Source organism: Hypomesus nipponensis, chromosome 11, assembly GCF_054491055.1.
Source record: "Hypomesus nipponensis isolate SF chromosome 11, ASM5449105v1, whole genome shotgun sequence".
Classification (NCBI taxonomy): domain Eukaryota; kingdom Metazoa; phylum Chordata; class Actinopteri; order Osmeriformes; family Osmeridae; genus Hypomesus; species Hypomesus nipponensis.
The window spans coordinates 15,287,424-15,357,920 of record NC_140371.1 but is presented as its reverse complement, the minus strand read 5'-3'; the positions used below and the strand labels follow the sequence as shown (position 1 = coordinate 15,357,920).

The 70,497-nt window shown below is 48.0% G+C and overlaps 4 protein-coding genes across 8 annotated transcripts; 3 read left to right on the top strand and 1 right to left on the bottom strand.

Moving 5' to 3' along the window:
- The first annotated feature begins 14,640 nt into the window (after window positions 1-14,640).
- LOC146268316 (zinc-binding protein A33-like) lies at window positions 14,641-17,892 on the top strand. The gene is made up of 6 exons (XM_084709443.1): window positions 14,641-15,051; window positions 15,337-15,429; window positions 15,823-16,053; window positions 16,180-16,202; window positions 16,294-16,412; window positions 17,169-17,892. Exons 1-6 carry the CDS (start codon window positions 14,641-14,643, stop codon window positions 17,756-17,758), a joined length of 1,467 nt encoding a protein of 488 aa, XP_084565569.1. The 3' UTR covers window positions 17,759-17,892.
- A 225-nt stretch (window positions 17,893-18,117) lies between these two features.
- On the top strand, window positions 18,118-21,535 carry LOC146268315 (zinc-binding protein A33-like). The gene is made up of 6 exons (XM_084708789.1): window positions 18,118-18,621; window positions 19,449-19,544; window positions 19,683-19,913; window positions 20,003-20,025; window positions 20,113-20,231; window positions 20,351-21,535. The coding sequence occupies exons 1-6, from the start codon at window positions 18,118-18,120 to the stop codon at window positions 20,926-20,928; spliced, it is 1,551 nt and encodes a 516-aa protein (XP_084564915.1). The 3' UTR covers window positions 20,929-21,535.
- A 61-nt stretch (window positions 21,536-21,596) lies between these two features.
- Window positions 21,597-22,321, top strand: LOC146268314 (uncharacterized). 3 transcript variants are annotated; one of them, XM_084708793.1, is made up of 3 exons: window positions 21,597-21,707; window positions 21,851-21,952; window positions 22,109-22,321. In XM_084708793.1, the coding sequence occupies exons 1-3, from the start codon at window positions 21,659-21,661 to the stop codon at window positions 22,192-22,194; spliced, it is 237 nt and encodes a 78-aa protein (XP_084564919.1). In that variant the 5' UTR covers window positions 21,597-21,658; the 3' UTR covers window positions 22,195-22,321. The 3 variants fall into 3 exon arrangements, with proteins under 3 accessions (XP_084564919.1, XP_084564917.1, XP_084564918.1); XM_084708791.1 differs by having other exon boundaries at window positions 21,605-21,707; window positions 21,803-21,952; XM_084708792.1 differs by having other exon boundaries at window positions 21,607-21,707; window positions 21,806-21,952.
- Window positions 22,322-25,416: 3,095 nt separating this feature from the next.
- On the bottom strand, window positions 25,417-67,126 carry eml4 (EMAP like 4). 3 transcript variants are annotated; one of them, XM_084708786.1, is made up of 25 exons: window positions 66,796-67,126; window positions 53,640-53,719; window positions 46,489-46,674; window positions 42,911-43,046; window positions 42,051-42,248; window positions 39,554-39,694; window positions 39,412-39,437; window positions 39,107-39,142; window positions 37,360-37,483; window positions 37,008-37,157; window positions 36,296-36,365; window positions 35,538-35,648; window positions 34,324-34,419; window positions 34,078-34,212; window positions 33,833-33,968; window positions 32,223-32,374; window positions 31,910-32,035; window positions 31,643-31,774; window positions 31,364-31,431; window positions 31,183-31,271; window positions 30,945-31,042; window positions 28,636-28,723; window positions 28,434-28,532; window positions 27,346-27,476; window positions 25,417-27,189 (listed from the first exon to the last, which is right to left on the bottom strand). In XM_084708786.1, the coding sequence occupies exons 2-25, from the start codon at window positions 53,707-53,709 to the stop codon at window positions 26,677-26,679; spliced, it is 3,111 nt and encodes a 1,036-aa protein (XP_084564912.1). In that variant the 5' UTR covers window positions 53,710-53,719; window positions 66,796-67,126; the 3' UTR covers window positions 25,417-26,676. The 3 variants fall into 3 exon arrangements, with proteins under 3 accessions (XP_084564912.1, XP_084564913.1, XP_084564914.1); XM_084708787.1 differs by lacking the exon at window positions 53,640-53,719; XM_084708788.1 differs by lacking the exons at window positions 42,051-42,248; window positions 66,796-67,126 and having other exon boundaries at window positions 53,640-54,163.
- Between the last annotated feature and the right edge of the window lie 3,371 nt (window positions 67,127-70,497).

Genomic DNA, 70,497 nt, shown 5'->3' with positions numbered 1-70,497 from the left:
ACTTCCCCCCCATAGATAATGAACTCAATTGGTTAGCGCAATACAACCTCATACACACAGACTGGTCACACACATACACACGCAAATAGATTTCCTCTGACTCTCACTATGACAATTCAATTTAGAGTGCTCAGTTGGCATGACAAGCAAACCATAATAATAATGACACAATAATACCAGCATCTTGTAAAAACACATTCAGTACAGAAATGGGAATACCTGCATTTAATGTCGTCCTTTCTTCTTACTTACTGTGTTTAGTCCCAACCCAGACCAATGTTCAGCAATTTACTGAAGGCAAAAAACAACAGAACATTTGTACTTCATCATCAATGGCATTGATTGATTTATTCAATTCCTTTTCTGCTCTAATTCACCACAATGTCCATCTGAGAGCATCCTCTGCTCTATCTGTGTTTCGCATTTTCCACAGAGCTAAATCAGGGGTGGCCTGTGATTAAGCCATCCACTAAGATACTGTACATGCATGGGCACGCACACACAAAAACACGCACACACCCACATTGTACTCATCAATACCGTTCAGGAGACATCCTTTGAAAGAAGAATCAATAGGCAAGTCAAGCAAAGACAACTTGAAGAACACAATAGAATAAAGCAGTGCCTAAAAGACGTATGGGATTCATAGTCTTTGCCGGCATTCACTGGAGCAGATATCTCTGCTCAAACGGCACAACACAGTAGCACATTCAATTCAATACACTTTATTCATCCTGAAGGAAAATCAACTGCACAGCATACTGTATGTCAAAATGTAAGCAGAAAACTCTGATACTCAATGCAGAGCACCCATGTCACCCTTTGGCGGATGAACAGATGAATCCTGGTACAGAAGCGTTAGTGAAAGGTCACATGTTTTCACAAGGACAGCCCTCTTGGTGTCGGCCAGGTCGGAGGTCCTAGGACAATACATGAAGGAAAGGCCTTCTGGAGACCCTGGCCCTCTCAGCACGGCCATGTTTATCTTCCCAGCTCCATGTTGACATGCTGTATTATAGGTTAACACTCAGTGATGTTTGGACTTGACACAGCCTGGACAGGCTGTTATATATGGAAGTACAGGTTCATAGGGACACAAGTTAATACTCAATACTACTGCATACTGTTTAGGCATACTGGCTCACTGAAACTCAGGTGCAGTTGCATGTTTATTCATATCTGAACAAGGATAATAAGGGAATACCATGACAACCTGCACAGTTTTAGATCTGGGCTTTTTACAAATCTCACACGCATAAACATCATATGTGTACATTTGTAATAGCTTATAAGCCTATTCCCTGGAGAACTCATGGAAGTGGAAAATGAGTGTTGTGGTTATGTTTGCCAAGTTGTACTACTGTTGTGATTGTTGTGTAGAGCCTGACAGAGAGTGGAGATCCCTGCACAGGTAAGAGGAGACTACATACTCTCCCTACTTACACACACTTGCACATACACACAAACACACACATATACCGCCATTCGCCATTACTCCTTGGATAGAAGTGGTGTCTCATTTTTTTCTTAATTGAGACTGAACAATTGGGACAAAGAAAGCACTCAAATCCACTTATACACAGGAACAGCTTTCATACTTTGTGTTATAATTCAGTTTCAAGCAGCTCATTGACTTTTAGTACGGAGGCATCGACAATGGCTCATTCTATAAATGATAGACTGTTTGTGCTGAAGCTTTGCACATGACAGAGATTATGGAATCAGATGAATATTTTAAGGGGGTTTGGTGTGTTGCCTCTGCTCTTCAAAGGCAGCCCCATACACGGAGGGTGTTGTGAAGTGTTGGCATGCTGAAAACGATTTGCCTACAAGTGCTGTTGCAATGTCAGTCGACTATTGTAGACAATGTGAAAGTAACACAGGGATGTGTGCCATCTACACTGAATCCTAAAAACCCTGTACATCCTAGCCTGGTGTTTCCTGTGAGTGAAGACGTTGTGATTTGGTCAGAATCACAGCCATTACGGAGCACACAAGGAAGATGCTGGGAGCAAACCACCAGGCAGCTGTATCATCACCATGGTGACAGACCCCACACCATGTTTCAAGCCATGTAGGACGAGGGAAAAAACGTAACCAGTGCTAGCCAATGAGCAAACACATATGAGTGGCCGTTTAGGAAATAAGTCAGACTGTCTTTACACAAGCACATTTGAAACACATACACATTCACATATGAAACGTTCGCTCACATACATATTGCTTATTATTTGTGTAAATAACTGATGTTCTTTTTACAGTAACACAAAACCCTTAAAACTCATCATTCAACATGTATATTAATGAAAGTGAACTATGGAAGCAAATCAGTGACATCGTGTTTTGAATTTTAAAAAGCATTGAATACTTAATATTGACAATTAAATACCACAGAATTTGTTGGTTTTGAATTCACCTCTCTAAAATTGAAATATGAATTTATTTCAACGTAATGATAATTTAGATCCAAAAATTAAAAGTTCAGAAATCCAGGTTGCCAAAAAAAGAAAGAATTTGAGCCTGCTCAAGTCCAGCTCAAGATGAAAGCAAAGCTTAAAAAACAGGAAAGGAGGTAAGGAAGGCTTTCTGCGGCGTGAAAAGAATAATTTATCTTAATCATTTCAATTTCTCTGCTCCCAGCATAAACATCTTTCTTTTTCTTCACCTCTTACTCATAGATACAAAGAGAAGGTGATTGGGGGGTGAGAGGGTGTTCAAAGGAAAAGAAACACAGAGGAAAAGAGAGACAGAGAGGGAACGTTGTTTCAAAGAGCAGGAGCCATGCTGTCTAGGAGTGTGTCGAGATATCCCCTTCCAATAAGGGTCTATGTTCTAGTGAAGGTCTCTAGACATATGCTACTGAGTTCTAAAAATCAATATATGCTCTCAAACCAGCTCACAGTGTCAGAAATTAAGCAGGGCACATGCCTCCCCAAGCACACACATACACACACTTTTCTCATTTGCTAGGAGCAACTACCGTGTGTTGTAACTACATGTATGTGTGCTGGGCTGCACTCTAGTTGTGTACTAGTTTACAGAGAGCCTGACAGAGTGGGGTTCCCTTCACGTGGGAGGGGAGACTCCCTACACGTGGCAGCACACGCCTCCTTTGAATCCCTCGCTCCTTCCTTCCCCTCCTTCACTCCCGCCTCACTCACTCCTCTCAGCACACTCTACAGTGCACAGTGTAGATCACAGAGGGGGAATATCCCCTCTCCAACACCCACGCTCATCCATAATAGATCAGATACACAGCTGGGGCCTGGAATGAGGGAGAAGAGAGAGAGAGAGAGAGAGAGAGAGAGAGAGAGAGAGAGAGAGAGAGAGAGAGAGAGAGAGAGAGAGAGAGAGAGAGAGAGAGAGAGAGAGAGAGAGAGAGAGTGTGAGAGAGAGAGAGAGTGAGAGAGAGAGAGAGAGAGAGAGAGAGAGAGAGAGAGAGAGAGAGAGAGAGAAAGAAAGAAAGAAAGAAAGAAAGAAAGAAAGAAAGAAAGAAAGAAAGAAAGAAAGAAAGAAAGAAAGAAAGAAAGAAAGAAAAAAAGAAAGAGAGGGCGAACAGTTCAGAGCATGATTGTGTGTGTGATGTTCAAAGCTCATTACAACTGTGCAAAATAAAGCAGCTTCACCAGATGCAAGCATGCATTGTATAGGATGGGTTACAAAACAAGTTTCAAAATATTCGCTTTATATTCTTGTGGATGTTTAAAATGGCAAAGATTAATGACGAATATCTTAAGGAACATGTGTTACCCTAGCCAAAAAAGTACATCTTGGTACACAAACAAAATGTTCCTTCTCAGTGGCAGATTTTTATGAAGCCTTGAAAGAGGTTGAAAATTGTGTGTATTGGCAAAGGTTCTGGTGCAAAGGTTCAAATGTCTTGTGGACTTACTGGTTATGCTCTTGATCTAATCGTACACAATGTGTAATGGGGGATGGTTATGAATTTGATATAAATATATATAACAAATTAAACAGGGAAACTTCTTCAGTCAAAAAGGGTTCTATTGATCCAGCCTCCTTCTCTGAGCCAAATTGTCGCCTCTCCCAGGGAGCAGCCTCCAGCCCCCAGGGCCTCCAGCCCCCAGGGCCTCCAGCCTCCAGCCCCCAAGGCCTCCAGCCCCAGGGCCTCCAGCCCCCAGGGCCTCCAGCCCCCAGGGCCTCCAGGCCCCAGGGCCTCTGAAGTACAGGCTGGAAAAATCAGGATGTGTGATCGATTCCCAGCCAATGTGTCTGAGTGCACTTGTGATTGTGGAGGACAGTTGAACACCCTTCATTTGGGTCTCCAGCCTGCACAGAGAAAATAACTGTACAAAATGTGATTCAGCCGCTTTCCTCTGTCCTGACAAGAGCAAAAGGACCACCAAGTTAAGTTCACACTTATTGTAGTGTCAAAAAGCACAGACACACATTCACAAAGACTAACCACCATTCCAACCACTCAGAGGCCTCTTGGGGAGAGAATCAGTAGATGGAGGTTGCAGCCCTGGTTGTTCAGGGGTCTGTCTCTGCTGGATGACAGGTGAAAGGGCCAGTCAGATTCTATGTGACTTCTGACCAGCCCCTCAGGGGCACTGTGTTTAGGGAGGTCTGGTGTAATGGACAGATTACACCTGACATTACCAGTCCTCTGCAGGACTCTCTCTCTCTCTTCACAAACTGTCCACTTTCAGAAGGACCAGCAATTTTCCCCTACGAACAAAAGGTTTTTTCAGAGTAAGTTTGGGAAAATTTGAGCATTTTTTCAGAGCATGACGTATTTAAATACACTTCGCAATGCAACAGGGGGCATTATTAAAGCATAACTGACTCATTTCAAAATGCCCAACATTTGTGGCTTTGTATGTTTGATAGAGAGACTGTCTGTGACAACAATGAAGGAATCATTTGAAAATCCATTTAGTTGAGACAGGGTGGGAGAAATGTCTCTGTATACATAAGGACACACAATTGATATTATACCAAACATGGCAGACATTTTTGTATTTAACAACCCGTCAATGTCTGTCATTAAAGCACAGTAAAAAAAAATTGCATACATTGTGTTTTGCGAAGTTTGCTGCTACAGTATACTATGTTGTTATGGCACAATAGAAAACAATGATAAGCATTTAATGAGTTTTAAAGCCTGGCAACAACATGCAACAGTCCCTACTTTTATAGCAATCAGTCTGCTCTTGTACTCTGATGAAGAACAATGGAATGACTTCACCTGACTAGTACTCACTCTCCCATGTGCTGATGATATTAATGAAACGTTAATGTGGATATTGTGATTTGGGCCAATGAAGCTTTTAATTCAAATACATCTGACCCAACCTACAGAACTGAGCTTTCTGAAGAACACATCCTACACAATTCCTGTACTCAGATCTTCAAAACAGTCTCACTGACTACCTCTAAACTGCCCTGCAATACATTTGGTATGGATGTTACAGAAACATTCAGACAACGTTAAACAACATTCAACATCAGAACCATTATCAATTACCTCCAGCCATCTGTGAAAAATAACATCTCTGCGCCATAGTCAGTGCCAGTATGGCATGAAGCAGGGGCAAGAGGGGGGGGGGGGGGGGTCACGTGGATTGGCCACCTCCCTGTTGTCACCACGGGAGCTTTGTTTACACTGACATGTTTGTGTGGCATGTCTTCATTAACCCTGATATGGATGAGTGCAGTGGGGAGTCTTAGTTGATAGCAGAGGGGTGAGAGACAAATCAGCAGAATCAGGAATAGTGGGGCTCTGTGGGAGTCCGAGTGGAGGGGACGCCCTCACTCGCTTCCTCTCCCCGGCTCTGATGGCCAAAGAGGTAGGCAGCTACTGATGGGATCATGCAATCAGCCTGCCTGAACCTCAGTTGTTGCTCCACATCTCCAGTGATGAAGTGAGGGTGGTGGTGGATGACTGTCATAGTCTGAGGAGAGTCTGATAGAGCCTGGAGCCACTGTGGCAATCAGGAGAGGTGCAAGAGAATGTTGTTGGAATCGAAATGAGTGACGAATGAGCAACCATGTCATTGAAGGGTATTTACTGTAAATAATCTACCAACAGTCCCTACAGCAATATGCATAATCAATCTGCATCTCCCCACTCCGATCCCCTCGGAGGTCACACAATACTCACTTCTTAGTCTAACGTGGGCCAGGAAGAGTCCATGTATAAACATGGCTTTCCCAGCCCCACCTACATCCATATCCTTTGTGCATCCAAAGCCACCGACTCACAACAGATGGTCCCACGATGATGATGTCATTCTGTCCAGGCAACTCCCTGTGTATTAACCATCTTAATTAGCATGGATGGCCATTTCTACATAGCCAAGTAACTTGATGAGCCATTAGCTCGTGTTGCTAAGCTTGGGACAAGACCCAATCCTCTGGGGGATTCCCCTCCGCCAACCGGCTCTTGAGTAACATCATTGTGGGATTGGTATCCTTGGTGACAGGGGTTGGTTGGAGACTGGCCCTGACCATCTCAGTGACAGCAGGGGTGGATTACAGCCTTAGTCAGCGTAGTCTTTGAACCCCGCCATATGCAGCATTGGAGTCAGGCAAGTTTCGCTGTGCTCACTAAGTGGAATATGCAAGTGAAGGGAAAATTGTCTGCACAAGCAAATGCATGTCATGATTCCAGGAAAAACGGCACCTGTGTACAGTCTGCTTTATGCTGGACCAGATTGTGTTTGAAAAATTGCAGTTGAAAAGCAATTAATCAGGAACTATTATATTTAACACACACACACACACACTGTTGTCCCCACGCATGTCTATGTGTTTTTCCTCCCTCTGTGTTTTACCACTCCTCCTCGCATCCCCTCAATTTGGTGTCTATATGCTATTGGTTCCCTGAACATCATTCACCATTCAAGTCTGTTACAGCACCTTACTGGAAACAGAGTGATGATTCAAAATGATGATGATTCCTAAATTGAATCCCTCTGTTCCTCCCTTTTTGTCTGGGGCAAAGTGAACAGGTAAGACATGTTCACACACATACAGATCATTTTTTCATTATTTATAAACCGTACGATTAAGCCTCTGTTGTGGACAGGTTAGCTGATGTTTGAGCCAAAGTAGTTTATCAAATACGTCCCGGCTAACTTTAATAGGAACATAAATAACAACCCTTCCAATCACCCTCCCATTCACTTGCACTTATATTCATGCTCAATCAACTGCACGACAGACACAGCCTGATTTGCTGTTGTGCCTATTAAGACTTCTGCATAACAGATAATAAGCATACAAATTGAATTGCTTTGATTTAAATGTCAACAGGCATGCTGTGGCTTTGGTAATGGAATATGGAGTCTGCAATTGGTCCCAGCCACCCAAACTCCTATCCTAACCTCTGGATCCAACTTCTCAAATAGAATAGATTCAGATTTAATAAATGGTCTGGCTGTCTCACCCCTGTGTCTCTCCCTCCCACCCTCATGGTCACCCACTGGAACTTGGAGTTGCTGCTTGATGAGCAACTCTCTTTCTTACTCTTTGTACTAAGGAGGGGTGGGAGGGTGGTGGTGGGGGGAGGGTTCCCTCCCTTTGCGATTACAGATGTTGTTTTCGTTCACAAGAGCTCGACAGGGCGCACACCCCCGACCCAATTATGTTGTTGTGACCAGCTAATGAGGGTGGAGCAGGGTTAATCCCGCCATTTGCATAATGTGTGAAAACCACACAATTGGACGTAAATGAGACATGCATAATTTAAAACCTGTGTTGATAATGTGTAGGTTGTTAATGTGGAGTGGCAGCAATGGGGTCACAAGATGAGAGCAAGGGGGATAGAGGTTATTAGTGACAGAGACAGAGAGAAAAGAAGGTAAAGAAAGTCAATATTCAGACAGACATACTACAGTTCATTGACAGATACATTAAAACATATGGCCTTATTCACATCAAAAAACATGAAATCGTTTTTTCATGATAAAACATTATCTTTGTAAGCAGCAATGTAATGACAGACTTAATGTGCCCCCTTTCAGTATGAAATTGAAAACAGGCTTCAGGTTGCTTTCATGCAACCACATATAACAACACCGTTCAACCCCTCATTCACAACATCAGCAGAATCCCATCCCCTCAACCCATTCTGTAAATTGAAATGAGGTGTGGATCATTGTGATCACAATGATCAAAGTCATTGTGAAGCTGGTCACGTCCTGTCAGAGTGTGTCCCACAGCGCTCAGCCGTCCCACCAGGAGGACTCCCAGAGGCCCATCATGCTAACAGCTCCTTGAATACCGCGTCGGACTGCTTCGTTCAGGCGCTTATCGATTACCCATAATGCCACAGGTGCTTGGCCTTGAGCCAACATCCTCCACCTCTGACTCCTAGTGAGATATTGCCTTGTGTAATGCATTGACCTTGAACACCAGGTAAACAAATAAATCCCAATGTGTTTGGCTCCGGCGTTATATCAGCCAGACTGGGTCCCCTGGTTTTAAGGTGAAGGACTATGAGAATGCAATGCGGTTTTATGCTTCATAAATCTTTTTTTTCCCACAGACCATCATCTGAAATTCAGCTAATATGATGAAATACAGTAATAGGCATGGCGGTTTGAAAAGGCCAGCTTCCCCGTGGAGTTGGAAGCCCAGGACAGGATGTGTTAATAGTTCTTGAAACCCTGTGTACAGCAGTGGAGTTAGTACTGGATGACCTGCTGGGGGGGAGGCAGTGCAAGTGATTTCTGGGGGTTGATAATTGCCTGGTCCTTTCCCTGTATTATATAAATTACGTGAGGGACCAAAATAGAAGGCTGGGTCCCCACCACCTCTGTGTGACAGCCAGGGTGATGACCTCACAGGGACATGGTGTGGCTGCATGGCCTGGAGGGTACGCCGCACAGAGACACATGGATGAGCCTTACAAGGATGTCTCGCAGGGATGAGTTTTACCAGGTGATGGGATGAGCTTTCAGTGAGACTTGATGTCATCACAACATGGGGGTGAGTCACACGCTTGAGCTTTACCAGGTGATGGGATGAGCTTTCAGTGAGACTTGATGTCATCACAACATGGGGGTGAGTCACACGCTTGAGCTTTACCAGGTGATGGGATGAGCTTTCAGTGAGACTTGATGTTATCACAACATGGGGGTGAGTCACACGCTTGAGTTTTACCAGGTGATGGGATGAGCTTTCAGTGAGACTTGATGTCATCACAGCACAGGGATGAGTCTCACAGGGATGACTGTCACAGGAATGAGTCTCTTTATCTTGAAAAGAAAAAATCTGTCTGGAACCATGTATTGAACTGTACATATTGTATATGGCCACCTAAATGTTCAAATGTAACTCTTATTGGAAAAAGGCATCATAAATACGTGCAATTTTTTAACAATGCATGTAAAGCTTTACTGAGCTAAAAGCCAAGTCAATGAATCGTATCAAAAATGAACACGTAAATTCCCACAGTACACTACACCTTAGTTAAGAAAGTGTTCTGTGGTGTTATGGGTTTGAAACACACACACACACACACACACACACACACACACACACACTGACAGTACACTGTTCTGACAAGCGTCCTCTGAACCAGAATCACAATGGATCAATAAGAGTGACCCAGGGAAGACAGACTTCAGAGGCTGAGAAAGAGAAGAGACAGGCTTCCAATCTAAATGCAAATCCCCTTTGTCCCGCAGTGCTGTCCTCTGGTTGGAGGGGTGAGGGGTCAACATACTGCTGGCAGAATGCATGAGCCAGGAGTCATCACCTGACCACACCCATTCTGCCCGCCAAGTCTCGTCACCCGTCAACAGCCATGTGTAAGCCATGTGTAATGCATCATTCACAACAGTCTGGAAGAAGGGAGGGAGAGAGGAGAGAGAGAGAGAGACAGAGAGAGAGAGAGAGAGAGAGAGAGAGAGAGTCATGTAGGTGTAATTGACAAAAGCATTTCTAGTCAAAAGTTTCTGAGAAGACGGAAGGCTTTTTTTCTCACATCCTAGGTTGGTTGATGGAATGAGGAAATAATGTTGAACTGACTCCAATAAGATGTGGATGTCCCCTTTCTGCCTATTGGCCCTGAGATCACATGATCAAAATAAAGCAGCCTTATCCAAAAATCCACCCGACCCTCCAGTTTCCTCTTTTTTATTTCTGTACTTCCTAACTTCTAAGTTAAACGAGAAAGCCACACTAGTATGTCCCTGTTTTCTATTCAACCTCAAGAAGGGCAACTCCTTTGGAGTGTATTTTACATCTGAGACAGGTGACTGGAAAAACAATTAACAGGCAGATTCCTGTTCCTGTTCAAACCTCTTGCTCATCTACTACCCCTTTGCATTTTCTGTGGTCTAGTTTTTCTCTCTCTCTCTCTCTCTCTCTCTCTCTCTCTCTCTCTCTCTCTCTCTCTCTCTCTCTCTCTCTCTCTCTCTCTCTCTCACACACACACACACAAACACACACAGTCCCCTTACACATGACCACTTTATTACCAAAGGCAGCTCCCATTGAAACACAACAGCACAGCTTTATCCCACAGTATCAAAGAAGCTCGGCTCCATGTTCCGACTGTGGGTTGATACATAGCCTTTTCTAAACTGAAAGCTTTTTAATAAAATATGACCTCAAATTCCATTATTAATTATTCATTGAACTGTCCTCATAAGATCCAGGGGCTTGCGGTTCTGACCAGGAAAAGCTATTTCTCTCCATTGTTTTCCTCCCTCCGTCAGACATGGAAATCTCCATCTTCTGGCCTCCAGCCAGACCTACATTCACAGAATCTGAACATGTAATTACGACGACATCGACACTGGGATAGGAGAAAGAAACCTTGCCTTACATAATTTCAGCACCATTACTTGCCTGCTGAGGTTCCAAATGAATTGCCACTGGGATCAGTTTTGAACTGAAAAGGCATATTAATCAACAGGAATCATGCCGTAGCACATTTTAGCAGTTGGCATCGGCTGATGAAGAAAGTGTTTTGTCCGTCTCTTCATAAACGGAGTGACTAAGTTCAGTTGAGTTCTGGATTTTAATAAGTATTTATCAATCTGCAGATTGGGAGAGAAAACCAGACCTCTGACAATAAATGACAACACAACACCAGTCTTAGGTCTCAATCATGTCTCTCTGCTCTGAAGGCCGGAGGACCATCTTTTATAGGGCACAAGAATGTAAACATAGATAGTGACAGTCAGGCAGTAATGACGTTACAACAGTCTCAGAGAAAGAGATTCACAGCTCCCAACACATGATCACTCAGACTAGAGAGTTCATAGTTGGAACTCTCCTTGTAGTCATGACAAGGGACATTTAGCCTGTTTCTCCTGATCCCGAACATCTAATAACCCGGACACATAGACACTCATTACTTATCACATAGACACTACTCTTATTAATTGCAAGCTTACATGAGAACATGCTAACTAGTATTCAGTGACTAGTTCTATTGATTAGTGAATAATGTAAGAACACAGGAAATCGCAATTTCTTCCACACGGCCCAAATGGAAATTATGTTTTTATTGCTTGTGGATGGGCCGTTCTGTGTTTTGTGTGAGTCCTTGTATGAAAAGATGGTTAGTCAAAGGAGTGGCCAGAAATTCGACAATGTGATCCAGAGAATGTGAGACTATGACAGCAGTGTTGTGTGCTCGTTGGCCAATAGATATAATGTGCTCCCGATGTGTACTCTGCTGCTTGGCTGCATCATTTCCAACAGACGCTTCAGTTATTGAGAAGGTTGTCAAGGTGATTGTGCAGTAACACTTGGAACACAGCCACTCATCTCAAGGCACAGTGTGTGTAAAGGTAAATGTGTGTGTGTATGCTAGGTCCTCATCTCACAGCATACAGTCCAGTAAGATTCTGTTGTATTTGAAAAAGCTACTTCTACCCACTCATGAGGAACCAATACACATTGTTACACTGTACATGTATATCATGACAATGCAATACATATATAAACATCCTATCAGGACCATTAGGGTCGTACCATACTGTATTTAGGAACACAGTTGTATTGCTCTTTCAAGTTATAATGAATAATGAATACTGGACTTTAGGTATACAGACACACCCGACCAAAGAACATTAATAAGTGTGTTAATACAATGTCTACACAGCACCCCATTATTCTTTTGTTTACACTTCCAGCATCCCAGACTTCAATTTCAAATGCAGACGGGATTATATTTCTTCTTGAAAGCTAAAACCACACTTCATTGAGAAACCCATGGGAGTCTAAGCACCAACACAAAAGTAATAAAGAATGGTTGAGAAACAGATTGCTCTGAGAGAACTGGCCCAGCCACCCAGATGCTGCCACACTGCTGCAGGTAACCTCAAGGGTCCAGTCACTTATGGATTTAGGGCAGTCGAAGCCACATGAAATGTCCAGTTCAGTAGCTGCATCCTGCTACACTCTGTCCTAAACAGCATGAGCTAGCTTGATGACCTGGCAGTGAAGCCAACAGTAATGCCTCTCTCCCAGAGTTTGGTTGTGGTAGACATGGCTCACTGATTCAAAAGGGTGATTCTGACAAGGTACAAACAAGCCCAATCCCATCCGCCTCATTCTTGACATCCCTGTGTTCTGGATTTTTGGCTAGTCATTTCTGTGAGCGCCCATTGGTACTTTAGTCCCGCCCCTTTCCGCCTACTTTCTCATGAGTAATGTTTCTGTCTCCCGCCCTCAGCACAGAAGAAAGCACCACTCCATCATGGAACACTGGCTTTCATTTCCAAGAACATGCACACACGCAAATACTCACACACACACGCACACACACACGCACACACACAAAAACACTGAAGCCATTTTACACATACACCAACACGTCCAAATCCCCTTCCGCGTCTCCACAGTTTCACTGTGCTGCTGCCTTGTCCCTCTCTCTAACAGTGACACAGAGCCTGTTTCAGATTCAGCATTGCGCCGGCGGCGGCCGCTGATTAGCTGGGTGGAGCCAGGCAGTCTAATGCTACCGGCTGCCTTCAGTGGAGCCCATCACTCAAATCATGCAGTGCCGGTTCTATCCTCGCATCTGAGTGAGAGAGAAAGTAAAAAATAAAAAGGATCAGAGAGGGCAACATCCACTTAAAATGTTCCCCTGGTCAGATCTCTGACACTTAGCTACACATATCCCATCTCACGACTCGTCATCCAATCGAGTCTTATCGGTGACCATCAGGAAGTGGTAATGAAACGAGACCCCAGGTCAGGTGTTAACCACCACCTGCAATTATAATCAAGGGCAGGAACACAGGGTACCCTTCTCCAGTGAAACTCAGTTCAGAGCTGGGAGCTGGTATGAGTAATACACTCATGATCACAGTCAGGAAGGAGAATGTGAAGAGATGTGTTTAAAAGGCTGTCAAGTTCACATTGTGTTTCTGGGAAGAGAGAGCTGTGTTACTGGGTAACTGAGCTGGGTTCTACATTTGCTGCTACGGGCCAATTGGTTTCCTTTCAATGCCTTATTACTAAGGCTAAGACACAGATGTTGGTTGCCCCTATCAGGGGCATTACATTACCGTCTCCTAGGCTCAACTTAACGATGATGTCAGAATGAATACCCTCAATACACATACAGTTTACCCTCACAACTCTAGACAACAACACACGGAAAAAACAATGCCAACTAAGGGTCCCCCTGTCTCTTCAAGGAGCAATAAGAAGAAATGGCTACTTGAAAGCACTATAGGAGGGAACAACTATCTCGAGAATGTGATAAAACATTTGAATTAGAGTTGAGTTGCACAAAAAGATGAAGAAAACAGGTGATGGAATTCATCAGAACTTTAAAGAGCCCTGTTTAAAAACGATTATGTTGCAGCAAGGTGTTAAACTGTGATTTGATTAGATTCTCTCTCTCCAGGAGAGCACAATGGGGCTGAATCTGGCAAATAATCAATATAAACTCAATAGCCTCTTAAATATCGGCCTTGTTTTCACCCCTTTCTGAGTCAAAGAACAGTTACAACTGTTTGAAACGTAAAAGAACTTTACTGCCACCTGTAGGCAGCAGTGCCAACTACGTTTCACAAAACTTCAAATAAGTTGCCTTCAAGGTACTCAAAACCTCATGTAAAAACACTGCTTGCATCACTAGAACCATGTTTCTGTCCCTCTACGAGCAATTGGTGTCAGTTGGCGTATCTTAGAAACTGCTGTTGTAAATCATTTCAGCTGTGTCATGATGGCGTGCAATCACGCTGAGCCAGCGAAGACCTGAGGCTCTCTCCTGGCTCCCTGCCCAGTGACCAGAGTCCAGATTACAACAAATACACTGTCTGCTCCTCCACGGGAAATAGACACCTGATTGACAAGCAGTACAAATCTGAACATAAACAAATCACTTCCAGTCATCACTGAGTAAAATGTATTGCAAGAAATGTCTTTAGTAACGTTGTACTCTAGTGTAATTGCAGTACCTTGATAATACATGCAGTGCACAGCTATTAGGACTGACTTATTAATCATTAATTAAAACATGTTTAGTATGGCAACCTCAGAGGCCAAAGTCATGACTTAATGCATTGCAGGAATTCTCAAAGCAAGGTAAACTTTGATCACCTCTTAACGCGTTACCCTCTCACAATCATTAAACAGACCTGCTACCATAAGAGATACCGACGCCCCAGCACAAGTTGACATCGAGTCGAAAAGAAAATGGCCGAGCCTACGACTACACTGGAGCAGGAACTGAGCTGTCCCATCTGTATAGACTTCTACCAAGACCCTGTGAGTCTGAGCTGCCAGCACAGCTTCTGCCGCGGCTGTCTGAAGGCAGCCTGGGAGCAGGGGAAGAAGCGGGAGTGCCCCGTCTGTAAACGCAAGTCGTCCAAGGAGATCTATCAGCCCGACCTGAAACTGGCCAACATCGTGGAGGCTTTCCTGCAGAAAGAGGGAGCGAAGGGAGGGGGCGAGGGTCACGCGGAGGGTCCCGGAGTGTGTGGGACCCATAGGAAGAAGCTCAAGGGCTTCTGTGGGGAGTGCGAGGTGCTTCTGTGTGCAGCGTGTGTGGAGTCTCATTCCAAGCACGCTCACCAGACAATTGAAGCGGCTGCAGAAGTGTGTAAGGTAGCGTACTGGCTTGACAACAGACCACGATGCAACTCTGGGTTCTACTGGTTATTCTTTTTGGAAAGATTACACAACAACAGAGGGGAGGCAATAGCTCAGTGCTTTGAAAACTTGAACACAGATACTGTACTTTGATTTTGATAGAAAGCTTTCACAAGATCCCAAAGTGTTGTTGCTATTTGTCCTATTATGTTACAATAATCTAGACAACCCTCACTGCAGTCTCGATTGAAACCCCTCTTTCACTCATACGCATCTCTTCCCTTTCATCTCTTGCTCCAGAGTAAACTCGATTCGCTGCTGAAAGCTCTTGGCGCTCGGGCAGACTTGAATCTGGTGAGAGACACTAGCAGCAATGCCGCTCTGTTCATCAAGGTATGGTATACTGCGGGGCATTGCAAAGACTGTCTTGAGGACTTGCCTCTCTTACAACATTGAATATAGCTCTCCACCACCATGCACCCTTTGATCTCTTCTCTTCTTTTCCCTCCCCCCGACCATCTCACCACCTTCTCTCGCTCTGTTTCTGCTGCCCCATTCCTCTCCATTTCTGATTGATCTCCGTCTTACCCTATGCCTTTGTCTATCTATCTATCTCTCTATCTCTCTATCTCTCTATCTCTCTCTCTCTCTCTCTCTCTCTCTCTCTCTCTCTCTCTCTCTCTCTCTCTCTCTCTCTCTCTCTCTCTCTCTCTCTCACACAAACATACACTCTCTCTTTCTCTCTCTCTCTGCCTTCTCCAACCCCTCCTTCACTCCCTGCCCCAGAACCAGGCTCAGGAGACGGCGGCCCAGATTCGAAGAGAGTTTACCCAGCTGCACCAGTACCTGAAGGAGGAGGAGGAGACCAGGCTGGCGGCCCTGAAGCAGGAGGAGGAGAGGAAGACAGCATCACTGGCTGACAGGACGGCCCGTCTGATCAGCGAGATGGCCTCGCTCTCTGAGAAGATCACTGACATGAAGAACAGGATGGACACTGATGCACTCTCTTTTCTAAAGGTCTACCTCTCTCTGTCACACACACAATCTCTACTTTCAACAACTTTGAATGATCCAGATATTTCTGGAGTTTTGTAGTTAAAAAAACATACATTTTCAATAATGTTCTTTAATACTGTGTTTCAGATCTACAAAGACATTAAACACAGGTAAGGGATATTCCAGTGATAGTTAATCAGTTAAATTACCATTTAACTAGGTCTTGCAGCTTATAATAACTTGGGATATCTGTTTTTCTAGGGCCCAGCAGAGCATTACAGACCCAGAGCCTGTGTCAGGGGCTCTGATTGATGTGGCCCACCACCTGGGCAATCTAAGGTTTAAGGTGTGGAAGAAGATGCAGGATAAAGTGACATACAGTGAGTACCAATTATCTATCAGTATCCTATTCAGTAAAGCATTGACAAAGTCACGGCACAATAGCTAGTAGTTATATATTACCATTCCAGGCCAAACTCTGGCGTATCGAGAACAATCCGACCTTCGGTCCGTAGTAAACCAACAACGTCACTTGTTCAGATCCGATTCCGTAATCCGTGTTCAGAAATACATTACCTACTGCTTGTTCTGCTTAATTATGGAGTGATTGATATGGCTCACTGGCGTGACTTTCACTATGGACAGGAGATGTATGACATTTATACATTATTTGCGATTACATTTGAAATTACGGTGGTATGTAATGGGGAGGTGAAAATAAGGAAATATGTAGCGGCTGCCGGCCACTTGAAGTCAACATTCAAATCCAAAAGAAAACTGACGAGTGGTCGTTAACCCCAAACATGAACCTAACCCCCTGTTTTTTCACCTATCAAAGCAAACATACACAACTGAATCCGGTGATTCATGGTTTGAACGACCCAACGTTCTGATTACCTACATATTTGTCGTCTGGTGTAATACCCCAGTTTGTAGAATGTGCTGAATCATTTTCTGTCGCTGACGAAAGGTGCCCAGTCACCGGAATCTGTGTACATGGCCAGTCGTGTTATACAGCCATGTCACATAAATGCACATAAAAACCATGCACAAACTATGAATAGGTTCAACTAATATCCAGGTCATAGCTTAACTGAGTTGGTGCATCTAACTGTCACCTCCCCTCTGTCTATCAGCTCCTGTGACCTTGGACGTGAATACAGCTCACGCCGACCTGCTCATCTCTGGAGGCCTTTTGGAAGTTAAAGACGGACGGGTGTCCCAGGAGGTGCCTGATAACGCTGAGCGCTTTGACAGTTCAGTCAGTGTGCTCGGTTCCCAAAGCTTCAGCTCTGGCACACACAGCTGGGAGGTGGAGGTGGGGCCTAAGAAGGCATGGACTCTGGGTGTGGCCAAAGAGGGCGTGACCAGGAAGGGCAGTGTAACCATCAGCCCGAATGGCGGGATTTGGGCCGTGGGCCTGTGGAACGGAACAGAGTTCAGCGCCGGGACAGCCCCTCTGGGAACCCCTTTGACCTTGAAGAGAAAACCCCAGAGGGTCAGGGTTCAGCTCGACTATGAGAGAGGGAAGGTGTCGTTCCACGATTCCAGTGACATGTCCCTCATTTACACGTTTACGGACAGCTTCAAGGAGAGGCTGTTCCCTTACTTTTCTCCCTGTCTGAACTCTGATGGCAGCAACCCTGGTTCTCTAAGGATCTGCCCTGAGAACGTGTGTGTCACGGTCACTCAAACAGCCCTCTCCAAGAAGACTGTTCAACTTTAAAGCACACAGTACAGAGTGTACAGTCACATACATCCCTATGGTTTCTTCAGTGGTTGAGTGTTTGGCTGTTCTTTTGTTCCACTACTTTGTGCGCAATGTTATGTTCAGTGATTTCAACGTGATTTTCATCGACCCTCCCGATTACGTTTCAATAAAAGTGTGACGTTTTGTAAATCCTCTGTCTCTGAGAGTAGTCATTTGAGCTATCAACGTCAACGCCAACTCACTCAACCAGTCCAGCCGCATCCACCTTCGATTGGATCTGTGTGGTGAATCAACATGAGAAAGTGAAACTATTCTGCAGCCATTTGTTGGTTCCTCACACCACCGCGGGCACTCACAGACACTCTATCCCCACGATGGCGGCCAAACCATGGGTCCTGGAGGATGACATGTCCTGCCCTGTGTGCTGTCAGATATTCTCAGACCCTGTGGTGCTGGAATGTAGCCACAGCTTCTGCAGGCGCTGCCTGGACACCTACTGGACTGGCCGGGTCATCAAGCTGTGCCCCGTGTGCAGACAGACCTCCTTGACCGGCTCGCCGACGAGCAACCTGGTTCTGAGAAACATAGTGGAGACCTGCACCAAGGAGAATATCAAAACCGAGGAGGAGAGGAAGGAATGGAGGGAGAGAGGAAGGAGTGTGTCGACAAGAGAGGGAGAGAGAGATGGAAATGGGGAACGTGGCCAGAGGAAGGTGTCCCTGTGTGAGGAGGTGGAGGCTTGCTGTGCCCAGCATGGAGAGAAGCTGCTGCTCTTCTGTATGGAGGACAAGGAGCCTCTGTGTGTGGTGTGTCAGACAGCCAGGAAACACAGACAACATCAGCTGTGCCCTGTGGACGAGGCTGCCCAGGACCTCAAGGTATAGACAGACACTTCATGCCATTATCACTGCGCCAGTTGTCAGTTACTGTGTGTTTGTCCGATTCTTACCAGTTTGATCAGAGACACGACAACACAATGCCTGAACCAGTCTGACAGGAATGGCCAGGTTGCTAGCACATATCCATTCGCTGTAGAATACATATTTTTTTAACCCCTTAGGCTGTGTTCGTATTTTTATTATTCGCCCAATGTTTGTGGGTCTGAAGGAGCAACAACGTTGTTGGGTTTTTAAAACTATACAGTCAGAACAATGTCTGTAAACTAACCCCCAATTTGAATCAGGTTGAGGTAGAGTTGGGGAAAATACAGTTTTTTTTTTATTAAATATTTTACGATGTTTCAAAATAATGTTTTCTACTAACCTTTTGCAGGTTTCTGCAAGCCAATGTTTCGTTTCACAATACACAGGGCAGAGAGTGTGACAAAAGCAGGAGGCAGGCTGACAGATAGGGAGACAGACAGGTTATTGTTGCTATATTGAACAGCAGTGAGGTGTGAAGGCTCACATCTTATTTTTTTACCCGTTTTCACGACACACCTTTTTTACCCTTGGGTCCAGAGAGGAGCAAACATGAATACCTGTAACAGAAATGTTTAAGCGTGGTGCACTGTAGACTGAATTAACTTTTTTTTTTTTTTAAGTAATTACTTTGAAAGTATTATTTGTTTTTTCATGAACGATTCTTCTCTTAGTGAACACTGAAAACCACACGTGAAAGTACAGTGTTACTTGTCTAGATGTGACTGTCAGCTCAGTTTTTTTAAACTATATTATCTTCATTGTATATGTGTTTTGTTTGACAGGGTGAATTTAAAGCCTGTCTTCCCCCTTTGAAGAAAAAGTTGGAGACTTTCCAAAAAGTAAAGCAGGAGTGTGAGAAAAAAGTACAGCATATCAAGGTGAGAACTCAAACCTTTTGAAAACCAACTACAAAGTAGAATGCTACTTTGGCATTGAGACTGTGATGACTGTTAGTGTCTAGTAAGCCATTTTCAGACAGTAAACATTTCCTTTTTTTTTACATTTCGAACTCCTAGAACCAAGGCAGTCAAACAGAGAAGAAGATCAAACAGGATTTTGAGGACCTTCATCACTTCCTGCTGCTGGAGGAAGTCTGTAGTCTGTCAGCCCTCGCACAGGATGTGGACATCAAGTCAATGATCATGAAGGAGAAGATTGAACACCTGAGCAAGAAGGTGGCATCACTCTCCAGCACCATTAAAGATATAGAACAGAAGATAGACTCCAGAGATCTCCTTTTCCTGCAGGTAATACACTTTCGCTTTACCAGCGCTCTTAGAATACAATATGTATATTTCTTTCATTGAAAATCATGTATATTTTTTTTTCCCCCGAGGCTTACAAGACCACCAAAGAAAGGTATGATAAATCAGTCATATCAGTCTGTTTGTGGCTACTGTAGGTGTTTATCATTAGGAATGTTTACTACATGCTCTACATCTTCAGGTTCAAATACACTCCGCCTGACCCGGAGCCTGTCTCCGGGTCTCTGGTAGACGTGGCCAAACACCTGGGCAACCTGAAGTTCTCAGTTTGGGAGAAGATGCAGCAGAAAGTCCAGTATTGTTAGTATCAGTACCAGAAAAATACATAAATAGTGCAACATAAGATTAAAGTGACTTTGTTTACACACTTCTGTTGAGATATACGTGTTCCTCTTTCTGTCTGTCTCAATATCCTCCAGTCCCAGTGACCCTTGACCCCAACACAGCTGCCCCTTGGGTCTCTCTGTCTGATGACCTCACCAGCGCATGTAACTGCGACGTGCCTTCCCTCCCCGACAACCCGGAGCGATTTGACCGGTGTGTGTGCGTCCTGGGGGCCGAGCCCTTCTCGTTCGGCCGGCACTGCTGGGAGGTGAACGTGGGGTCCAAGACCCGCTGGGACCTGGGGGTCCTGAAGGAGAGCGTGTGCAGGAAGGGCGTCCTGACTGTGAACCCGGCCCACGGGTTCTGGGCCCTGGCCCTGAGGGATGGAGGTCAGTACAGTGCCTGTACCATGCCATGGACCCGGCTCACCCTGAAGAGCAAGCCCAGCAGGGTGAAAGTGTATCTGGACTACGACAAAGGAGAGGTGTCCTTCTACGACTCAGCTGACATGTCCCTCATGTACACGTTTCAAGACAAGTTTACAGAGAGGCTGCTGCCCTACTTCTCTCCCTGTGTGAGCGATGCCGGTCGCAATAAAGAACCCCTGAAGATTTGCCCTGCCAAAGTGTCTGTGGTTATTGACATTGGGGAGGATGACCAAAACAAAGAATGAGAGAAAAAAAGTTAAAAAAAAAAAAGCTAGGCTTTTTCCTGTCTCCTGTATCACCTGTTAATTTGAATCAGAATCAGAATCATAAGGGATTTTATTTGCCATGAATGTTTGCACAAACAAGGAATTTACTTTGGCAGGGAAACTTAAATATGTGGAGTGTGGACTAACTATCAAAAGGAGCAAAGTCTAGCTAATACTAAGGGGGGTCTAGTTATTACTGAAAAAAAAAAAAAAAGTTGTCATAATTTACAATCTAACCTAAAAAAACTGATAGTGCAAGAGAACGATGCAATAGTGCAATTGTTTTTGTTGCTGTCTTTCAATTAACTGTGTATTAAACAAACATGACTTTCTATTGAAACAATGTTATACTGTGTATGTATTCTGAAATATTGCTTTGCATGCTCATGGATATCTGATTATATCTGACCAATAAAGACTTCATGAAATAAAGTAAACATAACTCATGATGTTGCCTCGGGATAAAGGACACAAAAGAACACTGTCTGCTTCAGGCCTTGATCATATCTGACGAATAGAGAGACAGTAAACATGACAGTTGGAAGAACATCACAACACTTGCCAATAAACTTGCATAACCCTGTGACTGTGTGTGTGTGTGTGTGTGTGTGTCAACACAACAGAGTATAAAAGCACGGGTTGTCTCAGTGACCCTCAGTCTCCCTGAATCTCACACAGCCACGTCCATCCTGTAACCAAGTGAAGAACGATGAAAGCGTACCTGGTCTTACTGCTTCTGCTGCCTCTGCTGTGCACAGGTATGACAAACACATACACCCACACAAACACACTTTTATACACTACCTACAGACACACGCGCACACACAAAACGTGTGCCGTCATATCTAAAAAGCAGGCAGGAGCATGAACCAGGAGATCTGCTCTCCTTCCTGTGCCGCAGCTCAACAGTTTAACATCGAGTGCTATGGCGAGGACATGTTCATGGTGAAGAACCAGGTGCTCCAGTGCTCTAGTAAAGTAGAGCAAGCGTGCTACACCAGGAGTAAGTAACACACTTTCATTTCAAAAGTCGCCGGGATAACATACTGTGTGACATAAGTACACATCTTTTGAAGATTTGTGGATTGTGAGGAATATACTAATGACAGAAGTCAATGGTTTCCCATGCCCTCTAACCTCCTGTGTGTTTTTCTCCCAGAAACGGGGGAGAAAGGGTGTGCCAGGTTGGAGTTCTGTGATCGGCCTGGCTGGACATGCTGCTTCAAGAACAGATGTAATGCCTAGAATCAACACCAGGGGGTACCTGACGGTCACAAATGTTGATTAATGTATTTGAAAAAATGCCGATGTTAGTAAATTCAACAAAATGTAAAGTGTCATCTCACAATAAAGTTGAGAAATGTATTTAGTATGAGAGTGTCATGTTCAGTCATTCTTGAAAGGGATGTACATTTGTGTGTCCTGTAGAGGTTCATATCCTTCCATGAAGCATGCATGCGCACACACACACACACGCACAAACATGCGCATGCATGCACCCACGCACGCACGCACACACACATGTCCAGTGTGGTTGTGTATGCTTTGGAGACACATTGAACTATCTGTTCTAGTGAGTCAACAGCGCAGGATCTAGACAAACACACTTTTAGTGACTCTCTTTGTGTCTGGAGGAAAGTCCAACTGCATGGTAACAGAACGACATGGAACTTCTTTCACACAAAAACATTCCTTTTCTTTTTTAAATGTCACCTTTATTTTAACATTTGACCATCACCAATGTGTGTCAGTAAAACATTGTCGTCTAAAACTGTTTTAAAATGTTTGTTTTTTTCTTTTTATTTTTGTAATTTTCAGTATTTTTCTGTCATTTGACAGGAATGCATGAGAGACAAATTGGCTCAAACATTGTTACGTGAAACAACTTTTTTTTCTTCTATTTTTCTTCAATTTCTTTTTCCTCCATCAGTCATATCAACGTCATTACTTTTCAACATCACCGTCATCATCAACATAATTATCATTAACATGTATGGTCATGACCACATATTCTCTGGATATCACAAAATGTCTAACAGACCCGCCCCCCCTTCCCTCCCCCACCCCCAACGGTGTTCCATGACTAGATGACTAAACACAAAAGTGGCCCACCTGTGCACTCTTGGATGGTGGGCGTGGCCTGACGAGTGCCAACCGTTCTGCTCCTGGAGAACCCCCCCTATCCCCCACCCCCCCCCGCCCTCCCCAGCCCCTTCTTTACGACACATGAGTGTACATTCACAGAGAGAATGAGAGGAAGAATTTTTCAAACCATCCAAAAGAAACATTTGATGTTTAACTCAACCCCTTTCTCCTGCCCCTCTCGATCTCTCTTCTGTGTGTTTTGGATACTAGCCCAACAGAAATCAGGCACATGCTTCTGTACAAAACCTTCAGGACAAAAAAGACGACCCTTAACAACAGATGAATGGACGCATTGACAGAACACTCTGATCGACCCTGACGCTCACAATCCACCTCAAGGGCCCCCCCACAGAAGACACTCGTGTTCCTGTTAGCTTAAACTTCCAAACACCTATGCCTACAAAATATAACCTTGACTGACCCAGGCAATACCACCCCTTCCACCCCCTTTGACCGATCCCTCCTTTGTGGATATTTCATATGGCAAGGCAATGCATCAGAGAAACATTCAAAAGGACATTATTTGCTGTAGGCCTCTCATTTTGTAGACCACCACCCATACCCACTCTCAGGCTGAATGGCTGCGGACACACTTTAGTTATACACATTTTCAAAAACAGTGGGCGGAGGCACTCTGAGAGCCAGTTAACAGTCCCACACTATGACAACTTGCCCTGGAAAGACCCCATTGAAGATCATCATTCATGACACCACCTGATCAAGGTATATGAAAACTCCCTTTCGAGAGCCGCTCTGCCTGTGGTTGAGCTTGAGGAGTAGAGCCCCCCCCCCACTAGTGGTGAAAACGGAGAATGATTCAATTGTGGAAGCTGCAAGGCAGAGGACTGCATGGACATGAAATATAAACACAGGCATACCATTATATACATTTAGACAAGTAGCCACACCTGAATGTACAAAAGGGACGGGTGTGGCAAATGAGCCTCAGGACACAAACTCCTATCTCGAGCAAAACTAGAGAGGCAGGAGGAGAGCTCTGAAAGAAAACGATCTCTGCCACTTTAGAAATAACGTAATGAGGCCTTTGGAGTTACTATAAAGAGTTAAAAATGGTTTCACGTCTTTCAACTTTGACTTTCATGCACTCGCACACAGGGCATTGTGGGAAAGCAAGTCCCACTGACACTAAAACTACACAACAGAATCACAGGAAAAAACTACAGGACATAACCCATTAAAATGTGTTCTGCAACCTAAAGCATTCGAAAAAGGAGAAAACACAAGCAGTTCATTTGAAGAAGAAAAAAAAAGTCTGAACATGACAAAGCATATAAAGGTAAATAAGTTTTTTTTGGACCAGTTGAAAGTCTGACAGAGGCCAACAGTGGTACAGCATGTCAACAACTTTGGGCCCCTCTTGCTGTGTCTAAGTTACACTACATCTTTACTTCAACGTCAATACCCGGTCACTGTCACCTAACCCATCACATAGCCCAGTCATGCATTTCCCTGTACCTACACTTATTCCAGCCCCCTCACTCTGTGTGAGATAGAGACCAAACATGCTCCTTCTAACCTCAAAGACCATGCCTTTTTACAAGATCCTTTCTTCTCTGACCAAATCCAACCCATGGTAAAACATTACCTCGCTGAAGACATTCTTGAATTGAATCATCCCATCATGATATCCTGTGCAAGTAACCAAACCATTGTTTTGCATTTACAGATATATATTTCTTACTATCAAAACAGAATCCCCTTGACCATGTCTATGGATGTAGAAAGGGTGTACTATCATGAGAAGTAAAACAATAGAACAATCTTAATTTCTGTCCTTCCTCATCCACATGAAGAACAGAGGAGCCCCTTCCAGCCAGGCAGCCAGAGAATCCCTCTCCCTCTCCCACTCTCTCTCTCTCTGTCTCTGTCTCTCTCTGTCTCTCTCTGTCTCTCTCTGTCTCTCTCTGTCTCTCTCTGTCTCCCTCTGTCTCCCTCTGTCTCCCTCTGTCTCCCTCTGTCTCCCTCTCTCCCTCTCTATCTCTCTCCCTGTCTCTCCCTGTCTCTCCCTCTGTCTCTCCCTCTGTCTCTCCCTCTGTCTCTCCCTCTGTCTCTGTCTCTCCCTGTCTCTCCCTGTCTCCCTCTGTCTCTCCCTCTGTCTCTCCCTCTGTCTCTCCCTCTGTCTCTCCCTCTGTCTCTCCCTCTGTCTCTCCCTCTGTCTCTCCCTCTGTCTCTCCCTCTGTCTCTCCCTCTGTCTCTCCCTCTGTCTCTCCCTCTGTGCCCTGCTGGCTGTGTACTTTGAGTGTTAGTCAGTCCTGAGTTTCTGCTGGGGGGGGGGGGGGGGGGTTGACTATCGGGGTGGGGGGGTGGGGGAGGGAGTTCGGGGTAGCTGGCCACGCCCTCCTCCGGAATGACACAAATGTGTAAACGGCGGCTCACACATCATTAAGACTTCTCTTCTTTTAACGTTGCAATCCGTTGAATGGAGTGATGACACAGTCCCAGGAAAAAGCTTTTTAAAGAGAAAGCAGTCCAATAGAAGGTGGCAGGGGAAACTCTTAAAAAAAATGTAGGTCTTATTGATGCATGTAATGCAGGTGTCAAGAGAATTCCGCCGTGCAGCATTATAGGCCCTCAGACACAGGAAGTCTTTCAGGACTGTTTTTTTGTTTTTGATTTTTTTTTTGCTGTAACTGCAGAAAGGCTAGAGTGATGAGCAACATGCAACCTCTACCAGAGAGAACTGCTTATTGCCTAGGAGAAGCAGTCTGCTGGGGTTTCTTACTTTCGCACACGCATGCATGCACCCACACACACACATAACATACACACACATACCTGATTGAAACTGCAGGCTGATAGTAAAACGTGTGTGTGGTCCTACCTTTGTCTATGAAATGCTGTTTTATTGCAGGTGCGTGTACAACTTGGTCAGAATGCCTGTAGCTATAGTATCCATTTCCATGGCAACACCAGAGCCTAGAGACAGCAGCCTGATGGTAGGATAGGAGAGAGTGGTACTGAGGAGAGTGGTTACCAGGGGTTGCCTGGCTGTCCCCTAGCACTGCTCCTAAAGCACAATTGCTAGAGACAGACAAAGAAGGGATCATCTTCCTATCTGCTAGTAGAATCAGTCATCATCTGTGATAAACCCACGCCATGGTATAATCTACTGAAGGTCCCGCCACAGAAACAAATGTGACCATGAGTGTGTGTGTGTGTTATGGATTAGTGTCTGCTTGAGTGCTAGTGTTTGTGTCTCTGTATCAGATGTGTCGTCTAACTGTGAAAGTTTAACTCTCCAAGAGATTCCATACTCTCTAAACAACCGCATGACCCAAAATAACCACAACATCCTCTCCTCACAAACTACCGCACACACACACAAAAGTATCTAAAAATTGAACATTACAAGAGCCAAACGTACAGCTTCCTCTCCCTGACACCCTCCATGCTTGTCCAATAAACACAAAAGAGAAGAGAGCACGAAAAGGAGCTAAAAAAAGAACGCCAGAAACTTGAACACATGCTGAGGCCAGCCTGCGCTCCACCTGAGAGACGCAGTTACAACCAGGGACCACCAGGGAGAGTGCTGAGCAAGAGAGAGCTCCGAGACGCCACCTCTTAGGAGGGAGGGGTGAAAGGGCGGCCCTCGTCACTAGGCGTGGCCGTGTCGTCGCTGGGGTCCAGGCTGTCCTTCGCGCTCAGCGTGCTATCGGAGGGGGGAGGGGTGGACTCGGAGCGGGGCGGGGTCAGGTCGGAGGGGGACGGCGTTTCCAGGGAGTTCTCCTGCTGTCCATTGGCCGTGGGCACGGGGAGCTCGGTGGGCGTCGGGGGAGGCGTGGCCACACTGCACGGAGGAGGGGCATTGGGAGTCAGGGTGAAGGGGGCCAGGGACAGCTCTGTGGGCGTGGGCGTCTGGGGCACCAGCGGGACGCCGCGGTGGGTGGAGTTCTGCAGGCCCTCTCCCAGGGAGAGGGAGGAGTCACTGGGGACCAACGAGGGCGTCTTCTCCACCAGGCGCCACTGCATGATGCTGGTGTCCTTCCCTCCGGTCGACACCAGGTGGCTGTCGTTGTGCATGAAGGTCACGTTGGTCACGTGACTGCTGTGGGCGCTGTACTTGTGGCTGGGGGCCTGGGGGATTGGACGAGAGGGGTGGAGGTCAGGTGGGTGGGTATGATTGGGTTAACACTTGCCTAACGTGGCGTTGGGAAATCAGAGACTAGATAGTGAGACAATAAAGCAGAAAAGCTCAAATATGGTTATGAGGTCCCAGGTTGCAGGTCTGACCTTGGGTCTGGAGCAGGGGTAGGCAAACAGGTGCACTTTGCAGAAGTCGTCAGCCAGGGCGATCACCTTCCTGTTGTGGGATCTGATCAGGGCGTTGATGTCTGTGCCGTCTGAACCCTCGGGCCACACCCCTGGAGGAGAGTCCCCACACACACACACACACACACACACACACAAGATGTTGGAGGACACACTAGCGAAAACACACCTATTCTCCAAATTAAATGCAAGGGTCCATGTCACATATATACCACAAGGGGGCACACCAACTCTAGAAACACACACGGGACATCAGAACATTCTTTGCCCTCACGTTTACAAATGCACACACACACACGTACAAATAAATAGTGGTCACTTCACACACATACAATCTTAGTTCTCGGGGGTCCTATCAGTTCCTGTCAGTGGCTGGCCAGCGAGCCCAATCTACTACTGGCTGAGAACTGTGGAATCTGAAAGTCAAGAGTGAATTCTTTTTCCAGCCTCATAAAGAGCTGAGCTATGTGGAGTAGGGGGCTGCTGTAGCCTCTCCATTATTGAAGACTCGGCGCTGGACTCACAGGAGAAGAGAAGTAGGGAAAGAAGGAGACGACGAGAGTGAGAGATAGAGGTGCATGAGTGAGAGGCAAAGAGGGAGACACAGTAGCATATGACACACCAGAGAGACTAGAACATAGTCATGTGCTCTCTTCTAAGATCAGAGAAAGCTAAAAGGAAGGACTACTAATTAGAGCCCCTGTGTTCCCAAATGTGAATGGTTGCTCAAAATCAGAGGGAGAGAGAGAGCGAAAGAGCGAGAGAGCGAGAGAGAGAAAATCGAAAGACGAGCCTGTGGGAGTGCGTGTGATTGAGAACCACAGGATTTGTGCAGTAGGAGCAGGCCACACAGAACCATAGTCAGAGACCAGCCATGTACTCAACAATTTACATGGCCACATCAAAGACAATACACGCCACGACCAGAACAGTACGAAGCTGTGTCGGGTGAGGCTTCAAGGAAAGACATTCTGTATCAGGAATCCCTATAAGACAAGAAAACGCAAGCGCACACGCACACACACACACACACACACACAGGTACTAACCAAAGACGTGGAAGCCCAGGACGCAGGTGTAGGTGGCCCACTCGATGTCCTTACACTCGGAGCGGTTTCGGATCAGCTTGCACCCGTTTGGAATGTCCCCTGAACACAGCACAGCCTCGTGAGCTCACCGGGACATACACACAGGCATGGCCAAACGATGGGAAGAAACATGGATGGACTGCTAGCAGACGCCAACACTTACAGTAGAGGATTTCATAGTCTCCCGAGTTGGACATGATAAACTTGTTGTCGGGGGAGAAGTCGAGGTGTGTGATGTAGCTGGAATGTCCCTGGAAACGACACAAGAGAAGAGAGGCCGAGAAAGAGGGGGGAGGAGAGAGGAGAGGGAGGAAAGAGAGAGAAGAGAGGAGGAAGAGGAGAACGGTGAGGTAGAGGAGAGAGGGAGAGTGGGGAGAGGAGAGAGAAGAGAGGAGGAAGAGGAGAACGGTGAGGTAGAGGAGAGAGGGAGAGGAGAGAGAAGAGAGGAGGAAGAGGAGAAAGGTGATGTAGAGGAGAGAGGGAGAGGGGGGGAGAGGAGAGACGGGTTGGAGGAAAAGGAATACACGGTCAGTTGATGACATCGGTCAGGCTGCACGGGAGGAGAATCCGTTTTGAAAAACCTCCATCTGCACAGCTGAGGCCAGACACACAGGGAGGCAACCCTGTGCATCCCAAACGTGGAATGTCAGATTGTGTGTGTCTGTGTCTGTGTGTGTGTGTGTGTGTATCCTCCCCCACACTCAAGGTCAGGGAGGGATTCTTGGCCGCTTTCGGTACTTTGTTTGGTTTCTTATGAGTCTACCGGCTTCCTTCCAACACACTAGGCTCTGGCGCGCACACACACACAAGAGACGTTACTCACACAGACAGACGCACACAGGAATGCCGTTGATTTACGGTGAGACACCCAACAGCTGCCGATTTCACTTTCCCACACAAACAGTACAGTACGCGCTTACCGCATGCACACACAGGGTTTAACAATCAGATTCATGTTGTTCCCGTCCTACAACTCTCAGGCTCAAACCTCAGCAATCCGACTGACGCACGACGGTATGTCCACCGCGGACATCAACATCCTGTTCTAAATCGACCAATAATCTCTCAACCTGTCTCTCAATACAAATCCAATGAATCCCCAAAATAGAGTGAGATGGGAGAGCAGACAGACTGGCGTTGGCCAACAGAAATGAAACCTCCACTAGAGGTCTCCGCAGCTGAGCCTGCAGCTAACTGGACCCAACGACCCGCCCCTCACACACCCAGGCTCCACCAGACTGATGCTGCACGCGTCCTTTTGAAGCATCGACAGCCTGACCTCCGATTGCAGCACGTGCGGTAGCGCATGCGTTCAAATGTGGGGTAGGATGTGGGCTAGAACGTGGGGTAGAACACACGGTCGAATTTGGGGTCGATTGTGTGGTAGAACGTTTTGTGGAACATGAGGAATATTGTGTGGTAGAAGACATATGGTTGTACCTGAGGTACTATATTTTGGAGAGCAACACCGTGGCTGCACAGCAAGGCAGCATGGGAGCTATCCAAGTCATGTGGCCTGGCACCACAGACAACATACAGTACGGCAAGACAGACCACCGTGTTCGCCTCCATCCTGAGGAGGGACTGATGTCTGAGACACATGAACCACAACTGGACCACCTGTCACAGGCACGGTCTTGATGTTAACACCAAGCACACACATGACCACACCTACTGTGGCAGAGAGAGAGAGAGAGAGAAAGAGAGAAAGAGAGAAAGAGAGAGAGAGAGAGAGAGAGAGAGAGAGAGAGAGAGAGAGAGAGAGAGAGTGGAAGAGAACACAAAGACCGCAGACTGAGCAGCAGCCAACTGCAGACTAGGGTGGGCTTAAGACAACTGCGTGTGTGTGTGTGTGTGTGTGTGTGTGCACGCGTGTATGTGTCAGTGTAGTGATTCACACAGCCTTGTGGAGTCTGGGCCTGTTGGGGTCAGCTCTACTCTGCTGGTCATGCTCTACTAACCTTTACCTCTAGCCTGCTGGGAACACACATACACGCACACACAAAATATGACTGTTACAACTCTCTCCTTTTATCTGCTGGGCCTGTGGCTGCCTCGATGATTAACAGTCTGTGAAGGCATCGCTTATGGAGAAATCCAGCTGAGAGGCACAAGCACTCCCCAAGGCCACACGCCAGCTAACACACACACACACACGCGCCACACACATAGCAGAATATCCTGTGTAAGTCCGTTTGATGGGGTATGTTTCATAAGGCTCCAGTTGTAATGTAAAGACCTCTGTCTCTGCTGCATACTACACTACTCCCTCTGCTCTCCTCTCAGATACCACCCAGACAAAGACACTGTGTCCTTAAAGGATCGTAACACAGCTCAAATAAACATATACACACACAAAGTGACCAAGCCATAAAAACGAACAGACACACAAAACACACAAAGACACAGAAAAAGAGACGCATACACACACACACACACAGGAAGGAACACAAACACACACTGTGGACTCACAGAGCACTTTCCGTATCGGCTGTACTTGCGTCCCTTCTCCGCCACGGTATAGAGGTAAATGAAGTTGTCATGCGATCCCACTGCCAACAGGGTGCCGTCTGAGGACAACAACCAGGGTCATCATCACCATCATCATCATCATCATCATCACTCACAGCTTCTCTCATTGGCTGAGCCTACAGTACATCCAACCCCCATCCCCATGGAAAGGAGGGCAAACGTGTGGGACTCCACCCACCTAGGGAGAAGCGCATGACGGACAGCTGCTCGTTGCCGTCTGTGTGGATGCCGACCAGGTCCCTCGTCTCTGCGTCCAGAGCATACCATCTGGGAGAAGAGAACAGACACGGGTGTCATCCACATGCGGACCAACCATGGGGATGGAGACGAGAGGGTATGGGGGAGGCAGCGGAACTTACTTTCCTGAGTGGGTGCCGATGGCAACCACAGCCCCACTGGGATGGAAGTCTGCACAGTGACCATGCTCCTGAGAGAGAGAGAGAAAAAAAGAGAGGGAGAGAGAGAAACAGAGAGAGAGAGTGAAATGCAGAGAACAGAGAGAGAGAGCAAGAGAAAGAGTATGAGAGAGAGGAGAACACGTTCAACTCATGATAATAATGTGAGCATGCGCCAGAGAGGTGTGTGCAGTCAGGGGGGGGTGAGGATGGGTGTGAGGGGTGAGGGGTGCGGGGCCTTACATCCAGGAGCCGGCTCCATTCCAGGGAGTGGTCTACAGAGTTCCAAAGGCACACCTGTCTGTCCTGGGCACAGGTGAGGAACAGGTCCCTGTAGGGGTGCGAGGCCAGACCCCAAAGCTCATCTGTGTGACCCTAAGGGGGCACATGGGGGAGTGGCAGAGAGTTAAAAGGTGAGGGGTCACCAATGATGTGACACACGGGATGTGGTCCTCCCTTTCTTTAAACGGATTTGCAGGAGCAAGAAGATTGAAAGCGGATGTCTCCTACCTGCACCTCCACCTGGACTCCATCGTTGAACGTCCCCCTCAGGATGAAGTTGCGGGACGTGCCCACCAGAAACTGCTCCCCTTTGCCCTCGGCCACAGCCCGGATGGTTCCATATTGATCTGGGACCTACCGGAGCGAATTGTTACAGTCAAAACTGTGCTCGCTTGTAAAGGGGAGTGAGACCAGGACTGCGAGTGTGCGTATACCGGCACGTTGGTATTTGGGGTACGTGCATGTGCGTAGGTGCATAAGGGTGTGTGTGTGTGCATGGATGTACGGGCGTACATCCGTATGTGTGTGTGTTTGTGTGTACCTCAATGTCCCTCTCGGGGTTGAGGTCGTGGTCCCAGAGGATGATCTTGTGGTCCTTGCCCCCCCCAGTCAGCAGGGTGCCATTCCTCATCTGACACAGTGTGAACACACTGCCATCGTGGGCCTTGATCTGACGACTGATCTGGAACGCACCTGCGTGACAGGAGGGGGGGGGGGAGAAGAGGAGGGGTAGGGGTGGGGGACGAACGGGGAGGGGAGGAGGAGGTGGGGATAGGAGAGGAAGAGGGGGAGAGGAGAGGAAAGGTGGGGAAAAGGTGGATAGAAGCAGAGAGAATGAGAGAGAGAGAGAGAGAGAGAGAGAGAGAGAGAGAGAGAGAGAGAGAGAGAGAGAGAGAGAGAGAGAGAGAGAGAGAGAGAGAGAGAGAGAGTAGGGGGGTAGAGAAAGGGAAAGGGAGAAGAGTGAGAAGGGTGAGCGAGCGAGACTGTAAAACAGCTCACAGAGGAGATTTCTGGGAATAGGATACCACAAATACTTAACATTCACAATGTGGTTTATGTGCTGAGCTACAGGCCAGATCTTGTTGCTGTCAGAGGAGAAATGTGTGTGTGTGTGTTAGCGTGTAACTGAAATTGTGTCCTCACTCGATATGTCTGCGTTTCCTGCATTCCTGCTTTTTCTCCCCCCTGCTATTCTAAGAGAGTTATCTACTAATAACACCCCGGTCACCCCCTGAGACAGACACGCAGAAGGGTGAGGAGGGAGTGTGTGTGTGTGTGTGGGGTATGGGGGGGGAGCCTGTGTCTGACAAGGCTCTCTGAAGCTAGCTAATGCAGCATGGGAGAGCCAGGGCAGATGCTGCAGATACGAGTTTTGTGGGAGTGTGAGAGTGAGGGAGCCTACAAAATAAACATGACCTTCATCTCTGCAAGGCGTGCACACACACACAAACACACACACACACACCTGGGCGCTGTAGCCTCCAGGAGGCGTAGCGGTAGCAGTAGCAGCAATGGAGCAGAACAGGTAAATAAAGAGAGATTAACAGTTTAGCTTTGGCACCAAGCCCCAAGCTCTGCCTGTCCTGTTCCACCACATGCCAGTGTAAACCATTACGGATCTCACCCCAGCCCCTTCCACAGCCATCCCAGCCTGCCAGCACTCACCTCCTCCTCCTCCTCTCTAACCTACTTTCTCTGGCTTCCCACTCTTTTCTTTCTGTCTCACTCTCTTTCGAGGCTGTGTCGTTTCTCCCGTGTCTGTCGTCTGAGTTTAGTCAATTCTCGGTTTACCTTCAGGTCCCTTCCTTGAGACAATAGTGTATAGTTCTAGGATGTGATTTACCTTCAGGTCCCTCCCTTGAGACAATAGTGTATAGTTCTAGGTTCTAGGATGTGATTTACCTTCAGGGCCCTTCCTTGAGACAGTAGTGTATAGTTCTAGGTTCTCGGATGTGATATACCTTTAGTGTATAGTTCTAGGTTGTAGGATGTGATGTACCTTTAGTGTATAGTTCTAGGTTCTAGGATGTGATGTACCTTTAGTGTATAGTTCTAGGTTCTAGGATGTGATGTACCTTTAGTGTATAGTTCTAGGTTCTAGGATGTGATGTACCTTTAGTGTATAGTTCTAGGTTCTAGGATGTGACGTACCTTTGGGACCCTTCCCTGGTGCCGGCTCCACAGTGCTCCTGCTCCAGATCAGCATGATGCCTCCAGAGTCTCCGGTCAGGATGTCTCCATTGTTGAGGAAGGCCAGGCACTGCACAAACTTAGGCTTCTCATATTTCTTGAAGAGATACGAGACGAGAGAGGAGAATGAGACTGTGCCCCAGACTGGCCTGTTTAGATGGCCCCTTTGTGTGTGTGTGTGTGTGTGCGTGTGTCTCCTTCCTCACCCCGAAGATGCCCTGCTTGCGCGCCAGCGAGGTGCCGCTCCACGTCCAGAAGAAGATGTGGGACTTGCCACAGGTCACTATGGTGTTGGCGTCTGTTGGGTGAAACTCCACTGAGAGCACCACCTCATTGGTCGACTGGAAGGGAACAAAAACAGCGTGAAGTTAGAAGAGGACCATACCCAGTTGGACACGTGTACAGGAAGTGGCCCGTGAGGCATGGCCTGTGGCGGGAACCAGGTGACTGACCTTGATCTCTGCAATCTTGGATTTCTTCTGCCAGTCCCACACGGTCAGCATGTGGTCGTTACAATCATCTATGACACTCAGGTGCTGTCCGGAGTCCTACACAGAGACAAGCAAACATGGAGAGGACATGAGAACATGTCAACACACCTGAGGGGACTCTGATGTATTGAGCGTTAGGCTTACTTCATATATATTCAACTAAATATGTATGTTAAATATGTATTAATTCAGTTGTGTTTGGTTCAACACTAAAGCTGTCAGCATGACCAAGAAGCCAGCTGGCCCCAAACATTTTCTTTGACATAAACATGTTGTCAATCTGTGATATCAATGCAGTAAAAATCCAAATAGACCTCATTCATATTTCTGTCTCCACAATACCCATTCACTGCAGCAGTAAAGCCTCGGTGCGGCTAGATATATGTGATAGCATAATAGGCTAATGATTAACCCAGCTCTGAGAGATTGTTTGCATAATGGTTGGTGTGGGGAATGAAACAATGCCTGTATGTGCCTAAATGGGTCATAGTGTGGAGAGTGTGTGTGGGTGTTTCGTGTGAAGGGAACGAGACAGTAAAAGCAACTGGAACGTGCCAACTGCCGGTGGGTAGAGCGAGAGAGAGCGAGAGAGAGCGAGAGAGAGCGAGAGCGAGAGCGAGAGCGAGAGCGAGAGCGAGAGCGAGAGAGAGAGAGAGAGAGAGAGAGAGAGAGAGAGACAGAGAGGGGGGGGGGGAAGAGAGTTCATGTATGCTTTGAAGACTAAGATTAAAGAGTATAAAGAATAATATAATACTTTCTACTGTCTTACTGGTCTAGAGAACGGAAATGAAAGATTCACAAGTTATCATCATGCAATAATGAGGAATTTAACTAAGATGGAGGGAGACAGAGAAAGGGAATATGAGAGAAATAGAGAGACTGCAAACGACTCCTGATTAGAGAGGTTATGAGGTATTCAGCACCACAACGACATCACTGACCCACTAGCTCACTCACAAAGAAGGCCGTTCGGGAATAAAAGGACACAGAAACAAACCCAGACCAAGGTCTCGACACAGCGTGGGTGTACTGCTGCTGTCTGGGAAATCTGTTAGGGTTGTGTTCACCCATTTACAGTGGAGTGTTGGAGAGTGGCGTGTTATGGACTTCAGTACCCATAATTCAGTGTGTTAAATACCTGAAAGGCTGCTGATTCAGTGTGTGGGGTCACTTACTGCTTTGGAGAAGGCCAGGGAGCCCACCCCTCTCTCGAAGGTGCCCAGGCCGATGATCTGCAGGGTGGCTAGACTGACAGAGTCCCATACCCTCACATGGGGCTGCAGTGGCTGCAGGGCACCAGGCAAACACACACAAATCATTAAAGGAATCTCAAACGATCAAGACAGTCATTCAACAGGCTCTCACTGGGCCATAGCAGGATGTGCCTGACTGACAGACAAGCAGACAGACAAACAGCCATGGATCTTCGCCTCCAGACGTTCCAGAAAGGTGAAATCCAGTTAGGCTTGTTTAGACTAAACCTTCTTAGAAATAATGATGTGGATTAAGACAATTATTTTGCATGAATGAATACAGAGCACCTGTGTATATATGTTTGTGTGTGTGTGTAGGGGTGTAGGTGTGTCAACATCAAGGACAACAGTGAGGCTGATTGTGCAAGGCAAGATACTTGATAAGCCAACAAGGATCATGTTGTTGAACAACAAGGAGTGCACATTATCTGTAGATCAGTCCAACTGGGTCTATACAAAGAAACTAAGGAAGTATCAGTATCTTAGCTATGGGAATTTCCATGTCAGATTATTTGTATTTGTGCAAGAGAGGGAAGTCAACATCCAGCAACAACCAGTTTGCTGAACAAAATGTTGAGGTAAGGAACCAATCATTAGAGGATTTGGATGAGGGCATATATGAAGGCAGGGATTAGGGTAGGGATGAGGGCAGAGATGATGGTTGCTACTGTTCATCTTACCCGTCCATCTTTATCCACTCCTGCAATCTGTCCAGTGGCAATGCGGATCTTATCAGGGTGCACAGCAAGGCTGTGGAGGGAGAGACAGGGAGAAAGAGAGAGAGAGTGATGACAGGAGCATCTGACAATATTTTGTGTAAACTTATAAATAAGTCCAACAATATGTCTACAACCAACACAGTTCCATCTGTTTCCACTTTCTTAATGGTGGACACTGGTGTTTCTGCCCCTCGGCATCATGGGAACACTTCAGGTATAAAGTCAGGCTTCTGTGGTCAGACTCACTCATTTGCCTCTTCTAACGGTGGTCTAGAGGCTGTTTTGCATTTCAGTTGCATAAAGTATTTATCCTAAGGCCAAAGAGGCTCAACCAGGAAGTATAGTCTAACTGAGTGTGTCAGGTAAACAATGGTTAAAGTAGGACCCATTGTGTGTGTGTGTGTATGAAAGCTTGTGTGGCAGTTTTTCTTAATCAACCTTGATGATTTCATGTGACGACAGCCAATCCCCTGGCAATATCCATAATTAACCATCAATATTCCTTGGAAATCCTTGCGCCAGGTAAGTCTTCAGGGAGTTAATAAAGCAATCAAAAACAACAACTCAGTCTCCACAGGACGTCAGGTGATGTGTTTCTATGGCTCCAGTTGCCATGCACTACAATCTCCCTCACATCCTTCACCAGCTCCCATGCCTGTTTACGACAGCTCACCATTTGACGCAGTCCGTGTGTCCCAGGTAGTGGCGTTGTGTCCTCTCCTCGTAGTTGAAGAGCACCACCACGGAGGCTATGAAGTAGACTATCTCCCCTGTGGGCAGCAAGTACACATTGGCTCGACAGTCTCTGCCTCGATAGCCATACCTGAAGCAGGAAGTCAAGGTGCCAGTACATACAGTATGGAGACAGGTAGGGGACTACACAGTAGGAAAACACTCTGGACAATGGATTACATTCCTTCTTCTTTGAAACAATAATACATGCATACGCAAGGTAGGCTGTGTATTTAGAGTATTAGGACTCGACCGGCACTCGGGGGAAGTCTGAAGCGTGCGGGGAAGGATACACCCACTCCAGCTTGAGCCTCTCGGGGGGCAGATCTGTGCGCACGTCCTCGTAGTTCTCTACGTCTGAGGGAATGAACATGGTGATGGGACGACCGCGCATGAACATCTTGATGTAGTCTCCCTCTGTGGAGAGCGAGCAGAGAAGGAACCGTGTCAGGCTGAGGAGAGGCGTGAAGGAGAGATGGTGGAACACCTCAGAAAACTCGGCGTGGAGGCAATGCACAACTTGGCGGAAGCAAAAAAGAGACTGCCCCCGTCAATTGTGTTCACAATTCCAAGCAAAGAAGTTGACTGAAAACAACATGCTTTTGAACCCAACCGCACAGCCATTAAAGATATAATCTCACCATCCCAAAACCCACAGGAAAATAAGATACTGCTCAAAAATAACTAGGGTCAGGCCAACAGCGTTCCTTTTCACATTAGGTGAGTCAGAGAGGGTGAGTCAGAGAGCACGACATGAGTTTAGTCCATTAAGCCAACCGGTGGTATTTAGCAGCAGAAGCCAGACTTTTCACCACCCTCCCGGCTGACACACGAGACACACGCAGTGAGTGTGAATATGATTATTCGTTTAATTCAAAGCAGTTTGTTTTTTTAGTCAGTGGACCATGCATGCTTTTCAGATAGACTGAGGGCACTTTGGGACAAACAGGCAGACATTCAAAGAGAGAGAGAGAAAGAGAGTGGGAGAGAGAAGGCCATAGACGAAAAGGGAGAGGCGGAGAGCGAGAGACTGAGAGAAAAGAAGACGAGAAGTCAGGAGAAACTGAAAGAAGCGTTGGGTGTCGTGCAGGAGTGAAGCAGTGAGTCAGCAACCACCATCCCAAGCTGAAATAAGAGAAGAGGATGGAAGGATAGAAGACACAGAGAGAGAGAGAGAGAGAGAGAGAGAGAGAGAGAGAGAGAGAGAGAGAGAGAGAGAGAGAGAGAGGGGGGGGGGGGGGGGATGGATATAGGGTCGATTTGCAGTGGACTGGGATTCCTGGAATGTGTTTCCCTTGTCGGCCTTCCAGCCCTGTGGGGAACAGCTCCACTCTCCTAGTGGGCCCATGATGGGGAGAGAGGGATGGGGGAGGCCGACTAGAGGTGGAGAGAGAGAGGAATAGATTTCCAGAATCCCTGCTCATAAAAGAACACCTGGGATCAAGCTATTCTCCACAGTTATGGGGCCCTGACTGCATCCCCTTGTGAGGATAATCGACAGGCCCTGCATGTGATGCACTAGGCACGGATGCTTGCTCAAGTCGTGATCACAACTATAAGAACTGTGGTCTGCAATCATCCTAACTGAATGCCTTCCCGGACTCCCAGACTCTGTCAGTGGTCAGTCATGCCGGGAACAGACTATTCGATTTAGCTAATTAGAGTCCAGCATGGGTCTCTGGAACAAACCCATTCGTCGCTGACCACAGATAACCCGGTGAGGCCGGGGCACAAGACACTGCGACGTGCCCACAGAACAGGGCAAGGCCGGGCACAGGCATGTTCTTAATCTGGGCAGGGCATCGCCTGAGGGCGACCATATCCAAAGTAAGAGAGAGGGCAAGAGTGCGGAAGGAGCAGAGGGGGGGAGGGGATAATGTGTGTGGCGTGTTAGATAGATGGAGTGATCGACCAGAAGGACTGAAAAAAAATCAAAAGTGCTGGAGAGGACAGACCAGCCATCAAGCAGACGGAGATCGAGGCAAGCGCTGGCTGTTTCATGTGCTGCCTGCTGACGGGCTGTCTTTGAGAACCACTCACCTGCTTGGCTGTTTTTCTCACGGGTTGACATTTTGGCTGGTCATGAGACAGAAACAATGTCACTCAACACGCGCGCGCACACACACACACACAATGGTACTAGACAAAAGGAGAACAGCTACAGTACAATGGTTCCACCACCAAGACGGCTAGATGTTCACACTAGGGTGAATGGTAAAAGGTAGGATACAGTGAGGAACAACAGGAGTAGTGACAAGTACACCAGCTCTAATGCCTCTTGCCCAATGGACAGCCTGGTTGACATCACTGAGTTAAGAGACCTTAACTCAGTGCATAGTGCTTACCTTGGCTAATCACGGTGTCCTTGTGTCTGCAAGAAAACCCACAACAGCCAGTCAGGTGTGACTGGAAATGATGAAAGCGGCAATAACTTGAATTAAACCTCCTAACTACCAGTGCCGTCGTTGTCGCGTGCGTCAGACTCACTTCTCGGCGTTCTTGGCCACCTTGGCCAGCAGCTTGGAGGTGGAGGCAGCCTTCACCAGCTTGTTCCTGCTCTCCTCCCCGCTATCCCACGTGCTGCTCTGAGATCTCTCCATCCCCGTCCCTCGCTTCGCACTGTGGCCCCTAGACCCAAACGCAAACGCACACACACAAACAATCGATTGAACATCTCCCAAAGGTGGAAAAAGAGACAGAGAGAAAGACCAGGACAGACCGAAAACAGGACTATGATGGGGTGCCACTGTTATGATAATGGGAGTACCGTCACTGGCTATTGTGCATCATACGCAAGCCACAAGGCCGACAGAACCACGTTCAAAAAAAGAAAGAAAAAAAGAAAACTCATTAACAAGCTAAAGTGTTGGACAGATTTCCTCCTGTCATTTACAAATGGCACCCCTCACTTTGGGTTAGTCTGGACCTGAAACACCAGAGTCAGACAGAGAGAGAGAGAACCAGGGCCTCCTTCAGTCAGGTGAGGCCCTGGGCCCTGAGGCCCTTGGGGAGGGACCCAGGCATGCTGCAGCAGGGCACACAGGGGAGAGCACACCCCCAGTCACAGGTTAGTACACACAAGCTGGCGGAGGAAATCCAGCCCCAGGCTTCAGGAGACAGATAGGCCAAAGAGTTAAGACGCCCCACTGCAAAGGAAAGAGTAGAGAGGGGTTTAAACAACGAGAGAGAGAGAAAGAGAGAGACGTAAGTGAATACAAGAGGAAAACGCAAATCCTCATGCGATGCTGTGAGAAGAAGACGAGGTTAACAATAGCCCAACCACACACGAGCCGAGACACACACTGTCCCATCAGGATCCCTTCTGCACAGTCTACCCATCTCTCACTAGGGGGCAGTAGAGGCACTCAGGGGGCAGAAAGGGATGTTTCATTAATGAAGGGGGGGTGGGAGTAGTTAAGCAGTTTGTTATATCACTCAGTATAGTGCAGCAGTGGTAGGGTCAGCCCTGTGTCTGTGGACACAGCCACTAACAGAGGACCAGACGCACACAACCAACCGGACTACAATATGGCGGGAAATGCTAGGATGATGCTAGCCTGAACAGAAGTGATCCAGAACCTTATACACGCTTGTGTATCCATGCGTTCACACGCGCGCACACGCGGGTCAGGAATGGGCAGGGGCACACACAGGGAACACACACACACAGGGAACACACACACACAGGGAATACACACACACAGTGCAGCTGTGGGGCCCCTGGGAGAGAAGGGGGGAGGGAGAGAACAAAATAACTATCCCACTGACAGTCTCGACAGAACACGGAGGGCAGAACTGGGATACTTCACTGGAGGACTGGGAGAGAGAGTTTGGGAAGGTCTGTATGCGTGTTTGAAATAGAGGGAAAGATAAGTATGACCTAAAAATATGAGGTGATGCGATAAATGGATCGAGAGGTTGAGTGATGTTTTACAGCTGACATGTAGTTTGTGTGCTGGTTAAAATCCCTCTAAATGGGGGACTATGCCCCAACTAAGTGGGTGCCGAAGATGGACCACTTTAGCCTGAGTATAGAGTCTTCTAGAAGTCAGCCATCACTATCACCACAATGCTGAAGAGGCAGACGTAGCCAACATAAATAACTACAATGCCAGAAAGAGCCTTGGTCCATTCATATTGGGTGGACACACACAGTCAATTGCTAGCAGATGAGGTAGTAGCCTAATGTGCTTGGCATGGCCCTGGCCTGGACAAGCAGTGAATGGTGCCAGTGAAACAGGCGGGCATGAATTCAGAAGGGCATCTATTGTACAAGGTAATTGCTGCTCGTGCTTTGACAGCCTAATTGAGACTGATCTGTGTTATGGGTCAGTATGAGTGGGAAGACTGACTGGGAGAGTCCAGTGTGTGTGTGTGTGTGCGTGTGTGTGTGTGTGTGTGAGTGAGCTGCCTGGTGGAGTGCACAGCTGATGTATGACAGATAGGGCCTTCCTGATTCCTAATGATATAGTGAGAATGCTCACAGTGCCACGGATGAGAGCAGACATCTGCAAACCATTCCCCTCTCCTGCTCTCTCCTCTTCTCCTCTCCAACTCTCTTCTCCTCCTCTCTTCTTCTCTCGTCCTCTCTCCTCCTCTTTCCTCCTCTCTCCTCTCCTCTCCTCTCTTCCTCTCTTCTCCTCCTCTCTTCTCCTCCTCTTTCCTCCTCTCTCCTCTCCTATGCTCCCTATCTTCTGTTCGACATGCTCTCCTACCTGAACCCCGACAAAAATGCTTGTTAAAAGGCAACTACGAATGAGGAAAAACTCCACCGTAGGTAAAGTTGAGAGGTCTGTACAGAGGTCAAAAGTGATATTAGTAGTGACAGCAGCAGTAGCAGTAGTAGCCATGGTAATGCATTGAGAGGTGAGGGATGTAGCTAGCAGAGCAGCATGCCAACTGCCCCCAGAAATAGATTAAGGGCAGAGGGACCGGGGCCGGAGGGGGTGGGGTGGGGGGGGGGGGGGGAGAAGTGGGTGGGAACCTTTTGACTGGGGAGGGGCCTTTGCTCTCCGGGGTGTGCCTCTGGGACTGGGGGGGGTGGGGGGAGGGGGGGTGACTGGTGGCCGGGGAGGGTGCCGTCTGGGGGCTGGCGGGGGCGGGGCCTTTATCGTTAGGCTCCTCCTTCTCCTTGATGCCCTCCATCTGAGGCTTGGAGTCCTTTCTCCTCTCAGGTGGTCCGCTGCAGAGAAAACAACCGGGGGGAGGTTAAAGACACACACACACACACAACAGGTCGATACGTACACACCTGTGGCAGGTAAGTGGGCGAGGAAAGACTAAATGGGGTTAAGGGGTGATACATATGAATGATGTAAATAAACAAAGACGGCCCCCTTACTTACAATGGCAAGGAGGACAGCCAAGTCAAACACCTGCTTTATTCTCATCAATGGTCGAAGCTAGAATCTATTTAGCCAGCAAGGCTAAGCAGCATGAACCGATTTTTTGAACATTCAACTGAGAAATTGGTGAACATAGTGGACTCAGCTACAAGCCCTGACAGGGAGTCTGTCCTGTCACAACCCAGGGCTCCCCACTCTGTTGAGTCACTGCAAGCTGTGAGGAGGAATGTGAACATGTTGACATATTAGACTGTCAAAAAGACTGATATCTCTGTCTGGGACGGAAAGACCAGAGTTTGTCAATGGTTTAAGTGAGGCGTTTGTTGTTATTTAGAGTGACATTCGACGTTTTTGGTTTGTGTGTTGGACGTTTAGGTGTGTGTGTTTTTCTATGCACTGTATATTGAATATAAGTGTCAATTTGTGTATGTATTTGTGTGCATCCCAGCGTTTGTGTGTTTGTGTGTGTGTGTGCATGTGCGTGTGCGAGGTGTGGTACCTCTTGGCTGCTGAGGAGAAGGTCTCCTTCCTGGTGACGGACACAGTGGAGGTATCTCTGTGGCCGGCCTTGCGGTTGCTGGAGCCACCATTGGCGATGCAGGACATGGAGTAAGCCTCGCGCAGGGAGGCCTGGCCTGCAGGCAGGAGGAGAGAGCAGGGCTTAGAACAAGCCCAGAGTGACAAGCTCGGGACACCATGAGATGGTTTGAAAACGTGAGCGAACGTGACAGACAGAAACACAGACAGACAGACAAACAGACAGACAGACACAGAGAGAGAGAGAGAGAGAGAGAGAGAGAGAGAGAGAGAGAGAGAGAGAGAGAGAGAGAGAGAGATCTGCTAATTAACTAAAAGCCTATTCAGGGGAACACTGTTCAGGGATTGGAGGGACAAATGGGGTCACCTCAGGGACAGGGTCAGCCAAGGGATTGGCAGAGGAAGTCAGGACAGAGGGATGAAGTCACAGGACATGGAGGTGGGGAGTGATGGACGAGGGTTAACCGTCTGATCCACCAGGACAAAAGATGGATTAGCCAGGGCAGATTCCCGCTCCCCCCCCCCCCCAAACTCCCCCTCCCCCTCCTTCTCCTCACCCCATCCTCCAGCCAGACAGCCTAATTGGATAAGGATGGAGCAGGCAGCTCAAACTGCATGGGGGCAGTTGTGTCGGACGGAGCTAAAGCATTGATTAACTACCGACCTACGGCTGAGACAGGAAACGCCACACACACACAGCCACACACACACACACACACACACAGCCACACACACACACACATTGTGCTATGTGTACAGCCCCTGTGAGACATCATACTGGAGGTCTGTGGGCATTCAAAGAGTGAGGGGTGTGTGCATACAGCGCAGCACTTGAGTCCACTTAATGTAGCCACTGACATAACCTGCACTTATCTCTGCATCTAATGTGTTTGTGTGTGTGTGCGTGCGTGCGTGCGTGCGTGCGTAAAAGAGGTCGCGTGGCATTCCCAGGGGTGCGCTGCTCTTGTGTCACTTGACACATGGCTCAGTTTCACGCTCCATTACTCCCCAGTACAAACACACACACACACACACACACACACACAGCAGGGGCCTGTGTGTACCCCCCATCCACCAGCCCCCCCCAAAAAACAACCAGACAAAACAATGGGAGGTGCTTGTCAGGCAGGATAAGAGGCAAAACAAAGGGGGGACCCTTGTGTAGTGGTTGATCCACACAGTGGATTAATAGAGCTCCACATATACCAGATCGATGGCATTCAGTTAAGAGCATCTGATCACCGGCTTGTGTCAAGTGATTGATTGATAATAATGAGTTACAGAGATGGGACCTGAATCCTTACCTTCACTTCCTCCACACATGCCTAGCCACTGACATAACCAGGAGTTATCTCTTTATCTGACATGTATGGATGTGTGGATGTATGTGTGTGTGTGTGTGTGTGTGTGTGCGTGCCAGAGCTATAGTGGCCTAGTGTCTCAAAGGAAGTCCTTACATAACCTTTAACTATACCCCGAGGAAACATAGATCCATGTCTTTAAATCACAGAGCAAACACACATAACCACACACACGCACACACACATTCTCTCTGTCCAGGCTTCTCGATATGGCATATCTGGAAAGAGAAAGACAGATCGGGGGGGGGGGGGGGGGGGGGGGGGGGGAGTGGAAAACATGAGGCTGGAAAGAGAAAGATGGGGGGGGGAAGTGAGCAGGATTTAGACTGAGGATGAGGTGGGAGGTGGATAGAAAGATGTGGACTAAAAAAAAGAAAGATAGACAAAGAATGGGGAAGTGAGTTGTACTAGAGGGGCGTTGAGAGTGGGAGGGAGAGGGCTGTGTGGGGGTGAGGTGTATTTGTACGTTTGTGGGGGGGTTTTCTACAGGACGGGCCACTGTTTCTGCAGAGATACAAACCATAAGATGTAATCTCCCTAAGTCTTAATCATCTGTACTGTCATTCAGATAAGGAAACAAACACACTGTGATCCATTTGTCAAAACAATTTTAAGCTAACATCGGTTTGACCGTGGAATAACTTCAGCTGGATATGTCACAATGTGGCAGAAGTGCTGACTAACAGTGTGGATACACACATGCATACACACTCCACAGGGGGGGGGGGGGGGGGGTTATCACCAAGGGGATTATGCTAAGCAGGGAGTGACATCATAACATAATCAGCTAAAGGGGTGAGTTACGGGAAGGCTGAGCGCAGCGAGGGATGAGAGAGGATGGATGGAAGGGGTGTGATCAGAGGGATAGTCAGAGGGAGGAAGAGAAGTTGAAATCAGGTCAGGGGGACTTACCAAGGCTGTCATTACACACAACCTCAGTATGACTAGTCTACCCCGGTAAGACAGCAGTCTTGATCCTGCAGTCACACACAAACACGGTCCTTTTCCACTTTTCAAACAAGCAGTTTCCTTGGTGAATATTTTTCAGGGAATGACTTAGCATGACTCTCTGAAATGTTTTTCTTCTAATTGTGGTTATCTCCAGGGAGGGAGGGAGGGAGTAAGGATGAAGGAAAGAAGGACAAGGGAAGGAAGGGATGAAAAAGAATGCACTTCCACACTATTGGAATAGGCCACAGTCGCCCTTTGTCAAGGACCAATGGCTGAGTTTTGCAGCCAGGACATTACCCAGACTGGCCCTCTATGATCCTGGAGGAGAGGGCTGCATTAGCCAGAGATGTCAAGGCTGCACAGTCACCAGACACTCTGATAATGATTCACTAACCACACTGAGGGTCTGCCAGTCTCAACCAGCATCCCCCCCCCCACACACACACACACACACACACACAGGACAGAGAGTCTGTGTGTAGATAACTTTTATTGAGGCACCCAGACAGACCCTGGCTGAGTGGGTGAGGGTGTGGGAGGAGGTTCTTACTGATCACACACCACAGGCCCAGGGCAAGAGACACACACTTCACTTCTCCTTTGCTTTCTCTTCGTTCCTAGGTGCCTCATTATATCTCTATGATTCTGTTCCTTTTTCTCGGTTATCTGTCTTTTCTTTCCTTCCTTCTTTCTCTGTCTCTCCGTTTCCTCTTCTGAAGAGACAGAGCCTTTCATAGTATACACACACACACACACACACAAAGAGACACATATGAACACACACACACACACACACACACACACACACACACTGAGGACACTCACAGCTGTGTTCTGGGTGGAAACATTCTGCGCCGGGGGTCAAGGTCGGAGTGAAACTGTTAACAGATCCAAGTTCTGGTCTCAGCTACCTCTGTGTAAACACAGTCTCTCTTTTTCTCCTCCTCTCTCCCCGTCTCTCCCCCCCCCCCTCTCTCTGTCTCTCTCTCTCTCTCGCTCTATCTGCCTGTCTCTCCTCTACGTCTACACCTCCATCTCGACCTTTCATTTCTTACCATTCCTAACCAACCAGGGAGGGCGGTACCAGGGCCTCGAGTTTGACCACAGACCTACAAACTTAGCAATGGGGTAGAGTGCGGATGGGGGTGGGGGGGGGGGATTCAGATGGGCAGTTCAGTTGGGTCAAGGGGACAGAAGGGTCAGGGGGAGGTCAAGGCTCAGGGGGTACCTTTGCCGCCTTGCTGCTTCTTGGCGGAGGAGGCGGCCGTGTCCTCGGAGAGCGCCAGGCGCCGCAGCACGTCGGCCAGCGCCGCCTTCATCACGGTGATCTCATCCTCCTGCTGCTGCACGCGCAGCTCCAGGGACGACAGGCGGTCCTGGACGTCGCACGCACTGGCCGCTGAGATGCTGTCGTCTGTTTGGGGGGAGGGGTGGGGGGAGGAGAGGGTGAGCAACGCTACGCAATACACACATAACTGGTCCAGTACACGTTTTTTATTATTATTACAGTTGACATTTGCGGTTGGGTTTTTTTTTTGTCCAGAGCATTTAGAACTTGTGCACGTGGACAGTGTAACATAAACTAACCCCAAAAGAGTCTATACTAGGCACAGGTAACACAAATAACCAAATGCACAGGTAACACAAATAACCGCATCACCAGGCACATTCACACATTCGGAATCGAAGAAGAATATCTTAACTACAATAGTGCATAGTATAGTGCAGTAAGTAAACACACACACACACACACACACACACTCTAACTCTAACACACTACAGTCAGTTCCAGTCAGTGTGTACCCTGGGTCATCAGTAAGCTTGTGTGCGGGAGGGGGGGGGGGGCTTCCCCCCCGGCCTATTGTGAAACTACATGGGAAGTAAGAAGACGTGGAAAACCCAGGCATGATCCTGTAATCAAGTAACGGAACACACACGGCCCTGATTTCCTGTGTGTGTGCGCATGTGTGTGTGTGTATGTGCATTCATTTTTATGCCTCTATGGTAAAGGCATACTGTGCATATGTGTGTGCGCGTGCGTGCGTGCATGTGTTTTATGCCTCTACAAAAAGAGCATACTGTGTGTGTGTGTGTTTGCAAGTGTGTGTGTGGACCGGGGGGATATGTGCTCTTGCCAAGCCGAGCTGTGGTTTAGGTCCTGATTGCTGGATGGGATAAGGGGAGCAAACGGGGTACAGTCAGTGTGTGTGTGTGTGTGTGTGTGTGTGTGTGTGGGGGGGGGGGTGGTAATGTGCCTTCATTGCTGAGGTTTGTCTTTAAGAGGGGCAGCCGTGAACCGTCTTACCTCCACATTAGGTCACAGGACGGACAATATAAACCCACACAACCACCCTTACACAAAAGCACACTGGCTGAGCTCAACTGAGTTGTGGGAAAATATCTGTGACACGGTAGTCACACACGGTCTCACAGAGTCAAGGGACGATTATTCCCTCTGGCCACACAGTAGGTGAGGGCAGAGTGGGCAGTGCCAGCTAGCCAGTCCTGGATAGCCGAGCAGTGTTAACCACAGTAACAGGAAGGACAACCCATTCTTACTGGGCGCACACACACACACAAACCGCTAAACAAAAATGGGATATTAGAGAACAATGGACTCCTCTGTACACTGGTTAGACCTGAGCCAGGGAAGCTAGCCGAGTGCACAGCCATCAATCTCAAGAACAACCAATCCAGCTCCTACTGCTTTTACAGCTCTAACTGTAAATCAATTCCCACTCAGGGTGAGAGCCAATGAAAATAGCTGAGAATGGAGTCGTCAATCAACCAACTCTTAACAGCTCAAGCCAGGAAACATAAGCCAACGCAGAGTTATCAAACCGCTTCATGTCTGAGAGACAGGAATACAAGCAGAGCACAGAGACAGCCTCTCGAGGACAGATAAAGTAGAGAGTCTGAGAGGGCCTGAGAGCTAAAGTGCTGAGGCAGCTCTTCTCCACTGATAAAGATGAGAGAGAGACAGACAGAGAGAGAGACAGACAGAGAGAGAGAGAGTATCCTGTACAAAGGGGACCTTTGTCTGACTCTCTCTTTTTGTATCTCCTAATGCTGAAGCATGTGTTCTGTCTCTACGAGTCGGTTTCACACACACAAACACAGACACACACACCCGTCGATCCACGCACGCACACACACACACACGCACGCTGGAATGGGTTCAGACAGAGAGCGGTGTTGCAGGGATAATTGGCTGCCTGCAGTGTGAAGCCGCTCAGTAGAACACCATAGAACCAGTCTGTTAACATCAGAGTTACTGAAGCCCTGCTAAGATGAGACGGAGGAATGCTTGAGGTTTCCAGAGGGCGTGTGTGTATGCGTGTGTGTCACTGAGCGTGTACATGTGTGTATAGTGGGTGGGTATTTGTATAGCCCTTTTAACAAGCAACGTCACAGAGGGCTTCACATACGCCCATACAACTGCACATAAACCAAACTGAACCCTCAAGGAAGACCCTGGAGGAAAACAAACTCCAGGCAAGATGTACCAAATGCATGAAGTAACAGAGAGCAGAGTGATGCTCCGGCTCTGAGCATGACGTGGCAGAACCCGGAGAGGGGGCAGAGAGCAGACATGCAGCAGCCCACGAGGCGCATGCTGCCTACCCACACACCCAACAGTCACCTCAACCGCCGTCCCCATAGTTACGGAAGCAGAACGGAGGCAGGTCGTGCGTGGGGTGTTCTGCGGTGCTCCACAAGTGCTACCATGCCGAGGCCATTTCTGCTTTCCCGTCTCAAATCCTTTTGTTTCTTTCTCCTCAGTTTCCCCTGCGTGGAGCCTTGCTTCAGTGATGCTTATCTTATCTCGACTCCGCTCCATCAAAGGCTCCCCGGGGAACACAAACTGCAGTACGCTAGACCCAGCAGATCTTACTGCCATGTCAGTCTGCACTGGGGAGCCTGCCCTATACAGTACTGTAGATTAGAGCGGGTTAGTGGGAGAAAGGGAACTTAGATTCGAGTTGACATCCTTTAGCCTAATGTATGGCAATTTTCTGTACTATAAGAGAGCTACTTGTCATCCCACTTGCTAGTTTGAGTTGTTGTTGTTTTGTGTGTGTGTGTGTGTGTGTGTATGTTGTAAACCTCAAGGATGGCTCCTTCTGAGCTCTGCAGAGCTGATAGCTCCTTGTCTCTGTCTGAGAGGAAGGAAGGCTTCTTCACTTGTCACATTTCACAATGAACTGTCACATTCCTGAGCTCTCCTCTCCACCCCGTGCTCACTCACTCACACACACACACACACACACACACAAACACACACACGAGGTATTGTGCACACACACATGCATACATGCACATACAACATTCTGGCCTCATGTTCCTGGAAGTGAAAGCTGTACATTCTGGTTGACTGTTAGGGGGCTGTGCTGGTCTGAAAGACCTCAGGACAGAGGATCTACTGATGCAGCAGTACCACTGGACCAGAGGCTAAGGCTGTCCTTGCTCCCCGTTGGACAAGTTGTGATCTCTGGTCCAATGGTAGTGCTGCATCAGTAGATCCTAGCACAGAGGATCTACTGATGCAGCAGTACCATTGGACCAGAGGCTAAGGCCGCCCTTGCTCCCGGTTGGACTAGTTGTGATCTAATGGCCTGGTCAGCTTCTTTTGAATACTTTAGTCACCAGATAGCACTGAAGATGCACCCATCTCCAGGGGGAGTGAGGAGTCGCTTCTACCGCAACATGCGTCATTCTTGGAGGCGAGATCACACAAGAAGAGATGTCATGCATGCCTTAAAGCTACAGCACTGCAGAGGGAGAGGGGTGAAATCCTCTGGAACTTTGTCATTATTTGGTAAATCATTGCAAGGGAGCGTGCGCTAAAAAGCACATCCTGTCAAACAGGAAAAAGACTTTGCAGAGGCAATGTGAGTGAGCTCAATTGTTATGTTGACTGTTGACACGAAAGTCCTTGAGGAAATTACACAGTAATTATAACATTGTGTAATCATTATTCACAACATGAAGATAAAAGTTGTTCAGACCATTCGTCTCTTCACCTTCCTTGCTCTTTCTTTCCATCCCTCCTCTTTCTGTCCACATCACACAATGTTTCTCTCTTTATGCAGACATGTTTTTTTATGAGGGAAGGACTTGTCTGCTTTGCATATGATAATATCCTGCTTTACGCTTGTTCCTTGAGAGATGTCTACTGGAAACATGGACAAACACACCCACAGACACATACACACACACAGACACACTACAGACACACACTAACACACACTGCAGACACGCACAAACACAGCCATGCCTGGAGCTCTTCTCATTAACATTCACTGGTCCCACTTGGATGGAGGTGCATCAGACACACCCCACACACACACGCACTGCAAACACACACTCTCAACAAACACATTTTGCATGCACACTGTGCACACACACACACACAAACACACACACACACACACACTCCATAAACACTCCACCCACACACACACACACACACACACACACACACACACACACATCACACGCACACACTCTCTGAGAACACTTGAATTCCCACTGGCCAGAAGAGGGATGAACCGAGGCAGGAACACACACACACACACACACTTCACGCTCATTTCCGCCTCACACACAGTATGTAAGCCTGCTAATCAGATTTAGTACCGACATTCCCTCCATCAATACTTAATCAGCATTACACATGCTCCCTGCAACCCCAGTCCTGTTAATGAACAAAGACACCTGCATGAATCATGAAGTCAGCCTGAGGAAGCAGACTGCATCAGAAAGCATGCAACACTGATACATAAACCACTGATTATGGTAATAGCCAGACACGCACACTTGCACACACACACACATTCATTCATTCTGACGTCTCACAGCTTTGCTTGGACAAGGTGTCTGCGTGTGTAAGTACCGTGTGTGTGTGTGTGTGTGTGTGTGGCATGTTTATCATCGCAAGACCGGATTCCTGTGCATTACTCTATTCAAATTATTTTTTCGGCATGTAGGGACATGTTTGCTTTAAAGAGTTAAAGAGTAGACTGCACACTTGGACAAAGTATGTGTGTGTGTGTGTCTGTCTGTGAGAGAGAGAGAGACAGAGAGAGAGACAGAGAGAGAGACAGAGAGAGAGACAGAGAGAGTGAGAGAGAGAGAGAGAGAGAGAGAGAGAGAGAGAGAGAGAGAGAGAGAGAGAGAGAGAGAGAGAGAGAGAGATGGAGGGAAATGGAGCCAACTAGAACAAGAGAGAAATAGTGACTGAGTATGAGATATGATGATGGATGAGCAGGGATTATCAGAGAAGCTGCAACTGTTACACTGCACACACACACACACACACACACTTGACTTTATCGTTGCGTAACGCACAGACCCACAATACAACACTGTTAGCAATTAATTCACAATTAGCACACACGTACTTGTGGTACACAGTGTTGACACACACACTCGTAATAAGCTTTGTGGATACATTGAAGCAGTACAGCACACACACACACACACACACTATACTTATATGTTATTTAACAACTTACACACATTGCACCTTACACAGTCACACTGGCAACAAACACAAACACACAATGAGAATGAGACCATCTGTGAATATTGTCAGACTGGGGAATCTCCCTGCTGGCAGACATCTGAACACACTACACCTCCTCTTACACTAAACACTTAGTTACACTTGCCAAACACACATATGCCAATTGTGCAAATACACCTGTGTGTGTGTGTACCTATATTTACCTGTAAGCACTTTGTGTATATTTAACCATCTGAAAGTATGTCCTTCTATAAACATTTATGAGTGAGAGAGGTAAGAGCATGAGTAAAGAGAAAGAGAAGAGAGAGAAAGAGGGAAGGAGAGAGAAAAAATTGCCTCAAATAGCTTTGAACTTTATCGCTTTCTCTCTATTATTCTCTTTCTTGCTTTGTCTGTCTGTCTCTCTTTCCCCTCCCCACAACAACTGAGTGCTTCTCTATTTGACTTTAATTTGTGTTGGGTGTGTACTCTGGCAGAGCTTCTTTCTGAGAAAGAGAGAGAACTACACAAAGACAGGATGGAACACCGTAACCGGTCCTAGCCCAGACCTAGCCCAGACCTAAGCCCAGACTTAGCCTCGGCCTAAGTTCCCCTCTACTGAGACCATGAACTCTGCTAAAGGCCAAGGCGCGCACACGCACAGAAACTCCCTCTCCATTCACTCCATCCTTAACTCCAAATCATTCATTCCCTCCCTCTCCTATACTCCCATCCACTGTCTCTCCCTCTCCCACTCTCTTTTTCCCTTCTCGCCCTCTCTCCACTTCTCTTTCTGTATGTCTCCCTCTCCCTCTCCCTCTCCCTCTCCCTCTCCCCCTCTCCCCCTCCCTCCCTCCCTCCCTCCCTCCCTCCCTCCCTCCCTCCCTCCCTCCCTCCCTCCCTCCCTCCCTCCCTCTCCCTCTCCCTCTCCCTCTCCCTCTCCCTCTCCCTCTCCCTCTCCCTCTCTCTCTCTCTCTCTCTCTCTCTCTCTCTCTCTCTCTCTCTCTCTCTCTCTCTCTCTCTCTCTCTCTCTCTCTCTCTCTCTCTCTCTCTCTCTCTCTCTCTCTCTTTCCTTTATCCTCCTTCTCTCTATCTCTTGCCCTCCCCCTCAGGAGCATATCAGTCCCCAGCCATAAAGCCCGTTACCCAGACAGCTCCACTTCCTCATTTCCTCCTCTGGTGAACCAATCAGAAGCCCGCGTCTCTGGGGTGTGCAGGCTGAAAGAGTTGTGTGTCTAGAAAGAGGTCACAGCGACCACATTATGGACAAGGAAGGTGCTTCTTTCAAATGCGTAATCAGATAACAAAACCATTTCTAGAAACATGCACACACCTGCACACACGCCAACACTTATACACATTACACTGACCCATACAACATGGTGTAAACTGTGCTGATCACCACAGGGTTTATGACACCCTCTAACCCGCGTGAACAGTCTCAGTACTGCCATCCTCCTTCCCTCCAGCACTGAACAGTCATAATCAAACTCTCCCCATTCAACCAACCATCTCCAGCAATGCCTGTAGCTCTTCTCATTAACATTCACTGGACGGAGGCGCATCAGACACACTGAAAACACACACCCTCAACAAACACACGTGGAGATTCAACCATGTTCAACCGCACGCACGCCATTTCTAGTAAGAACCACACAGTCACCCGGGTAAAGTGCAAGTGTGCCTGAACCTCAGTCCATTCACGCATTTCCGCAGACGGGAACTCCCCCCCAAGAATGCACAGACACACACGCACGCAGCCACACACACATGCGCGCACACACACACCACCAAATGGAACACCACCTGGCCATTAAACTCTGTAGCCTGGTGCCCTCAGCTCTATGGTGAAGCAAGGTGAGGTACGTTACCGGGACAATGGTTGTTGAGCAGCGTAGCGCCAGTGGAGTTGCATCCTGGTGACTCTGTAACCTCCTCCATTCTGCTCTCGCTGCAGACACACACACACACTCACTCAGGGACAGATACACAATCTCTCTCCACTGACAAGATCCAGGCCGCTTCCTCTTCTACCGAGGGTGTGAGCGAGAGTGTGTGTGTGTGTGTTAGCAGATTTCGCCACGGCAGTGCGCGTGTCAGAGCAAGGGGCTGCTCTTCTCCTTCTCTGGGCAGGGTGCTTTTTCTCTTTCTCCTTCTGTCGCTTTTATAGCGTCTCGCGCCTGCCTCCCATCCAGTCTTTCCTCGTGTGCAGAGCAATTCTTGGCCGTCTGTGCAGCAGACACAATGCCTTTACTCTCCTCCTTTCCTTCCTTCCCCTTCTCTCTTTCAGTCTCCTCTGTCTTCGTTCTCCCGCTCTCTCTCTCTCTCTCTCTCAGACACACTGACACACTGCTGCCGCGCTCACACAAAGCCGGAGAGAGCGAGCGAGCGAGTAAAAAGGAGGAGGAGATTAAGATTTTTTTTTTAAATCTTGGCTGACTGAGGGAGGGGCTAAAGCCTAGATATTTAACCTCTGCAGTTCCAGCAGACTTCTGTCAATAGACTCCTGTCAACACGCAGAGAGAGAGAGAGAGAGAGAGAGAGAGAGAGAAAGAGAGAGAGAGGAGAAGAAGGGGGGAGGGGGTTAATGGTGTAAGGGAGAGGGGGATGGTAGACTGAGAAAAGGTGTGAAACTCCAGGAGCCTTGTTAGAAAGGTACCAACTCTCCCTCCTCCTCCATTCTGTTATTCCTTCCTTGCTTCCTTCCTTCCTTCCTTATACGCCTCTTTCCTTACCAAACTTTGCTTTCTCACACCTCTCAATTTCAGTGGAATCCCCTACAGAAATGGCAACGCCCTCGACAACAGGACTGTACCCTGCATCTCATCAGACAACTATTATAATAATATGACCTATAAACCATTCATCGAACAATCAGAAAATGCCTAGCGCAGCACTGCAATAATAATGAGGCCCACATAGGCTGGATCTTATGATTCCCATTTCTGCCACAGGTTCCTCTAGTCTGTCAACCAACAATGACGCCCTATGAGGAAAATTGGAGACATATCTGACTTCGTTGAGAATGACCTGAGCGCTCCTTGTTAACATTTTGCTATATTAAGACATTTTTGCCGCTCTAATATGAGTGGCATGAGGTCCATCATGAGCACCTGGCTGGGTCAGAATGCAGCCCAGCATGGCTCCCGTGACCATGCCCGGTCAAGCCCGTGACACTGGCAAGCAGACAGGCCAGGGACTGACGGGAAAGGCTTGCTATCTCTGTTGTTGCCATTAGCCTGGTATGTGTGCGAATGTCTTTATTTCACATGCGTATGACTTTTTTTTGTCCCTGTGAGAGTGTGTGTTCATCTATCTTCCAGAATTCTCCCAACACACACCCAGTCTGGAGCTAGAAGTCTCCGTTTAGCTTTGTAACCAGAGCTGAGCCCTATGTCTTAGTGGGCCAGCGCTCAAAAACGGCTGAGAGAGAAAGAGAGCGAGAGAGAGAGCGAGAGCGAGAGCGAGAGAAGGAGGGAGGGAGAGCAGAGTGAGAGAGCAAAAGAGAGAGAATTCTTTCAATGCAGCCTGCCGCCAAGTTGGACGGAAAAAGGAAAACAAAGAAAGAAAGCCTGGTGACTTGCCTGGAGGAAGAGAGAGAGAGAGACAGAGAGACAGAGAGAGAGAGAGAGAGAGAGAGAGAGAGACAGAGAGACAGAGAGACAGAGAGAGATAGAGAGAGAGAGAGAGAGAGAGAGAGAGAGAGAGAGAGAGAGAGAGAGCGAGAGAGAGAGAGAGAGAGAGAGAGGAGGGGGAGGAAGGAGAGGAAAGAGAAACAAGGACACCACTCCCACCCAGGCTCTGGAAGTGCTCAGAGGATGCTGCTGCTGCTGGTGATGTAGGATACTGATTGATGATGTAGGGATGGACAGAAGGACGGAGAGACGGACGGATGGTTGGGTCAAAAGATGGATAGGCACAACCGATACAAGAAAGTTGGCGGTGGCAACATCAGACTGTGGCAGAATGTGATTTCCTTTGAGAAAGTGACACGTGGTGGTGACATGTGACAAACAGGAAGGATCATCCAATTGCCACACACAAAGCAGAAGTTACTGCTGGACTTCTGGAGGAAATCAATAGGCCAGGATCAATATTGTAGCTACACTGGTAAGTGTCATGCTGTGAAAAGGAAACCAAGATGGTTGATGGGAACTACACAGAGCCAGGAAGGAAGGAAATTGGCGGGGACACACCACTGGGCATGAGTCTCCTGTACTGTAAATACACACACACACACACACACACACACATGCACGCAATATTTCATGAACTCAGAAAAAAGCTACTTTACCCACACCCAGACCATACTGTGGAGAAACTGCAGCAAAGAAGTAGAGTCTGCTGGCATCAGATACTGTAAGCGTTAACCCAGTAACCCAGTCAGCCATCTTCAACCCGAATGCAGAGAATGTGTGTGTGTTTGTGTTGATGCCGTGTGCTCAGACGCACGAGAGACCACATTCTCACACTGTTTCTCTGCTGACAGGAGGTAGGGGAGGGGGGGGGGGACAAGGAACTGGCACAGGACCGGCACAGAGGCACTCACTCGTGTTGGGGAAATGATGGTAGGAGGCATGAGACTGATTAGGTACTGTAACAAACAAGAAACAAACAACACCTTCTCGCTGCAAACCCCTGTACGGGCAGTCACACAGATCGTTCATCGCTGCGCATTTCCCATCTCTCCTCCCCTGCTCTGTCGCTCCTTCTTCCCTGCCTTCCCCCCTTGTCTGTGCCCTAATCTGGCTAATGGTTTTCAGATCGGGCATGTCGGGGCGGCCCGCCGTTAGGAATGAAACATTATCTGCTAATCTTGATGCCTGGCTAACATTGTTGCTTAAGTGGAAATGGCTGCCTGTCTGTGCCAGCCTGATGACTTGGTTACCCAACAGCAACTCCCTGTGGCCTCCCTCCCTTGTCGTGGCACCCTTCTGGGTCCCTGCGGAACCCGCGGGCAGCAGCCCATATCGCAGTGTACGGCTGCCGTGCCCTCCACCCACGAGACATTAGCGTTACCATGAGAAGCTAAGAGCGCAGAGCGCCTCGGGGAACTGAAGTGTCAGGGGTGCCCTTTCAAGTGACATACTGAAAGGACACAGAAGGAGAGCCCCGCCCCGCCCCGGCCCGGCCCGGCAGTCACGGCACTCCTAACAATCCGCAATGTGCGCACACGCGCGTGTGTGTGCTTGTGTGTTTCAGAGGTTAACAGCAATACCCCCCCAACCCAGCATAACACATATAACCCTGGGAGTGAGAGCAAGAGAGATGAAGAGATGAAGAGACAGAGACATATCCAGCCAGACAGGGGGAGAGAGGCCAAGGGCTCCCATGGGAAGGAGGGGGTCGAGAGAGATAAAGAGAGAGATAGAGGTGGCGGTTGGGGGGGAGGGTCAGGGGTTAAAGTTCAGACAGATGGAAATGCCAACACTGCAGCCGCTAAAAGAGAGAGGGGTGAGGGAGGCGAGAGGGGAGGAATGTGAGGCGCTAACCACAGAGGGACGTGTAGGACAGCCCGAGACATGTTCTGGAGGGAGAAGGAGGCTCTCTGGAATCACGACAGCACCCTGACACGGCGCTAACGCTAACGCTAAAAACATGGCGCACTTCTGCTTACCAGACGGCACCACATGCGCCTGCCGTGCTCACTGGGAGGCTTAGCGAGGCCTTTTTGTTTTTTAAAGATCCATTCCGCAGATGAGGACTGTTCGAGGCTCGGCTGGCAAAACTCTTCCTCCAGTCGTTCCTCTCTCCTTCCCTCGCTCCCTCCATCACTCAGTCTGGGCTGACTGAGTGTTTGGACCACAGTGCCTTGGTGTGACAGCCCCGCGAGGAGAGTGGGGGTGCAGTCCACACTGGGGACGACGGAGTCCGAGAGACGCGTGTGCATGTGCGAGAAACGACATGAGACAGTTGAGTACGAGTTGTTCCTGGGCGTTCGCAAGTGTACAGTGGATTGTTTGAGTGTGTAAGTGTGGGACTAAGTGGGTGAGTATGTGTGTGTGTGTGTGTGTGATGCATGTGCAATAAATAGAGGAGGCATATATAGCAGATAATTATTCTAAGACCCTGCTCAGTAGTCCAGTGTTAAACCCAAACTCTGTAACCCCATAGAGTAGCCCAACAGATGTGTGTAGGCGTGTGTGTGTGTGGTTGTGTGCGGTTGTGTAGGGGGGCCCTCGCCCCTCGCCATGCTACGCCCACCACTCCTGCCCCTTGGCAGAGTGGCCCACATTCCTCAGTGCCCTGTTTCCAATTAGACTGGCACCATGCCACCACACTGAAGGAGCAATGTGACCAGCGAGCTAATGCAACCCAACACACACTCCAACCATACCCAGTACACACTAACCATACCCAGTACACACTAACCATACCCAGTACACACTAACCATACCCAGTACACACTAACCATACCCAGTGGTAAGTATGTATATTTCTTATAACATGCCATGACAAATTCAACCTGGAGTGGACAATAAAGTTTCTCTATTCTACTCTACCCAGTCCATTCTACAGCCAGTTACTTGGAGACAGAACTAGTTCTGCTTGAGTCTGAACATGCTTCTTCAGCTGTTGTGAATCCATCTGGGCTGTGTAATATGTGCTTTAAGATACAATACGGACATACAGTACTGCATACATGTTGCATAGAACACAGCCTCATGCCGATCTGGTCTATGGGCTTTAGGGCTTAGTTCTATCTCTGTAGTTTCCGTTACAGATGTATCCGGCACACAAACACACACACACACACACACACACACACACATACCAGCAAGGACTTAAACACTTACACACACGAAGGTGAAATGCGAAAGTGGCAGGTTGCCAGTTACAACCACAGCTTTGTTCTTCTACAGTAAAACTCCTCCACACTCTCCCCTCCCCCCGCCTCCTCTCAGCTCTAAGCCAAATTACAGGTGTGCTGACGCAGCCATTTTGTCTCCATGAGTCAGGAGGAAACAGGCCGCGTGTCACCCTGACAACCCCAACCAGAGTCTCCAGACTACCAGGCCGATGGATTGATCTTTACACTGACCGGCTCCATCAAAGGAGAACGTAGTAAACCATGTGAAGTCCTGTATCCAATAGTCCCAGCACATTTTCTGAGAAGGCAGAGACAATAATGATTACCTAGAAGTGATCGTGAAACAAGGCCAGTCCAGAGCTGGACAGCAATACGCCGGAGATGAGGGATCATTTCCTCGGCAGATATCTTTGCAGTGTACAAGGAAGTTAATCATCCACTTCAAAACCAGGGTAATAAAAGTCCACCATATGTAAAAGTAGCTTATCAGTCAGCCCCTCAGATAAGGTGGTTTCATCATCTCTCACTGAGATAGGATCGCTTTCACTGTGACACACACACACCCAGTACGAGGAACCCGAATCACACCGCGGCACCATTCTATTAAAATATACACGTGTGCGCGTACACACACTCGTGGACAGGCACACGGGAATGTATCCGAACAAACTTGTGCAAAAACACACGCAACAGCCAAGTCTGCGAGCCAGAGTGTAACGGTAGTTTGCGAGGAGCTGAAGGTATAAATGTGAACCGTATGTGAATGTCAGGGTTCTGATCCAATCCCACACTTCAGGTTCCTAGCACAACTTCAGACCACCCTGTAGCTACAGGACACATGCATTCACTGTTGTGTGCGTGTGCGCGAGTGTTTGCGCGTGAGCGGAGAGGTGGAACGAGTACCGCGCGTGTGCACGGATGCGCATCCACGTGGCGTGGGTGAGCTGGTATAACCGGGTGTGGGTCGAAGATTGTTTTGTGTGTTTTACGCAAGTGCGTGTGCATATGTAGAGGGGGAGTCTTCCTGCGTGTCTAACCCTGTGCTGGAGAACAGAGGGACTACAGGAGCTAAGGGAGAGTTAAATATCACAACTGACACAAGCTGGCAAGCTGACACTTGTCTAACTGACTGACAGACTGATGAATGCAAACACACAATTATTCACCTACTTTTAACTGCCGGAACACCAAGCCTTAAGTGTCTTTCCAACTGCAGTAAAAACGGGAGGAAACAAAAGCAACAATTATGCTTAGCGCAAATGAGAGAAAATGTTGAGAACAGAAGAGACAGAAGGAGAGATCCGGAAACCCTGGGTGTGTGTGTGTGTGTTTGTATGTCTCGTTCTCTGAAAAGAAGCATCTGGACCTGAGCGCTGGAGGAAAGCGGGATGAAGGAGGGAGAAGGGGTGGTTGAGGTGGCACGGACGATTGCACATCAGAAAAACATCTAAAGTAAGACCAGAACTTCACACAGAGAGAGAGAGAAACAGGGAGATAGAGAGAGAGAGAGAGAGAGAGAGAGAGAGGGAGAGAGAGATAGAGACAGAGACAGAGAGAGAGAGAGAGAGAGACAGAGAGAGAGAGAGAGAGAGAGAGAGAGGATTTTGTCTTAGCCTGAGGAGACGAACAGTATGTCCAGCATGTGTGTAGGTCCATGTTCTTCACATTCCCATTCCTCCAGCAGAATTCCACCTAAACTCTCTCAAAGTGCAACCTGTCAATACTTCTTAAATATAAAGTCAACATATTATAACAAACAAAACTGATAGTATTGCAGTTATCCGAACCCCAATAAAAGTTCATGGCTATAAACTGAATGAACAACATGGCCAATGTATTCAAAACCTTTAGATTTGAATATGATATATCCCCACCTGCACACCCCTGCATCATGGCCATGGTCCTACAGTTTCACCCTACTCTACAGGGCATCACCCCTCTGAGGATCTGTGGCCTTTTGAGTCACCTTTTGTTCTGTGGCAACTCCAAGCAATGAGCCTGGAAGACAGCACCCCCTATCTGCCCAGCTACAGTACAACACTTCACAGATCACTGGAGCAGACATCCACCGAGTGTATGGTTGTGAGAAAACACACACACGCACCTCCCCCAATTGCTTACCTGGTCATAATGTAAATACCTCTTGTCCTCCAGTTTGGCTGACCAGTTGCCATGGAAAAGTACCACAGGAAAGTTGGCGGGCAGTAAAGAGGCCTCTCTAGCCCCTCTCCCTCTACCCCCTCTCCCTCTACCCCCTCTCCCTCTACCCTTCCCTCCCTCTACCCTTCCCTCTCTCTACCCTTCCCTCTCTACCCCCTCCCGCTCCCTCTACCCTTCCCTCCTTTTCTCTCCCTCTACCCTTCCCTCCTTTTCTCTCCCTCTACCCTTCCCTCCCTTGCTCTCTCTCTATTCTCTCCTCCCTACCCCCTTCTCTCCTTTTCCCCTCCCACTCAACCCACTGCCCCACCCCACTCTAACCTCTCTCTCTACCCCCTCTCTCTCTACCCCCTCTCTCTCTCTACCCCATCTCTTTCTCTCCATCCCCTCTCTTTCTCTCTACCCCCTCTCTTTCTCTCTACCCCCTCTCTCTCCCCTCTCTCTCCCCTCTCTCTCCCCTCTCCATCTCAATCCCGCTTCTCTCCCCCTACCCAAGCTCTCCCTACCTCGCCCAAATCTCTCCCTGTTTCTCAACAACACTCTGCTGTGCTCTCCCCCACTCTACATGTCCCCTCTCCATCCCTCCAGTTCCCTCCCTCACTCCCTTCCTCCTCTGCTGAGCACCCTTCTGACTCAGCAGTGCCTGCAATGAGCAGCGCGACAGATCCGGGTCATCAGCCTGCGCCAGCACACCGCAGGACAGAATGAGGTCGTGCTTCCTGCACGAGTGTGGTGCGGGGCACTGCTACAGGAAGTTCACACACAGCTGTGGCACACATAGAACAGCACCACATAGGGTTCACACACCAGTTGACCAATGGACGTGCACTACCTTTTCTTGGCTTGAAACTTTCCATGACCAATATTGCAAATTCCAATTTCTTCTCTGCATGTAGGCTACATTAAATAAACATCACATATTTTATCAACATAAAGCTGGCCTTAAAACAATTGGACGTTTAAATGCCTATGTAAGTCAGACATTCAATATGTATTTAACATTAAATGGATTATCACTACTTTTGAAAGACTTGGTTTCCATGACTAGATTCCAGGCCAGGATATCACCTTCAACACTTCAATTCCCTCCCTTCACCAGGTTTAGAGTGTGGGGGCTCTGCTGCCACACTGAGACCTGCTGACTAGACGCTGTCATAGGTGTTGCCCTGTCAGCTCTGTAGGGACACACAAGGAGCAACACAGGCTAGCGTGCGCGCGCGTGCGTGTGTGTGTATAGGCCTAACTCTGGGGGGAAGGGCTGGCGGTGTGCAGGAGGCAGTAAAGGTTAGCTGGTCAGGAGCAGAGGGGGAGTCGTTAGAGGGAAAATGCCCGACGCAGCACATTCATGATTTGTAGGTGACAAACAGCTAAAAATAAGCATGTGCAACAGGCTCCCAGCAACAGACACAGAGCAGAGAACCTAACATGTGCGCGCGCACACACACACACACACACACAAGCATCTTATGGAGTCAAAGTGGACACTCATATACAGGTAGGTTTTAATTGACTCCTATATCGAAATGCTGGCCTATCTCTGCCAGGGTTAGACAGACTGGAGGGCCTACACTGTGCTGTCGCCTGGTAGCCCCCGCAGTAAGAATGACCTTCCGATACACACCCAGACACTTTATCAAAGCTAGTGCACACAAATAGTTTGAGTGACACACACATACACACTCCACTCATCAAACCTCCGCCTCTAACCCCACCCCCCCCACACTGCTAATCCCCCCCACTCACTAGAGCGTCACTGACACACTAATAAACCCCACCCCTCCCTGCCGCCCACCCCTCCCTGCCACCCACCCCTGTGCCAGGCGGGTCTCCACTGGCCCATAAACTGCTGTCTAATCCTGGCCTGATGGCATTTAGCAGCGCTTGTTTTGTTTCCCTGTATTACGCCTATAAACACCAGCACAGGGCAAGCAAGCCTTTCCAGCAGTTAGACTGGTGAAACCAGTGAAGTTCCACCTGTCTAGTCTCGGAAACTCAGGAGGTTATACATTACACTCACACACACACACACACAGTTAAGAAGATTCAAAAACAAACTCAAAATGATCATCTAATTCATGTATGAAAACAGATCATCATGTGACCGATACTGTTTGTGCTAACTGGTCAAAAGGGAAGCGAACCCCGCCTCCCCCTTCCTTTGCCCCTCCCCCTCACCTGGCTCCTCCTAATCCCAGCATGTTTGTGTGACCTGTAGCCGTGACCCTCATCGAACACACCATCCTGCCCCGCGACCCTCCGAGAGACGAACCCAAGAGAGGATTAGAGCTACACACACACACATAATGCCTAATCCTGATTAGAGCCCCGCTGTGGAGAGACATGCGCCCCCAAAAACACAACCTGCTCCCCCAACCCCCAACCCCCTCCCAATGATCCACCTTGTCCTACTTCCTTATCCAACACATCCATGCATCCATCCATCCTAAAGGGTTGTGTGGTGCCCTGATCCAGCCAGGCTTCATCTCCTAATGCCTGGAGCCCCTGGCAGGTAGGAACAGGGAACATCAAGCCAGACACGTACACAGCCTGACTAATAGGGATAATTAGTATAGCGTGTGTGCGTGTGTTTGTGTGTGTGTCACCTCTCAGGTGACCTGTGTTCAGGAAGTCAACACCTGACACCATTCAGGCCTGATGCCTGGACTTCCTGATTCGAGTAAATGATCACTAGAGAATACCAGCATTAATGAGCAAGAAGTTCTACCTTGCACACACACACACAGACACACACACAGACATGTTCACACACAGGATGCCTGAAATGCCAAGCAGTCGATCTCTGGGAAGAGCTCCAACTTGTCCCTCCTTCCTCTATGCCTCCCTCCTCCTCTTTCTCCTTCCCTCCCTCCCTCCTCCTCCTGTTCCTCCCTCCCTCATCTGTCAGTGGACTGCAGACACAGCCAGGCTCTTTCATCAGGGGAGTGTTTACAAACACCAGGTCTCCCCCATCCCCTCCCACACACAGTAACAAGACCTGTACCACATGTGCACACCACTTAAATAAACAAAGAATTTAACACAAGGCTGCCTGCCTGCCTGCCTGCCTGCCTGCCTGCCTGCCTGCCTGCCTGCCCGCCCGCCCGCCCGCCCGCCCGCCCGCCCGCCCGCCCGCCCGCCCGCCCGCCCGCCCGCCCGCCCGCCCGCTCTTTGTGGTGAACTCCATGTCTCTCTCAGTCTGTCATCAACAGTGTCAGGCTGTCTATCTCCACAGCTCCAAGACTCTTTTCAGATCAGAGTGGAGGAAAAAAGCAAGGCAAAAGAAGAGTCAGGGAGAGTCAGAGAAAGAGTCAGGGAGAGAGTCAGAGAAAGAGGAAGAGAGAAATAGAGACAGAGACAGAAAGAGACATTATTTATTTTCATTCCAGCTGTAATGTAATACATTGTTATGGGGTGGGGGGGGGGGGGTGCCGGAGGTTTGGAGGCAACATTCCTGCATCTGGAACTGCTCTGACGCACGTGCTGTATGATCCCTGCTCTCCCACTCTCTGGCTGGTCTCTCCCTCTCTCTCGCTGGTCTCTCCTTCGTCTCTCCCTCTCTCGGGCTGGTCTCTCCATCATCTCTCCCCATCTGGCTAGTCTTTCCCTCATCTCTCCCTCTCTCCGGCTGGTCTCTCTCCCTCTCAATCTCTCCCTCGCCAAGTCCCTTATCTGGCGGGTCTCTCCCTCTCTCTGGCTTGTATTTCCCTCCTCGTCTCTCCCCCTCTGCCTGGTCTCTCCATTGCTCTACCTGGTCTCTTTCACAACCTGGACATTTACCCACCTCTTTCCCTCACCCCCCCTGCAATCTCTTCCCCTCTGTCGCTTGCTCTTGTTCCCTAAATCTCTCCCAGTCTCTCACTCACTCACCCTTTCTTTCCCTTGCTCTCCTCCTCTTTCACAGGGAAGGAATTCTGTAACCTGATCCTCTGCTTGTCTTTCCTGCAATGACCACAACTCACATAGGCAAGCAGTACACACTCACTCACTCTCTCACTATCTTACACACGCACACACATCAAATCAGTCTGCAATCACAGGACACAGGGCACAATAAACAGCAATATAATCACACAACCACCATTCTCACTGCATCACATACAAACACGTGTACACACACACATCAGTAGCAGCAGCGGGGGTGTGTACACTAGCACCTGGCTCCAGGGGGGGCTATTTTTAACCTCTTATTTGACAGTGTGAATGCTGATATGGTGTAGAAGGGGCACTCCGACGCCACCCCGGCCTCCTCTCAAAGAGAGGCCCAACTCCAGTCGTTACCAGCTCCTGCATCGCCCTGGCAATGCACACCACACAGTATTCAACCAGCTACAAACACATCGACTGGCATTTACTACCACAGGTCTGTGCACTGTAGCACACCCAGACACTACTGCTTGTCACACAGGCTGGACCTTCAGTGTGTACAGGCAGACCAACTCTGACTTCAAAGTGGTGAACGTCCATCTGAACTCTTCAGAACTCTTCCAAAAGATAAGCTAATCATTCATCCCAAATGAACTGTATCCAGTTGGCTAAACAGCGACTAACCACACGCTGACGACCGCCCGCAGCAATGTTATGAAATGGAGATGACCCACGTTCATTTGGAATGCAACGCTGTCACAGTGCTGTCTGCCCCGAGGGCTGTCTGTTCAGGAAGATAGAGTACAACCTATCTGTGTTTAACGGTGATAAGAGTCTTACAGCATGGTCATGCACAGAGAGGACTAGACAGCTAGAATAACACCCCCTCACCTAATCTACAGTCCCATATTATGCCCAAAGATCCCATAGTGGACAAGGACTGGCAGCAGTGGCACACTGCAGACTGCTCCGTGTCCTCCACCTCCCCCTTGTTTGTGGCACTGAATCAGCAGTTAGTGTTCAGTGGAAAGGGGCATTCTGGCATAAAAAGTGGGCACGACTGCAGAGCTGGTTTGATTGTGCATGCGTGGTGAGCTATGCACCCAAAACCTATTCTACTGCATCCTGTACCTCTCTCCCCCTCTCTTTCTCTGCAGTGCAGTGCTCTATACTATCTGTGCCCTCTAACTTTCACTGCAGAAATATAGGAACAACTAGGGAGTAAGGAGGAATACAAAACTAAAACAGACTGTCTGTCTCTCTCATAGCTAATAATAAGGCCAGGTGCCAACTTTTACAGCATGTAAATAATCATCACACCAACTTGTACACACAAGTCTGACACGTGAGCAAACACAAAAGGCCTCCAACTACCATCTTGCCAAGGGCATCACCAAGGCAACTCAATAAAATGCTCATGCACCCCAGCAACAGCATGGGGAAAATTGATTTGGAGCCATTGATGGCACATCTGCTTTAAAGAAAGCTCAATAGGCTACACTTTTCTGCTAAAAGTCAATCAATCTTAGATATGTTCTTAGTGTGTATTACTTGAATTTCAGGGTGTAAAGTTAAGTCAATGTATGATATTGTTGAGTGTGAGCTGAGCAGGTTAAATTCTTGTTGTAGTTTTTATTGCATTGACGTACATCCTATTGCTTCAGGGACGATTCTGTCTTACTTCATTCACACGCACAGACACCCACTCCTCAGCTCTTCAAATGTTCATGATCTGGCACATCTTGCTCACCAGCATTGACAAACAAACCCTAGCCTAATTCAGTAATTTCCTGTCCTAGTCTTTGTTTTTAGGTGGTTTCATTACAAACTATCATAACAAACGCCAACTGAGATAGACGAGGAACTTAGTGGTAGGCTACTCGCCCATATCCGACGCATTGTTACAGTAACCAATTGCTGTATGTGGTATGTCAGATCAAAGGACAGGATGCTTGTGATATCGAGAACAGCAAAACAGAGCAATCAAATACTGGACCTAGACTGTAGGCTGCAAGGTTCCAATCTGAATCTACACTGACTGACCAGGATGACAAATGAATACAGCATTGACACGTGTATGCGGATACCTTATATTACAGCATACTATCATAAATCGCAATGCTAAATTAGCCTTGACCACGTTAACGGTTAACCAGACGGAGACGTTCTATTAATAGTGATCGAATCCAACTCACCCAAACTGCCAGCAAAACCGTCCATTTCTAAGTGAAATATCCAAGCAGACACTGCTAAATATTCCTGCTGTGAAGACTTCAAATGTACTGTCGGTTTCAGTCTTGTAGTCGAAGGGATATGGAAGAATGTCGGCCTCTAGACAGGCTTCCCAGACAGTGAAAGCAGATAATGGGCTAGGCTGCTCAAGCCGCTGTTTTAGCAGTGGTCTCCCTCTTCAATGGCAAGTGAACTGGGGGTCTGCCGAGTCACAGTAAATTCAGCGTCAGTACAACACCGTGGTTCGCCGGGGCTGTTGATCACGCTCTCTCGCTTGACTCAACAATCGCACTCCTCCGCCGGGGGAGGGATGGTAGGCAACGCACTGGCTTTCGCGTTTCCGACTCCGCCTGGTTTGGCACGTATAGCTTCCCCCCAAACCGGTGAGCTGACTGGCTCGTCAGAGTGCGGCTCAATTTGACCCACAGCTGAAGATTTCATTTGTAGATTCGGTTTGTTTGCGGCAACACGATGTCATACAGCAGCGGGGCGCCACCCGTAGCGCATAAATCTCAGCTGAATTCAATGCTGACATATTCAAAGACCAAAAATGCGACTAGCTAATTAGTACTACTAGTCTAGACATAGCTAATTATGATGCCAGAATATGTAATGGAAAACAGCCAATGTAGACTAATTATAACGAATCTGTTGATGAAAGCTGACCTACCTGACAAAGCACAACACACCCATCAACTTTACCAGTAGGGATACCAGTGTAAACCAGAAGTAATTGCCATTACTTGTGTCACAAAAGACAGTCAAAGTGTGGGGGAGTGTGTGTGTGTGTGTGTGTGTGGGGGGGGGGTGAAAGAGCTAATCTGCCAGCACAGAGAGAAGACTGTTTCCGTGGGCTGATAAAGAATTAGTGCTAGCAGCAGCAGTGTGTATTTGTGTGTGTGAAAGACTATGTATGTTCAGGCAAGCATGTGTCTTACCAGCACTGCCAGTAAAGACTCACATTGCCAGCTTGTCTCCATGTGGACTAAATGACCCACCCTCCTCCCTCTAACCTCACCCTCTAATTTCCTGGCAGTGTCTGACCCTCCTCAAACCAGACACCCCTAACACTGAACATATCCACCACAAAGCCCTCTTTTATGCTGCGCTCTTGAAGGATGGAAGGAGCAAAGAGAAAGGGACAGGCCCAATCTTTCATCCTCCTTCTCCAGTCTTGAGGGGATTGACACAGGGAGCCCGTTGCCGGCGTTTTGGGTGCAAAAGAAGAAGATTTTTCATCTTGTTTTGAAGGGCGTTGAGTCATCATCCAGCCAGCCTGTCAAGCTGTGCAGCCAGCCTCACTCCCTCTGTTGAAACTGACAGGCCACCATACTCTATGTTACTCGCTCATCATTTTTGATGAGTCACTCAGTGTATTGTACATCTGCTGGCATACCACCTATAGTTATTTTCGCTGAATTGTATTAACTATCGTCTGCATGAAAATAAAACACTGCACATGTCCATGTCAGTGGAGTGGAACTGCAACAGGAGGTCATTTAGACTGCTCCCTGCAAGCCCTAATGGCCGAACTGTGAATGTGTCTTTTTGTTGTGGTGCAGATGGGGTTCACCCTGTCCGTGCTCCCAGTTTCCTGCCATGGCCAGATGTTACGTTACACAGTGAGAGAGAGAGAGAGAGAGAGAGAGAGAGAGGGGGGGGGGGGTCCAGAAAGGGACATCTCCCTTAGAGAGAGTCATTTGGCAGACACAAGTAACAGTGAATATGAAGACCACTAGGAGGCAGAGTTCACTCATTCCACAATTGCAGTTGTGGCAAGCAATGCCAGGAGGAATGCAGTGCATGCAGTAGATTGTAATTCTCAAATACTCAATGCATGTCTGTAACCATTTAGTATCAACGAGTTTGGCATTAACTTATAAGCTACTTTTTCCATGCATTGGCCCTTTTCAGAATCCAGTTAGTAAACTATTATGTCAGTGGCTCCATCTAGTGGATTTCAAGCCACATTGCATCTACACCCAACCCACACATGCACACATCTGTCTACAGTTTGGTTGTTGAGATTAGGCACCTTTTTTGAGATTAGGCACCTTTTTTCATTAGCACAATTGATACTGACTTGTAAAGCGACTTTGGGTATTCAGAAAACGCTATAAAAAGATATATATTATTATTATTATTGTTATATGCCAAGTGTCATTGTGAGTCAAGAATATCTGATTAGATCTCTCTTTACAATGTCATAAACATTCAACGGTTGATGACATCTGCTCAGGTCAAGTGCAATGTCTCACAGCAAGGGATCATAATCTTGATCTTAAAATCTAAAATAGCTTCTTCTTTAAAAGGCCATGAGGAGAAGGAAACAGACTGATGATTTAGGCAGGTGATTCCATCTCTCCATTTATATTGTCCAAAACAACAGCACTGTTCGTTTGTAGTATGCATCTCCAAGGGTTACACTGCTACCAAGGAAACAGTAGATAAACAATAATAATTACATTATTAATGGTGAAAATGGTAATACGTTTAAAGGTGGCAGCTGTCAGACACCGCTAATAGGCCTGGTCATGCTATCGCAATGTTTTCATAACCGCATTAAAATCCCAATTTTCTATGCTGTTGTAATAGGCCCTCCGTCGGTCTGCTGAGAGATTTGCGACAACTTTCCACGCTGCTTTTTTCTCCCTGTGCTGTGGGAATGTGGAGGCAGGAGTTTGTTAGTCTGAGAGAGGTGGCAGGCCTTTACTCTCATTACATCTCCACCCCAGTCCCCCTACTCCACTTTCATGACTTTCTAGTTCTCCAGATGTCACACTCGAGTCTCTCTACACCCCTACAGTTAGCTCTCCCCTAAATAACTGTTCCCCCCCCACACACAAACACATCTCTGCTCCACTTCAATTGGTGTCCCCATAGCCACCCTCCAACCTGAACCGCCCTCCCTTCTGCTCTCTCAGGGCACAGGGAGAGGAAAAAGCAGGCATCAGAGTAACACAGAGAGAGCCCTCTCTGGCACCTCTTTCTCCCTGTTATTGTACGCACCTCCCATCCTCCTCTCCACCCCTCCATCCCTCCTCTCTTCCCTGCCTCCTCCTCCGGGGGCTGTTGAGAGACCCACATTAGCGGAACGAGAGATGGAGGGGCAGATAAACCAGTGCACGGGACAGAATGGAGTCATTAAAGATGTGTTGATGGAGGGAGGCCCAAATTACCGAGAGAGGGAGGGATGGAGGAGGAGGGAGCCTGGGGCCTCATTCACAGCATTACACTTCAGTCGGCCCATTTTGTTTACGTATGCCCTTTAGAAGGCTTTTAACCACACTGTTGGGTTGATGTGAATGAACAGACCGTAGCTCTGTCTGCCTCCCCACACTCACTCTCTCATTCAATACTTAATGTCAACATTGGTACATTCACTCATCCTTGCTCAGTATTAGCCATTAGAGACAGACACAGTGCATGAGTTCAAATTGAGTAAACTGGATCTTTAGAAGGAGCCAAGGTTTACTCGTTATGTATTGAGATAGGGAATATCCTGCCTGCCTGCCTGCCTGCCTGCCTGCCTGCCTGCCTGCCTGCCTGCCTGCCTGCCTGCCTGTCTGCCTGCTTGTCTGTCTGTCTGTCTGTCTCATACACACACACACACACACACACACACACACTCTTCCTGGCATTACCCTCTCAGTGTCAATGCCAAT

Bases quoted from the DNA above. Each gene is read 5' to 3' on its own strand.
- LOC146268316 (XM_084709443.1), top strand. From the start codon at position 14,641: ATGGCCGAGCCTACGACTACACTGGAGCAGGAACTGAGCTGTCCCATC. The intron at 15,052-15,336 runs GTAGCGTACTGG...CTCTTGCTCCAG, and splicing joins CGGCTGCAGAAGTGTGTAAG to AGTAAACTCGATTCGCTGCT. The intron at 15,430-15,822 runs GTATGGTATACT...TCCCTGCCCCAG, and splicing joins ATGCCGCTCTGTTCATCAAG to AACCAGGCTCAGGAGACGGC.
- LOC146268315 (XM_084708789.1), top strand. From the start codon at position 18,118: ATGGCGGCCAAACCATGGGTCCTGGAGGATGACATGTCCTGCCCTGTG. The intron at 19,914-20,002 runs GTAATACACTTT...TTTTCCCCCGAG, and splicing joins GAGATCTCCTTTTCCTGCAG to GCTTACAAGACCACCAAAGA. The intron at 20,232-20,350 runs GTTAGTATCAGT...AATATCCTCCAG, and splicing joins GCAGCAGAAAGTCCAGTATT to TCCCAGTGACCCTTGACCCC.
- LOC146268314 (XM_084708791.1), top strand. From the start codon at position 21,659: ATGAAAGCGTACCTGGTCTTACTGCTTCTGCTGCCTCTGCTGTGCACA. The intron at 21,708-21,802 runs GTATGACAAACA...ATATCTAAAAAG, and splicing joins GCTGCCTCTGCTGTGCACAG to CAGGCAGGAGCATGAACCAG. The intron at 21,953-22,108 runs GTAAGTAACACA...TTTTTCTCCCAG, and splicing joins GCAAGCGTGCTACACCAGGA to AAACGGGGGAGAAAGGGTGT.
- eml4 (XM_084708786.1), bottom strand. From the start codon at position 53,709: ATGGAGGAGGTTACAGAGTCACCAGGATGCAACTCCACTGGCGCTACG. The intron at 39,438-39,553 runs GTGAGTCTGACG...GTTTTCTTGCAG, and splicing joins GTGGCCAAGAACGCCGAGAA to ACACAAGGACACCGTGATTA. The intron at 32,375-33,832 runs GTACGTCACATC...CCTGTCACGCAG, and splicing joins ACCAGGGAAGGGTCCCAAAG to GTGCGTTCCAGATCAGTCGT.